This window comes from Indicator indicator, chromosome 12, assembly GCF_027791375.1.
Source record: "Indicator indicator isolate 239-I01 chromosome 12, UM_Iind_1.1, whole genome shotgun sequence".
Classification (NCBI taxonomy): domain Eukaryota; kingdom Metazoa; phylum Chordata; class Aves; order Piciformes; family Indicatoridae; genus Indicator; species Indicator indicator.
In genome coordinates this window covers 24826519-24885319 of record NC_072021.1, presented here as the reverse complement: position 1 = coordinate 24885319, position 58801 = coordinate 24826519, and the positions used below count along the sequence as shown (strand labels likewise).

Here is a 58801-nt window from a genome sequence, read left to right as displayed (position 1 = left end):
GCAGGAACCCTGGACACTGTCAGGAACAAGCTGTATATTCTTACATTTATACAAAAATGTTGTTTGCATGCACAACATTATAGCTAAAATAAATAAAAGCGACACGATTAAAGCCAGCCCCAAGTATTTAAGAGGTTATGGATCAGACGTACAAAATCTATGGAGTCAGAATTATTTTATATTTAAGGAGTTATTTTTGCCAAACTTTTTGCCCTGTCCAAAGTATGACTGAGACACATTTCCAGATTTTTGAAAGTAGAGGATTAGACTCCAGGAGCTGGACTTTGGTAAAACAATGAGCACAGAGAAAGATCTGGCAGCACTGCAGCAGGGGGTGTGCGGGGAAGTTCTACTCTTTTGAAAAATACTTATTTATAAATAAAAACACATGGGTATGTATAGGAAAAACTCTGAAGTAGCAGGAAGCTTTTCCTGATTAAAAACTGCAGAACTGCTTTTCCAAAACTCAACATGCATCTGGATAGTTAGATATGATATAAAGCAGCATTTTTAGTTGTTAACATTATCAGCAATATTAGATGGGATTATTTATAGAATGAGACATTTTAAGTAAAATAAAAACTACAAGTTACGTGGAAGATATCCTTACAGGAATTTTGCCACAGGCTGGAAGGACATTTCCATTTTGCTCAGGTCAGGTAGTGAGCTCCATCCATCCTGGTGCCTCTGCAGATCAGGATACTGACATTACCCTAGCACGGCACTCGGCTTGGTTCAGTGAGGGCAGTTTACAACACTGAGGGTCAAGTCTACTAAATATTTATCCAGTTCTTACAGACCAGTCATTTCAAAGTAAGATACACTCTGCAGAAATACAGAGATAGAATCATAGAATCATAGAATCACAGAATCATAGAATCAGTCAGGGTTGGAAGGGACCACAAGGATCATCCAGTTCCAACACCCCTGCCATGGGCAGGGGCACCTCACACTACATCAGGCTGGCCACAGCCTCATCCAGCCTGGCCTTAAACACCTCCAGGGATGGGGCCCCAACCACCTCCCTGGATAACCCATTCCAGGCTCTCACCACTGCCATGGTGAAGAACTTCTTCCTCACGTCCAGCCTGAATCTCCCCACTTCCAGCTTTATTCCATTCCCCCAAGTCCTATCACTACCTGATAGCCTAAAAAGTCCCTCCCCAGCTTTCTTGTAGCCCCCTTCAGATACTGGAAAGCCACAATAAGGTCACCTCGGAGCCTTCTCTTCTCCAGACTGAACAACCCCAACTCTTTCAGTCTGTCCTCATAGGAGAGGTGCTTCAGCCCTCTGATCATCCTGGTGGCCCTCCTCTGGACACGTTCCAGCATGTCCATATCCCTCTTGTAATAGGGACTCCAGAACTGGAAGCAGTACTCCAGGTGGGGTCTCACCAGAGCTGAGTAGAGGGGAGAATCACCTCCCTTGACCTGCCAGCCACACTTCTCTTGATGCAGCCCAGGCTCTGGTTGGCTCTCTGGGCTGCAAGTGCACATTGACAGCTCATGTTGAGCTTCTCGTCCACCAGCACCCCCAAGTCCCTCTCCTCAGGGCTGCTTTCCAGCCAGTCACTGCCCAGCCTGTATTTGTGCTTGGGATTGCCTCGAGATGAAGAACAACTATGAAACGAGGAGCAAGTATATGTTCTCTGCAGTACCTGTTTGAAGAACTCTACTGCAAATTTATCAGTGGAATGATACTGTCGGAGGCCCTGCTTCACCACGCTTCTGTGGCATAGAAGCACAGCAGCATGGTTCCAATCTCACTCATCTTATAAACACATTGTAATGATTGCCTGATAGCAAACGAATTGAAAGCAAATCACTGGCCTGAGTTTCAAATGACAGGAACCCACAACCACTTTTGCTCTGCCTGCTTGTTTTTTCATCTGCTCCTGCACTGCAGCATTTAGTATTTCAGATCAGATACAGAATGTTTCTGAATAATTCATGTCCCCGTATAGAATGTTTTGTCATTGTTATTTCTCCTTAACATAATACAGAAATAACCTAGAATTGGAAGGGCAGATGTTCATCTGCCTAGGTAAGCCCTGGCATGGCTCTGATTTTTTTCTTGCAAACAATACCTTGTGCTTACTGCCAAAGGTGACTTGAGTTACAGCTAGATCTAGGAAACATTCTGAGCTGTCTGATTGTGTACCAGAAACAGTGTGCTCCTATCAGTGGAATTATCCATATATTGAGTATTTTCTTTTAATTCCTTCTAGTCAACTAGGCCTAGTCTTATGTTAGAACTCTTAAAAACGTAACTGAAATGTACCCAGGTAAAAATAACTTGCAGAAAAAAATAGAGAGGACAAACAAAGGTGACATTTGTAAGAACTAAGGTAGATTATTATGAACTGATGATTTATTATCTTTTAGGTTTAGAACATATAGTGACTCCTGGTCAAATAAATAAATAAAACAGAGATGCAACATCATGCAACAAACTGACAGCTTCTTTTCATACATCAGCTTAAAATAATTTTCATATGTTTTCCAAGTGTACTTTTCATAAATGCTTGTTTATTTATAGAGGCAGAGAGTGCTAACAGCTCCTTCAAAGGTCACACTAGAGAACTGCAGAAGTGTAAAAGGAAACATAACTTCCAGTTTAACTATTTTCAAACATACTATTTGCATATTTTCTCTACAACAATTTAGCTCACAGAGGAAGTCCTCTAAATAAAACTTCATATCATTAAAGGCTGTAGCTGATTAAAGATGTCTACTGTCAAAGACACAGCATAACAGTTTTCACGTCCCTGGACAATTACCTTTGGTCATATTACTCTACCATGGATAATTTGGCACACTAACACCAGGCCAGTTCACAAATCCACAAAGTTAATACAAACTGTCCAAAAGTCTTACTTCTTCTACTGCTCAAACAGTTGCCTCAGGGCTTCTTTTCATCCTGTTCCTCTACTGCTCAAGGACTGCGCTCCTGTATGTTGTGACTGCTGCACTTTTGCTGGGCTGATTATAACTTCATATGCTTTATAATTACATTGGGATAAGTTTGACTAGTTCATTCAATCTGTTTTCATTTTACTCTGTGGGTCTTCTTTTCCTGATTTGCCTTCTCTGCTGGGGGTGGGGGAGGTGTCATAAGGTGATAGCATTTAGCCCCAGATATGGGCTAAATGTAGACAACTTCCCATTAACCTTTAAATGCTTAAAGAAGATAAAGAATATCTTGCTCTCTGTGGCAATTAGCACAGAGTTTGATTGTGGGTAATTTGACAGTCCAGTCTGGATTGGACCTGTTCCTCCCCACCTGCCTTGGTACAACCACAGCTAGCTCTTCCCATGCACTTCAGCAGTGGCTGGGAGAGGAAGATGATAGCTGCCATCTGGTTAAGCACAAAAGGAGAATAACTAACCTGTAACTGGAAAACCTGCAGCTTTCTTCTTCACAATGGAGTGCATTTATTCATTCCTCTCTCTAGGTATTTGTAATCAGAATGGATTTTATAGTGTAACAGATTTGTACATGTGTCTATACTAGCAGGATTTCATGCCAGTATTTGTATCTTTAAATGCCTCAGGAAACCAATGTCCTGACACTCCCTGACAGTCAAACAGTTTTAAAAGGTTTGGCATCACTCCTATTTCTTCTACAGTCAGATGGCACAAAGCCCCAGTCACCTTGCCACCATCTATTGCCTAGTTACAATGCTCTTCCTCTACTTTGCAAAAGACAATTATGACGAACTTGTTTCCACTAATATGCAGGAAAACACATTAACTGCTCACATGGAGGGCTGGATCTGTAAACTCCTACCCTAAATGGCTGGAATACTGACACCATCAGCATGACTTCACTTGGTTAATCCCTTTGATGTGCCTCATTTTCCAGAGATCGTTTATGCCTCTACACATCTCTTGCATCACAATCTTTCAGGCTTTCTCCAATCTGATTTTATCCATCCATTGAAGCAGTTCAGCGCAGTGCTAAGAAACGCCAGTTCCTTCCATGTGCTAATGATATCACTGCAATGCAGTTTACATCTGGCTGGGAGTTTTGACCTTTCATTGGCAGAATTCTTCTGTCATCTGCAGACCCCTTTTGAGATTTTTCAGGCAAATAAAGTTGCTCCAGTCGATCCTTCTATACTATTAAGATAATTCTTGGCTAGACTGGAAAAGAACTGTAAGATCTTCATGTTTGATCATTAACCTAACACCGACAAATCATTGGCTAAACCATATCTCTAAGGACCACATCTACATGATTAACAAAACTCCAAGGATGAAGACTCCACCACCTCCCTGGGCAAAGCAGTTCCAATGCCTGATAACCCTTTCAGTGAGGAAATTCTTTCTAAAATCCAGCCTATACTTCCCTTGCTGCAACTTGAGGCCATTTCCTCTTGTTCTAAATTCTTGTTCTAATTCCTTGATGCAGAAATTGTGCGTCTTTATTGTGCACAAACACCAACGGAGAGAGACAGGCTCTTCTCAGTGATTCCCTGGGACAAGATGAGAGATAATGGGCTCAAACTCAAGTAGAGGGAATTCCACATGAGTGCAAGGAAATGTTTTCATTGGGAAAGGTGGTTAAACATTGGAGCAGGATGCTCAGGGAGGTTGTCAAGTCTTCATCCCTGGAGATACTCAAAACCCAACTGGCCATGTTCCTGGGCAGTCTGCTCTAGGACTGGGCCAGTTACCTCCAGACGTCTTGCCAACCTCAGCTATTCTGTGACTTGGATATAACCAGGTTAAGAAATTATTTATCTCAAATAAGGACACCTGCATCTTCTAAGACAATTTAAAGCAGCTAACAGAACAGCCTCCAAATGGCTTGCTCTTAGTCAAACAGTGCCTCGAAACTTTTAAATCTGCTTTGGTGTCTGTCAATTTCCCCATGCACGTTTCTGCCAGGGCAGAGCGAGAGGCTCCGGGACGGGAGGAAGGATGGGCGATAGCTGCATCACCGCTGGCCCCGCAGCCCGCTCTAATTCCCCCGGGAAACCGGGATGCCCCCCATGCTCCGCGCTGCTGGCCGAGCCGAAGCCGCAGGTGTTCGGGGAGACCCCGGGGCGGCGGGTGGCTGCAGGGGCCGCTGCCGGGACCGACCCCGTCCTCTTCCGGGATGGTTGTGTGTAGGGGCGCAGTCGGCCCAAGGAGATGTCTGCCGCTCCCTGCACCGCCTTCCCGCTCGTCCTTCCTCCGCGCTGGTGCCAGGCCGGGGCTCCCCTCCCCGCCTTCCCTGGCAGAGGCGGCGCATCCAGCATCCTCCCGTGCTGTTCCCAGCTCCGGCTCACGGAGAGGCGGCGGAGCTGCGAGGGAGAAGCGGCATCCTCCGCTCCTCACCCCGCCCGTTCCCCCCGCCCTCCGTGCCGGTGCTGGCAGCGGCTCCTCCTCCCGCGTGTGACCCGCAGCCGCATGTGAGCGGGGAGGAGGGACAGCGCCGCGCGGGCCCCAGTGTGGCGGCGGCGACAGGAGAAGGAGGAGCGGTAGCGGCTGCGCGGCGTTCCCCCGCAGCCTCATCGCTGGGCCCTACCGGCGCTCCCCATGCCCGTGTGGTGCTGCCGCTGCTCTTTGGCCGGTCACTTCAGGTGAGTCAATGGGGGAAAGCGGCCAGTGGGTCAGGCCGGCTGCCCGCCGCCCCCTCCGAGCCGCCGGAGCAGCGGGGTGAGGAGATCGGGGGGGGGGGGGGGGAGGTGGTGCCAGGGAGAACGGGGACACCGGCGGGCGGGGAACTGCTGCGGCCTCGGCGGGGCTGCTGCGTGGCGGTGAGCAGCCGCGACGTTGCCCGGCGCCGCAGTCCCCCTGCGCTGCGCCGGCGGGCAGGGGCGCGGGAGGTGGTGCCCCGGGAAGCGCGTCGTGACCTTGGGCAGCGCTGAGACGCAGCCCGGGCTGGAGGAAGCTGATGCTCGGTTTCGCTTCAGGGTTCGTAGCGCCGCACCGCCGGGCATCCCGGTCCTCGTGGGCATCACTGCTCTGGGTTACTTAAATCCCCCCCCCCTACACACACACAATCTGACAGTGTGAAATTTGCATCCCAAAGTGGCAGCCGGAGACCAAATTTAAATTGCTTTTATATAACGAGTTTTCCGCTAACCGCCCACTGCCGTCGGTTTACTTAATTATTTTTTGTTTGCTAAAAGTATGCAGAGAATTTTTAGATTTTACAAATCTGCTACCTGAAACGGGCACCTCTTATTAAAATGATTTCCAGCACATTAAGGCAGTTGTTATGAAATAATGATTATTTTCATTATCAGAGAGAGAAAGTCCTTTTTGTATATGCTGTGCTTTTTTTCTCTTAATGGGCTTTTCACATCAAATACAAATTAACTGGAAAGTACTAAAAAGCAAAAAAGATGCCCACAACAAACTGGTGAACCTGTTTAGAATGTAGGTGTTCGACAGAATGTAATTCTGGAGGTTATTTGGTATGACCAGCACAGGATAAACTAGCACTGGCTTTGGAACTGACTCATCTTTGTGCTCACTTGCATCTCTGTAGGACTACAACCATTAATACATTTTTACTCAGTTTCCACCACTGCAAAGCTGTCTACCATGAGTTCTTATCAAGATAAAATCTTCTGGTACATGGTGGCTTTCAGTGTTGTTCAGAGGTGAGGAAGATGGTGGCCTCTAACTTAAGATCTTGATAGGTTGTGGTATGATGTTCTTGCAAAGGAGGAACATGCTTCTGGACCACAGTCCTTTTTGTGCTTTGAATACACAATAACTGAGAAACTACGTGCTGTACACCTGTGTCTCTGTGCAAAGTTACACTGTGCTAAACCAGTTGGGTAGTTTGTGATACACTATCTAAGCTGCACAGAAACAATGTTTTTATTGTTACAGATTCTTCTGTCGCCTACAGCACTGTGTGTATAGCCCATAAAAGAGGTTTTCAAATGTTTCTTTTGGTTTTTATCTTCCATCTGGCACAGCAAGTACAATAAAACCACACTGAAGCTGGCAGGCGTTCTTTAAACCTGTTTTGTAAAGCACGGGGTGGTATTGCCTTAGTTAACTTTGAGCAAAGGCTGGCAAATAATATAGTCTTTGTGCCTATCTAAAAAAAAAGCAGTATGATAATTAGGTGCCCTCTCTCTTGCCTTCTGCTCCTCTTCATCTCATGCTGGTTGCATGTCGTGTATCTCCAAGATCAGGAAGAGCTAATGTGCAGCTGTAATCGAACAGCAAGTGCCTAATTGACAAACGTGTTTTGTTGTAGTGCAGGGAATACAGACACCAAGTACTTGCTTTCTGAAATAAATACAGCCTTAGGGTGACTTCTCCACCTTTTTTAACAAGGAAGAGACCGTCAGAGAGACGTGTTAGTGTGTGCTAGTGCTGTTACTACTGTACAGCTCAGTCTCCAGGGTACTTCAGACTTCCCCATTGAGGAAAGGCTCTTGGAATATGTAGCAGAACCTTCAGTCTTGTGGGAGTTGAGGTGGCACATAGTGTTTGTGGCTTCTTGAAGGCCGTGGGAATTGGATCAGTGTCTTACACTTTTGGTCCTCTGTAGAAAATAATTCCTGAAATACTGGAAGAGCTTTAAGATATACAGATTCTTAGGAAAGAGTACTTTTAATTACTAAGGTAATTACATCTTATAAAGAGAAAAATGTTCATATCAGTTGGTGGGGGTATTTCTAATTAAAATGTTGGAAAGTTTTTAATTTGAAGACTTAACAAAATACCTGCCAGTAACAGACTAATTTGCCCCAGCCTTTCTAGCTGACCTGAGAGCGTGTGCCTCTTCAATGACCTGGAAGGACTTGAGAAAGGTCTCCTAAATAATTAACAAACAATGTAAAACAGGTCTTTGTAGTCCAGAAACACTGTTTAGATGATGGATAATTGTGAGAGGAACCTGAGCAGATGCTGCAGAGAAAGAAATCTAGAAACATGACCAGGATGAAAGCAGTCTGCTGCATGGTACCCGACCCAACTCAATGGCAATTGCTTTCTATAAAAGTTGACCACCAGTAAAATGGGCCATGCCTAGGGCTTACAGGGATCACACATTTTTCCATCTTGACACCACTGCCAGCTTTACCCAGCCTTACTTCTACCTGAGCAGAAATGTGTTGAGGTGCGGTGCTCTTGCTCATCAGGTAGGAAGGGCTGTGGATAGCTGCTGTTGTTCCTTAGCTGCTCCTTCAGTCCCTGCCTGGCCTTCATGATGTTAGTTGGCTTAGGTGGGGGTCTGTCTCTGCTCTTTGATAAGAATAGCCAGGAATGAGTTCTGCTGTGTGGGGGATCAAAATACTGCTTGCTTGTTACACTTTGGCTGTGTATAAACTGAAATTGGAAATCTGCATCTTTGCAGAGCCATCTGTGCCTTTTTGTTATCCTACTGTTGACTCTCTAAGAGAAAGTAGACCTTAAAAACACAAAATTGTTCCATTAGAAAAGCTGTGCAGTAAAGTTTTGTGGACTGGATGAAGCATGTCTGTTTTGGTCTCGGTTTTGCCAGTTTTATAGCTTTTAAAGTAAAGTATCAAAAGCAATTTTATTTTTGAAAACAGTTCTGAAAACTGTTGAACTGTTCCAAAACCAGTTCCAAAAACAGTTCAACAGTTCCATGTGAGTTTTCTCCCATCTGTCCTTCTGATTAGAAGCTACAGCAGCCCTGAAACTGAAGGACAGCTTTTGACTTCTTTCGTCCAGTATTTTGGTGACAGCCTTGGGAGGAAGATTAAAAGAATGCCTTTAATTGAAGAAACTGTGATGCCTGAGGATTCCCTCCTTACTCTGCCTGTAGTAATAATAGGTGAGTTTTTCAATTTTTTTAAGGTTCTGTGTCACTCCCAATGTCTTTATAGCCCTGTGTGAAGTCATTTATCATGAAATAACTAACGTTTAGCATGCTGACAGTGAAGATGTTTATTTCAGTGATACAGCTGTTATGATTAACAACAGTACTATAAAATCATGCTAAGGGACTTGCTATTGGATTATATTTGGATTTAAATTGTGCTTTGACAAAATGAGCTGTGTTATTTGGCACCAGACACGTGAGTCCTGCCAGGAGGATTGTTTTGATTCTAGTGCTGATCACATAGGGTTTGATTAATATAATATGTATGCTTCACATTGCATGGAGTTGTTGATGGTGCACCAGTAGAAGTTAATGGAGTCAGATGAGACAGTGAAAAGCATAATGTATTATGTGTATGTATGTTGATTAGATGCTAACCTCTGTCATTAATTGCCTTTTCCATTAATGAATCCATCACCAGCGCCTTGAATATTGTCCCATCTTTTCCAAAATGAATCCAAATCAATTCCACCAGTTTAAAAAAAAATAAATTGTAGTCTTGATTAAATAGGTGAAGGCTTGTTCTTGTAAAATCTTGCTGAATGATAGGATAGCAGAAGGAGCAGGCTCCTTAGGTGCACAGCTTAATTGAGAGTGCCAGGATGATTTGTATTGGGCCAGGGTTTTTCAGCAACAGCTGGTCACCAGCTCCTTATCACCATGACTTGACAAGGGGATAAAGAAAAGATCCGGAGTAAAGGAGGTTTTCAATAATCTAGTCCAAAGCTGTTGGGACTACAGCAAATGAACAGCTTTAGCTGTACCTGCAAACAAGCAGAGATGGCAGAGAATGATGTTTCACCATAATGTGCTCACAGTAAAGCTCCACAACTGTAAAAGATTGAGGTTTGGACAGTACCTGTGCTCAAAGCTCTCCCCGTGCTAGCTTAAAATGGGGCTCATGTAATAGACTTATGTGGATATGACAGACAGGAATCACTTTCTGAGTTCTGCATCACAGCTGAAGAGCAACAGTTTTCTGGCAATTTGTCAACCTCAGTAGAGGTTTGCTGTGTGGTTAGTGACTCAGGCTTTGCTGTTTAGTTTTGCAAATAGACATTATGCAAATACCTGTGCTTGATACTCACTTTGTCTAGAGGGCCTTTCTGTGTGCTGACACCAGCCACAGCTGCCTTGACTACCTCTCCTTGAAAAACAAATATGTTGCCCAGGTGTTTTTCCACAGGGACACTGGAGATATTTTAGAAGCTGGTCTCTGCTGGCAGTCTGTTGTCATTAATTCCTTGGCTATCTGAATAGTCTTAGAAGGGATCTAAAATGATTTAATAATGTAGAATACAAAAGTTGTCATCCTCCCTATATACAGACACATGTTCACTGCTTAATCCTCTCTGTTAGATTCCTGTCTAGCTGGAGTCAAACATACTTTTAGCTTCCTAGTGCCATTACCTCCTCATTACACTGTTTTGTTAGGGAGAAGGAAAAATGACGGCACGTGTGTAAGGAGTTCACTGACTGATGGAACAAGAGCTTCAATTCCTTTCTTCAACTTCATCCCCATTGTCATTGTATGATGCCCAGTTTAAGATTTAATACTAAGCTTGTGCTTCATATTGTATTGCTGTTCTGCATAAAGTATTAAGCTACTGCCTTCAGGAAACTGGAAGAAGTTAGATACATTCCATTGGAGTGAGTTGGGACTGAAGAAGTTCATGCTGGAGCTCTAAGTCTAGAGGATGCCCTGTGCTAAACACTTTCACCCTCTGTGCTGGTTTTCATCATTACTGTGTGAATGCAACATTTTAAATTTTCATCCAAACAGGGCTGTTATGTTTCAGGTTGATTATTTGCTTTAAATTTCAACATGTAATGTGAAGCTGATAGTACTGTAGTTTACTGTTGATCAGGAGAAGCTTCTGCTGCTGCTATTCAGGCAGTTGACCACCCCTTAAATGAACAGGGCCATAGTAGTTTGGGGTATATTGATGATATATCTAAACTCTGTATAAAGTAATATCTTTCAGTTGCAATAAGAATTGTTCTTGGAGGCACTGTGCCTAGGGAGATTTATTTCCCCCCACTAAAGATTTTCTGAGAAAGTCATAGCAAGTCTAATTGAAGACCTTGAGTGCATATCCACAGGGGAATTTCTTTCTCTTGGATTCAGTCTGCTCAAATAACAGGAACAGGCTTTGGATGGTGTCTGGATGGATCCAGAGGAGTGACTAGGGATCTCAGTGACAGCAATTCACCTCGACATAATCCCATCCTCAGTAATTTCCTTGGCCTTTTCCAGTCTTTGTTTTAGCAACTTTTGTTATCCATTTGGTTCTTTTTAGTCTTATCCAGTAGGAATAATCTTCAGATCAGCATCCTTGGATATAGCACACTTTTTTTTTTTCCTGTGTTGTAGACTAGCTTCCCTTAGACTGCAGTAGAATAAAAAAATTCTAGCTATGCACTTGTAAAGAGAAATCAAATTCTTTATTGTGTACAAGATGTAATTCCAGGTTTACTCAGTCATGGGAGTGCTTGTGAGCTGTAGGTATAATTAGAGTGTTTTCACAGTTTCACAGGATTTTGTTACAGATGGTTTCAAAGGATTGCTGATGTTCTGTCTCACGTCCGTCTTCTGTGGCAAGTGGCTGATGGGAGGGGTTTGCATCAGGTTCAAACTTTGAACTCCTGGACTGAAGTGTACCCAGCTGTCTGATACTGATCTGCTTGTGGGATGGTAGAACAGTGTGAGAATAAGGAAGAGTATTTCCACTGTCTGAGATATTCTTTAAGGTTTTTTTTGTCAACGTCAAAACAGGAATCAAAGTGATTTGGGAAATGGTATAGTCAGGATCACCAATATTAGAACCTTTTATAAAAGACTTCTGATTTAACTATCATGAAGGTCCCAATGATGGAAATCCCTGGCTTTCCTAGACAGTCTTTTTCCAGTCCTTTTTGGCCCTTACAGTACACAGACCTTGATGTTTGCTTCTATACTTGGGTGCAAAATCCTGCATTATTTGGTTGGAGTCATTGGGATCATTTGGTTGGAGTCATTGTGCAGTCTTACATACTTACTTGGGTTCTAGACCTCCAGAGGAGACATGCTTATTGAAGATCTCTTGCACATTAGCAGTCTCAGCCTTTGAGGAACTCATCTGTAGTGAGGCTACATGAATTTCCTGCAGCCCCTAGTTGTGAGCAGTCTGTGCCTACAGCGTTGCAATAACGTATGGGATATCTGTGCTGCCACTGGGCACCACAGTGGGGGCTGTAGCCTGGTGGAAGAGGAAAAAGAGATCCCTTTTGTGAAGAGACTTGGGATGAACAGGGTCTCAGCAAAATGATGGGGGATTTAGGGACAAGGGCATTGGAGAAGTGGGATTGTTAACAGGTGATAGAAATAGTGTGGGCAGAGGTGATGGGAAAGAGGAAAGGATGGGTGAACTCTTGAGATGAAGAGCTGAAATGGTAGGAAGCAAGAGAGAGCATCCTAACAAAGAGTGCTATGTGAACACATTAGTAGCTTTAGCCCAGTGTTGCAGTGTGTGGTAAACACCATGTGTGCCACGCTAGATGGAAAACAAAGACAAATGACTAAATTGTGCCTCATTAGGAGAACACTGTGCTTTTCATTCAGTTAATGAGGAAGAGGAGTTACAGAAATAACAATTCATAGTCACATGTTTAATTCCTGTATCATAGCACATGCTTTTCTGACTTCAGCTTTCCCTGGGTTTTGATACCTGACTTTCCAACAGGAACATTACTTTTGTTTGTGCATTTTATAAAGCTGGTCACCTACTTTGTTTAATACCAGTCAAGTAAAAATAATTACCTTACGGTAACATTTTGGCCCCACTCATTTCACACCTTTAATAACATTTTGAAATTAGGTTAGTCTATTAAAATGGCAATAGTCCATATATGTGGATTATAAAATGCTACAGAAAGGATATAGAAAGATGTTTGAATTGGTATTGTTGCTGCACAATGAATGTGGAACTGTGTAAGTTTCTTGTATTTTACTGTAGCTGTCTTTGCAATTGCTGTTTTGATGTGTCTGTGACTTCTGATCTGAGTTGCAGTCTTCAGCTTTCTGCTTCTGTCTCTTTCTTCCTTTTATTTTATGGGCAGGCCTGGAGGTGTATGCTCTAGATTGCCTTTCTGTTCTGTGTTTTGCACAACACAGTGTAAATGGGAATCCAAAGTCATAAGGTGGCAATAATAGTCAGAGACCACTGTGATTGACAGGCAGAGCAGTTATTGCCCATCAAACCAGTTTTGCACAAGAAGAGTGAGTTTGCCATACTATGTCACAAAACTCCTTTATGTACATTTTGTTTTGTGATGTAAGCAGCCATGCATCTGTTCCTTGTTATCTGAAAAAGATTTGTGCTCAGTTTGTTTGCAGGGAGGTCCTGTGGTAGACTTTATTTTACTGTGAAGTTTGTAAGCTTCTTTGAATCAGGACACCATCCCATTATCCTACTTTAGTATGGTTTTTGTTGCTGTTTATTTAGTGACTTACAAACTTCAGATAATTGACATTTTTACTAAAGTAGTAACTTTTTTCTTTAATAGGCAATGGACCTTCAGGAATTTGTCTTTCTTACCTGCTCTCTGGATACAGGCCCTATTTATCTCCTGAAGCTATACACCCAAACCCCATCCTCCATACAAAATTAGAAGAAGCTCGGCATCTTTCCATTGTGGATCAAGTAAGCTTTGGTTGCCATCTTGTCTAGCTCTTTCCCTACACCAAGCTGGATTATGAAACAGTGGGCTTTCTTTGATGATCTTGTTTAAAATGCTTTTGCAACCTATGTAAGTAGTGCCATGGACAAGAAAATGCTTCAGGGTCTCGCCCTGCAAAGAACAAGACCTCAGTAAAGTTGAGTAACTGTGTGGCCTCCAGCAACTAGCTTCATATCTGGGCTTCTCTTTCTCCTACCTTCTGTGGCTTGTAACAATTTATATTTAGGGCAATTCAGATGAACAGCAATGTATTTTAAGAACTGCTTATCCAAAGACATTCTGCAGATTGCATTGTGAAGAACCTGCCTACTTACCTAATCTCATTTCTAATGCATTAGAAAGTTATTTTGTTATTCTGTTAATTTAAAGAAAATCAACTCAAGACCATTAGATCCAGTCCTGGGGCACGTGGTGGGTTTTGTGGTTCTTGAGGGCTTTCTTGTTTGTGGTATGTTTTGTTTTTACAGCCTGCCCTTTGTCCTGTTCTTACCACTTGCCAAAAGTGTCTAAAGCACCACTTCATCAGTGAGTAGCTGATGCAGGAATTCTACCTTTCATGTGCTAGGATGTTTGGGCACTGTCATCAAAGAACACATGCTGCAAACATACTTCAAGTACACATACTTCAAGTTAAAAACTCCCTAAATAGAGCAGTTCTCATTAAGACTTCATTTATAGTAACATTAGGGACATAGGTCCTCTACAAACAGCCCATTTGTCTTTTCTGAGCACTATGCATCCTTCACTGTTTGTGTTGCTTTCACAATTGCTCCTGTGCTGTATTTGTTACATCCAATTTTTCTGTCTGATTTGATTAGTTAAATCTTCTCCCATTATTTCTCTCCCCACTCGTGTGTTTGCTTACCATGTTATCATTTGTTTTCTGTTCACCTCACTATGCTCCTGCTGGATCACTCACAGTGCTATCACTAACTGTGTTGACTGTGTGAATAATTTATTTGAAATACAAACATCCACACGTGTTTGTAGCGGGGCAATAGGGGCTGTTTGGATTTGGGGTTTGTTTGGTTTGTTTTAGTGCTGGGCTGTTGGCATGTGATGTTTACCTTAAGTCCCGTGGTTTATTTTTTTTTCTCTGCAGGAGAGTAAGTTGCCTAAGCTTTTGGCCACAGATGCTTCACACACTTCATCCTCCTCTGACCCCTTGGTATTTTCCCAATCTAGGAAGCTAAACTGTTCTGTCTTGTCAGCAAAAATTTGCCTTATGGCCAGTTCTTTCTTCAAATCCCTATTCTACTTTCAAGTACTTGCTCTTGTGTTGTGACATTTTTAGAACACAGCTGGTTAATAGATGCTGAAATGTGAACATTTTACAAGTTCTAGAAATTGTTCTCAGCATTAACTACTCTGTAAAATAAGCCTAGCTTTAATTGTATTTTAAAAGGAATATTTGTAATGCCTCCCTTATTTCAAAACATTCTATAGTTAGTGTTGAGCTACCTAAGAACTATTAAAGGAGTTTTTCCTACTTGATCTTTAACACTTGATGTTTTTAGAATCCAGTTATTCTTTAAGCAAAACGAGGCTCCCATAAATACTAGCAGATCTCTGTTAACAGCAGGGCACTGTCTATAAACAGGAATGTTACTAAATTGCTCTGATCTCTGAATAGTCACGGGTTCACAGATTGCATTGGGTTGGAAGGGACTCTCAGAGGTCATCTTGTCCAATCCCCCTGCAGTCAGCAGGGACACCTCCAACTAGATCAGGCTGCCAAGGGCCACATCAAGTCTGATCTCAAATGTTTCCAGGGATGGGGCCTGAACCACATCCCTGGGCAGCCTCTTCCAGTATTTTACCACTCTCACTGTAAAGAACTTCGTCCTTATGTCCAACATAAACCTATCCTGCTTCAGTTTCAAATCATTGCCCCTCGTCCTATCACCACAAGCCCTTCTAAACAGTCCTTCCCCAGCCTTCCTGTAGGTCCCCTTCAGATAGTAAGAAGTAGCTATAAGGTCTCCCCAGAGCCTTCCACTCTTGAGACTGAACAGCCCCATTTTTTTCAGGAGAGGTGCTCCAGCCTTCTGATCATCCTGGTGCCCCTCCTCTGGACCTACTCCAGCAGGTCCATGTCTCTCTTGTGCTGGGGCCCCCAGAGCTGGACACAGTACTCCTGGTACCAGAGCAAAGTGACAGAATCATCTCTCTCAACCTGCTGGCCACAATTCTTTTGATGCAGCCCAGGATGTGATTTGCCTTCTGGGCTGCAAGTGCACATTGCTGCCTCCAGTCCAGCTTCCCATCCAGCAGCACCCCCAACTCCTTTTCTGCAGGGCTGCTCTCAGTTTCATTGTCCCCCAGTCTGTACTGATATCAAGGGTTGCCCTAACCTCGTTGCAGGACCTTGTACTTTGCCTTATTGAACCTCATGAGATTCTCCTCAGCCCACCTCTCCAGCCTGTCCCAGTCCCTCTGGATGGCACCCATCGCATCCTTTAGCCTTATCAACTGCACCACTCAGCTTGGTATCATCTGCAAACTTGCTGAGGGTGCCTCAGTCTTTCTGTTGATATTACTGATGAAGATACTAAAACAGCATTGGTCCCAGTACAGACCCTTGAGGGACTACCATGTATTTGTCCCTGTATTTCTTTTTCTCCAATGGATTTCAAATACCAGCCTGCTCAGTGTACTCTTACTAACACGTGACTTTCAAATGAGTGAAATGTGTCTTTCAGAGTTACAGAAGAACTGAATTGTAGCAGTTAGTCCTGAAAAGTGTTCTATATTTAATACTTCTCACAAAATACAGCTTGAATGAATTGTGTTCTCTGCTGAAATTCAATTTCTGTGCACCAGGATAGCAATAAACCATTACAGCTGCATGAACATAGCACTTTTTTTTTCCATCCTGTAGGATCTGGAGTACCTGTCTGAAGGTCTTGAAGGACGTTCTTCAAACCCAGTTGCAGTGCTTTTTGATACATTGCTTCATCCTGATGCTGACTTTGGGTATGACTACCCACCAGTTCTGCACTGGAAGCTAGAACAGCATAATTATATACCCCATATAGTGCTTGGTAAAGGGCCACCTGGTGGGGCTTGGCATGTGAGTACAAGTTTTATTCACTTCTAGGGTAACTCAGTAATTTTATGTGTTTTCTTTCTGCCTAAGGCTGGCTTATGTAATAATGGTAATTGCACTTTCAACTGCTCTATTAGTAAAGCCCAAATACATTGGAAAGATGAGAAAAAAGGGAAAAAGTTCTTCTTCCTTTGAGGGTTTGTGACAATGGTTGGTGCTCTGTGTGGGTTTTTATTTGTTTAATTTTAATTAATTATAACAAAGAATATTTTCTATGTCTTTTTTTCTTGTCCACCTCGTTTCCAGGTGCTAAAAAATATTAATACCAAAAAAAAAAATTACCAAAATCTTCTACAAAATCCTAAATCTCAATGTGTTCACCTGCTGTTGTTTTCATGTTTTTATACTTTAAATAACTTGCTTTCACTTTCCATTTCACTCAATCTCTTCACCTTCTGCTTTGTTTTAAAGCTGCATCACATATCTGCAACATAAAAAACAGTTCATCAGCATTTCATCTAATGTTTTGGTATTATGTCTTCTTGCTCCTCTAAATGAGAACTTCACTGTGTTTTACATAAATGCATCCATTTGAAATGTATCTGGTCATGCATCTTGTCTTTTTTCTCCATAGTCCATGGAGGGCTCTATGCTAACAATCAGTTTTGGAGACTGGATGGAATTGCCTGGCCTTACCTTCAAGGAGTGGGCAGCCAGCAAACGCAGGTAAAGTTAAGTGCAGATCCAGATGAAATCCAGATGCTGTAAGAATCCAGTTAACATTAAGGACTGGAAACATTCAAACTTCATTCTTCACGTGAGGGCTTCTTCTTTTGTTTATTAAATTGTCTGATGGCACTGGAAATTCTGCTCTGTGTGCTCTGATGGGAAAAACAGGACAGTGGTTAGCCTTTGAGTGCAACAGAAGTTTAGCAGTGGTGTGTTTTAGCTGCATTTCAGAAAGAAGCACTCTTAACCGTGAGTAGTTTTGATCAGACTTGAAGGAAATTTTAGGGGAGAAAAATTACTGTCTTGTACAAGTTCACTGTTTTTACTTCAGTCATACAACTGACTCATAAAGGTGTGTGTCAGCAGATGAACCTAGGAGTGTTCTACACAAGCTTATTCTGGAATTGTAACTTTCCTGACTTCAGTCAAAATTAAAGGAAGTTGTGCTTGTACAATGTATGGCAAAAAAAAAAATAGAACTATTTGGGCAGATGTCTTTAAGGGCAGACTTGCCCATTTCAGGACAACACTTCCAGTGAAGATACTGTATCTTTGCTCTTTAATTGCTTTCTTAGATAACCACAGTAATCTTGCCTCCTTATTAACTGAAATCCCATAAGCTGCTTATAACCTGCAGCTAATTTGTTTATATTACAGTTTTCAACAGTACTAAACCCAGCAATGCTTCCTATTATAGTACACTTAAACATATTTAAAAGTATTTGATGGTGATGAAAACTTCTAGCCATGTAAAATAATTTCTTAAGTTTCATTGTAACAGGTCACTGTCATAGTGTCCTCTACAATAAATATCCCATCAGGATTTTCAGAGTAGTAACCTGTACCTTTGTTAGTCTTGTTAACCTATGAGAATGAGTAGCCTGATTTCTTGTAAATATGCTCTTAAGTGTAATTCAGTGGCAGTCATGCTGTTCATTGCTGTTTCTTTTGCCTTCTTCCTAAAGCTTAGTTCTAAAGAAGCAGCAAAACTCATGCATCTGTTTAGAATAATTGCATTTTTAGTTTTGTTTTTGTAAGTGAGAATGCAATAAAGATGAGGAAAACATGGATGTAATAGCAGGGGTTTAGTGCAAAAATGCTTTTTTTTTTTAATTTTATTTGAACTTGGACATTGTAATCCTGCTTACATAGTTGCACAAAGTTTTGTGTCATCCTTACTTTGTTCATGTCTGTGATACTGAGCTACTTTGATACTTACTGAATTTACCTGTATGCAAGGGAGAGGTCTTTTGCAGAGTATAATGAGGAGTACTTGACTCAAGGAATGTTAAGAACTGAGAGTTTTACATTAGCACTTAACAATTAACTATTATATTTAATTACTTAGTGTATATATATGTAGGTAAGTGTATTCTCACCATGGATGAGTTCAGCCAGGGTTGTATTGTTGACAGCCGTGATGCTAAGCAGGCTTTGTACAACACTTCCACACAGACCTACCATGATGCTGCAGAGTTCTCTTACACTTAATTTGTTGATCACCACATCACTCTACATTGTAAAGATTCACTGCTATTAAAGAAGCTTGTCTTGTGTATCAGGAATCAAGAGAACAAATAAATTGAATGCGTTTAAAGATTCCCAACCCGGTGTCAGTTACACTGAGAATCTTCAGTCCTCTTCAGTTCGACTGCCCTGTGGTGTGTCAGAAGTGATATTCAGGTTATCACTTAGGTCTCAATATTAACTGGAGCTATTAAATTTTGTTTCAGAAATACAAAGAGTGATCGAGTAACACCAGAAGAAATAGCTTGTTACTATAAACACTATGTGAAAGTCATGGGCCTCCAAAAGAATTTCAGAGACAACGCTTACATAACGTCGGTGTCCAGGCTCTACCGAGGGAAGGATGGTGAAGATAGGAGTCAGCTAAATGAAGGTATTTCAGCACAGCATTTGGAAATGGAAGATGGACAGAAATCGGTGATTAAGAGAAACTGGGAAATCAGAGGTTACCAGCGAGCAACAGATGGTTCTCATGTGCCCTTCTGCCTCTTTGCTGAGAACGTGGCTCTTGCCACAGGAACCTTTGATTCTCCTGGCCGCCTACAGGTTGAAGGAGAAGACTTTCCTTTTGTGCTTCATTCCATGTCTGACTTCGGGGCTGCCATCAGCAAAGGGAAGTTACGTGGGAAGGCAGACCCTGTGTTAATTGTGGGTGCTGGACTTACAGCAGCTGACGCAGTCCTGTGTGCCTACAACAACAACATCCCAGTAATCCACGTGTTTCGTAGAAGAGTTACCGACACGAGCCTCATCTTCAAACAGTTACCTAAAAAGCTTTACCCTGAATACCATAAGGTCTATCATATGATGTGTACTCAGTCTCACACTGTGGACTCTAATCTACACTCTGCTTACACTAGTTTCCCTGAACACAATGTACTTTCTTTCAAGCCTGAAATGAAATGTGTTCTTCAGAGTGCCTCTGGACTGAAGAAAATTTTGAAGTTTTCTGTAGCCTTAGTTCTGATAGGTTCACACCCAAATCTTTTCTTTCTAAAGGACCAAGGACATAGCATAGGTCATCACTCTAACCAGCCCATCACATGCAAGGGGAATCCTATAGAGATTGATCCATACACATATGAATGCACTAAAGAGGCAAACCTCTTTGCTTTAGGGCCTCTGGTGGGGGACAACTTTGTCCGGTTTTTAAAGGGAGGGGCGTTGGGCATTGCACGGTGCCTGGCAATAAGGCAAAAGAAGAAACATGAATTGATTGAAAGCGGGGATGGAGGAGGTGATGGAGTTCCATAAGTGAGAGGTTAGAAACCTTCACATCCAGGATTAGTCTAACAGAACACTCACTGACAGCGAAAGTTGATAGCAGTCACATTTCTGTTGTGTCCAAGTAACCCGCGCTTGTGTCGCTTGGTAAACGATGCTGATGCCACAGTACTTCGCCTTTTCAGAACACACAAAAAATTGATCTGCTGTTACAACTGATCTCTGCTCAACTGGAAGTACTTCCAGAGAAACAGAAAACGAGACTAACTTCTATTGATCTGCCTGTCATCTCTTGCTCAGCTAAAAGAGCAGACTTCTGCTGGGAAAAGCAATGCCTCCCAGAGTGGCTTTACACCTTAGTGTCCAATGTGACAAAACCTTCTTACCATGAAACTAAAAGGACTTTTAAAAGCAGAAAGCTTGCTTAGTGCAAAGTGATTCTTGGTCCCAAAGCAAATTTGGAGCCTTCTGCTTGAAACAAGGATTTTGTTTATTTGCCATAGTACAGTAATATTTGGAATGAGCACTTAGTAACATGTTTTTTACTTCAAGGAGGGTTTCTGTAAGCAAGAAGTATTCCTGAACAATTTTAAGTGATCATATCTGATAAGTGGAATGAAAGAATAAGCATTCCCATTTGATCTTTAACACCTGACTTGACACAGTCCATTAATGTTTTTCCATGCTATGCCTAGAGTTGGGTGAGTGCAGAAAGACTAACATGAGATGGTCCCCTACAGTGAGGTGTACATTTCTGAGAATACTCATTAACCTAAACAATAAAGTACTGATGGAAGTGCTCTTACTACAGTGTCAATATAATTAATATCTAGTGTACTACTGAAAAATTAAGTACATGAGAAAACTCAAGGGTTTTTTTTGCTTCTTAGCTCAGGAAGACTGAATGGGATCGCTTGACTGCTGAAAGTGGGTGATAGATATTCTCATCTGCCATTTGACCAAGTTTTGGTTATTTATCTTCTGTTCTAGAGCAGTACATAGCACTAAAACTAGCCTGCAGTTCTTGAAACTTGAAAAAGGGGTTATGTCTCACAGCCAGCTAAGAAATAAACAAACCAAGCCCAAACCAAACATGCCATAATTCCTATAAATCTTAAAGCTTCTTCTGAAAAACAAAAACTTAACTTGTACCTACCTCTGAACTGAAGTTTCACCTTTCTGCTCCATAATGCAAGACCTAGATTTCATTTGCCAGGTTTTAGAGTAGTTACTTTACCTGCTCACACTCATGAGTTACTCACCATAGGAAGGTAAGCAACAGCTAAATAGAAATCGTAATTATCTACCAGAACTCTTAAAAGACAAAAAAAAAAAAAAAAAACCACACCTCAAAATGGTCTTGGTTGTAACTGATGTACTACCAAACATTTTAATTTGGGTCCTGTGTGAGTGAATAGCCATTAGTTAATTAAATTTTGTGTTTGGGGCTTTCTTATCTTGAAGGAGATTGTGTTAGTTTAAGGTATTGCGTTTGCATGATTAAATTCTCCATATTAGAACCTAAACAGATTTTTTAAAAAGGAAATGTGGCTTAGGCTTTGTGAAACTGGTAGTGCTTGCTGGTTTCCCAGCTGTCTGTTTCCTAAGTTGTAGATAACCTATATGCAATAAAAGCCTGGCTTATGTGCCTACTGAACTAGGGGATTCTGTGGCTACTGCAGGTCTTTATGCATCCGAGTAAGTTACTCAGACTGGGCACAGAAGTTGAAAAAGGAAAACATACAAGGATTGAAATGGTTGTGTTTTCAGGGGAGGTCCAAAGTAATTTACTAAATGATGCTACTACTAATGATAAATTTTAATTTAGAGCCAACTTAATAGCATGAAAACAACCACAAATACAACAACATTCATACTAATTTCTGCATTGCCTGCGTGGTTGGGTGTAGCCATGCATTGTCAATGCTAGATAAGATACTTTTTATACTGATATTTGAGCTGTTTTTCATTATGCTCAATTCTAGGCTTATTTTCTTCCTAATTAAATTGAGAATCTATAATTTGCCTTCTTTTGGCAGAAGCTGTGTATATATAGCTGTGACACCTAGTAATTTTAACTGAGAATCAGTGTTATAAGTGCTAAATACTTGCTGGTAGAACCTTATTGCAGTTAATATATGGGGAATACATCAATTCCTTCATTTCTTGGTCAGTGTAAATGAATCCAACATCTCTTGGCACGTTACTGCTTTTGCATTTGTCACAGGAAACATTTCCAATGCCAACAAAGCAGAGGAAGCCATTTCCTGAAACAGCTATTTTGCAGAAAGGAGTAAAAAGCTTCAGACAGCCAAATCTCTTGCCTCAGCTGCTGCAGTTACTTACAAGCTGTGTTTGATGTTGTGAGCAATTTTATTACCCAGGTAGCTTTCACTGCAGAATTGCAGCACCTTCAGCTTTATCTGCTCTTCTTTCTTTTATCAGTCTTGCCAGTAGTTTTGAGATATCCATGTGAGACCCCTTTGTTTCTGCAGAGAAATTTTCTCACTGCTCATGTTTATTAATCCAAAAGATTTTTTTTCAACCAAAGCTTTACTGAAAGTGATCCTGTTTCTTCTAGGAGTTGCTAGGTTTCAAGATGTAGCTGGACTTTTTCCCTTTCTGATTTTTGAGAGAAATTTATTTCTCTCCTCTTTGGTATTTTGGAAGACTAAGAGATGTAAAAATTGAAGCTTTGCCTTTTGCATTTATGATGAATTAGATGTTGGCATTGAATAGCTGGTTTGGGGGCAAATTGTTTCTCAAGTTTTACCAAAAAAAAAAAACCCAAAAGAACAAACCAAACAACAACAACAAAAAAAAAAAAAAAAAAAAAAAAAACCCCAAACAAAACCAACCAACCAGACAAACAAACAAACAAACAAACAAAAAAAAAAACATCCCCCACACCCAAAAAGCCTCAAAACCCAACAAACCACACTTGAATTTCATGTTTGTTGTAGTAGCTCCCAGGAAGGAGACTGTTTGCTTCTTTCAGTGACAAGCTTCTAAAGATCACAGATTTTAAAAGGATGCCTGTTTTTGAAGCTTTGTTATGAAAATACAGACAGGATGAATATAATTTTCAGCTAAAGGAATTTCATTTGGATTTATAGAATTTGTAGAAGTATGTCAACCCATGCTGTGTGTTTTCTAACAGGCCAGTGGGGAAACATCTCTTATGCCTGGGTTTGGTTCCTAATGTTGAGTGTGTCTCCTAGGCAAATTGTTGCTTGTATTATTTTAAGTAATATCCAGCTGTTGAACTGAGACTGAGTTGTCAGAGATTTCCCTAATGATCAGCCTCCTATGTGATTATTATAACAGTAGGTGTTTGGTACCTGACTGGGAGCAGGAAACAGCATGGCCTTAGTTTTGCTTTCCAGTGAATGACTGACTGCTCCTTAAAGAGAAGAGAGGAGAGTTAAGGCTAAGTTTTACCCTCTGCAAGAGGAAGCAGTGACAATAACATCAGATTCATCTCTCCCTCAGGAAAGTGCATTTCCCTTGGGCTAGAAGCAGCAAAGGGAAGAGCTCCTAGGAGCTGCACCTCTGCATTGAGCATCCCATAGCTGTAGGTCCCTAGCACTTCAGGAATTGTTGGGGTAACCTGTATTTTCCTTCTGGCCTGGTGTGTATAGGCACATTTGTTTTTAATGATGAATTTCAGAGGGCAATGGTTGCCTCATGAAAAACCATTGATTTTGTAGAAGGAGGTGGCTGTAGCTTCTTCCCCATACAGCTCAAGAACTGTGAAAAGAAGACCAGAGCCAGATATTCAGACTACTTATTCAAAGCTGGAGGAAATTAAATTAGGACCCAAACTTTGAGGCAGTCCTGACCTGCACACCCAGTTGCAAGGAAGAAAAGGCTGTTGAGAAGTCAACTGTTCTTGAGAGAAAAAGAAAGGGTGTACAATTTGCAAACATCTAGTGAGTCCTCACTGATAACAAGCAATGTCCAGTGAGGAATGAAAGGAGAAAGTAGCAAAGAATCTGTGCCATATGAACAGCAAACCTGTGAGTGCTGAAGTGGATCCTGCTGTGTCAAGATGTGCATACTGTAACTTTAGAGCTCTGTGGGGCAGCTCTTGGTCTAACACATTGCCAGAGACTTGTAACTGGCTAGTAACTGAATTTACACTGAGGTGCAATGAACTAGAAGCAATTGTATTTGCTCCAGAAGTTGTAGGACGGGATCAGTAAGGTGGTGTGCCAAGAGCTGAGACTTGGTGGCTCTGGTACCATGTTTTCTGCTCCTAAGCAAGCAAACAAGCAGGTATCTTCATGTCATGGTGGAATCTGTGCTGACTCCCACACATTTCTAACAGCAAGAGGTAGCACACCTATGCCTTAAAAGCAGCTGATTGTTCAATTTTATTATCATCCATACGTAATGATTTAATTTCAAAGGAGTTATGGAACAAAAAAAAATGCTAAGAGGTTTATTATACTGTTACATTTGTATTTAAATAATATTTTATAACTTTACAGTAACAAAGCTCTGTCAATTTTGAATTACTTTTAGAGGTGAGAGCAAGATCAGAGCGCAGCACCTCAACTGGTGGGAGAATGAGTTTGACATTTACTTCCCCCTTTTTCCCTTGCTCAACCTGAAAGTCATGCTTTGTTTGAAATAACCTTGATAGCTGATATGATTTAGCAGAAACAGTGGAAATGGATTCTTTGACAGGGGAAGGAAGGTTTTGGTGGCACTAGGGGTACAAATCTGAAGCGAGGGTACTGAATTACAAACAGCTCTTTTCATGAAGACTGTTTTGAAGGATATGGTACCCCTAGGGTGTTTCTGTTTAGCTAATTTTTGAATCTTAAGTTACACCAAAAGTTGTGAGGTTAAGGATGAATTTGGTGTAAGGCACAAGGATTATGGGGGGGGAAAGCATTTCTAGTATAATGTAGTAATCACAGTGAAGCTAAGCAGCATTTTAAATATGATTTTTTTTTCTTTGCAGCCACTAGAACATTTCAGCTCAAGCAAACCCTGGGCTTGAGTTCACATTACACCTATCTGCAGGCTGGCTGATTTTCCAACAGTGATAATTTGGTACTTAAAGGCATATTAAGCCTTAAAACTCAGTGGTCATCGGTAGTCATCAAAATAGTGAAAAAAAAATATATATACTTCATGTTCTTAGCTCTCCTGTCTTTTTGAAATTACTTGTTCTGGAGACCAAGTTAATCTAATTTGCATTTCCTCCTCCATCTCTTTATTCTGAGATCATTGGCACCATCTAAGCATCAGCCTACACTGGATTCTTCAATAAACAAAAATTCAGCTTCATGATCCTGAACACCCTTTGTAGGCTTACATGCCAGCATAAAGAAAATGAACAACTAAATTTGTTAGGTATTCACAAGCCTGGCAATTTTATTTTTTTTTTTTAACTAGGTGTATAAAGAAAAAAAAACACTTGTCCCCAGGTAGGAAGCTAGTGACAAGGTGCTCAAAGAGATAATACAGTTGCAGGGGATACTCTGAGGAGAGGGACATGGTTCATTTTTCAGTTTGGATTCTAGGGCCAGCTTCTGTGTGAACACTGAGTTACTGCTATTCAAGAACTGATCCTGCTACCTTGCATCTACCTGGCACAATTTGGAAAGTCAGTACTGGTGACTTTGCCTGTTTCTCTGTCAGGTCTGGCATGCTGGTTGTGGAATTCCAGTTCTAAAGGAGATAAAGGCTTCTGTTCACCTACCTAGGTGTTAGGTCACACATATGCTACACCTGGACTTGGAGGTGCTATGTATGGAGAGCTATGTGTCATGCCTCAGTTTTCTGCTTGTATTGGAGGATGCTCAGGTCATACCCTTTTTTTTTTTAGATGAGCAAAGGAAATGTGTACAGAACATCTGCTGTCAGCTGAGATACATCCTTCTGAGCTGCAAGCAACTTGTGAGGAAAACCTCAGCTTTGATGAGATGATAAACCTACCTGAGGCTTGCATGCTAAGCTTGTTGTTTGTCTTCATGTGGGAAAACTGATGCTGGACTGAGGGCTGAAGGACTAACTAAAACAGTTTCATCTTGAAGACAAATATTTTGGTTTGGAGAAATAGGAAAAAAACGAACTAGAGTAAGAGGCATTTAGGGAGCTGTTCAGAATGAGGGGGAAAGGTGCTGGTTTGCCTGGATCTAGTGCTGTAGCCAATGTTTGAGAGAGATTCTGCTAGTTCAAGCTGGGACAGAATGGTATGGGCAGAGTGCTAAAGCAATAGGCAGGGAAAGTGAGCTTGCCAAGGAGATCTGGCTTTGTCTAGCACTTTTATAACTGTCTCACTTGAATGTGGTGATGGTAGTGGTTATCAAAACATTATTTAAGAAGAAGAGCAAGGAATAATGGTAAGGAAGACAGTTCAGGGTTTGCCACGTTTGGCTTAAGTTCTAAGATACCAGAACACAACCGGAATTTGTGAATCAAACACTAAACATGGCCAAATGTGACTGAGAACAGATTCATGAACTGGGGCAGAGCAAGAGAAGGGACAGTTTTATCAGAGGGTGGGAAAAGACAAGGTAAGGAGTGAGAAATCACCTGTACAAATGGACTGGGAATAGGACATCTGTGAGGATTTGGAGGTAAATCTTTAGCAGAGACGTCAGCTACTGTCTCAGCTATGAAATGATGTTTGATGGTAAACACATGGAATAGAGCCTCTCAGGCACATCAGGAATGGAGGTAATGAAGGGGGCTTAGCACTGTGGGGGAAGTGAAAGGCAACATCAGTTGGCAGAGGAAATTGAAGCTGCCTGCAAACACACATTGAGCATACAGGAACTGGTGCATTGCCAGCCCTGCTGCACCACCCTGTGCCAGTATTGAAGAAGGTGGGAAGTAAGAGTAGAAGAAATAGGGGCAGACTCACAGGTGTGAATGGACAGAAATAGAAAACAAACTTCAACAGCAAGAGTATCTTGGTAGTGTTGCCAAAGAAAGGCAGTGGCTTCCCCAGCTGATGCAGGCAAGACAGGCAGGCAGCTGAAACTGCTGTGAGTTAAACTGGAAATGAAGCATATTGTTCCTGCAGGGATACAGCACCCATCCTCTCTTCTAGTGGTGCATGGAGTAATTCAACCTGCTTTAAGCTGTTCAGCTAAGCTGCTGAGTGCAAGACTGTATTTTAAAAGCCTTGCTAATAAAAACCATATTTAGTTTATGTATTGTGTGCATCTCATTCCTTTGAGCAGTGTGAACAAAGATGATTGCTATAAAATAGCAATCCCCCTCAAAAAACCCCAAACTGTTACACAGAAAAATGGCAAGAAACAAGATCTAAAGTTTCTGCTTAGATGTATTTTTAGGTGAAGAGCATTGATTTGTCAAAAAGGTGGGTATGCTTGCAGATGTGGTTTGAGGCAGGTGACAGAAGCCTTAGATGCTTGACTGAGTTACTGAACTTTTTTAAACCTTCTAAAGAACATGAACACCACAAAAGTGCTCTCAGAAAACTGGTGAGCTGAATGTTGAAACCACAGAGCACAAGCCCTACAAAACGAAAATGGAGCATGCAGCAAAAGCTCTGAACTGCAGCACACAAAGTTAATTGTCCTTGCTTGAGCTCACAGCTTTCACTTTACCTACAAATCTTTTTGCCTCAACCCAGGAGTTTTCCCACTTTTACCCCACCAAATCTCTTCCCCAGTCCTGCTGGGGCAGAGGTAGTGGGGGGCAAGTGAGCAGCTGCATGGAGCTTAGCTGCCTGCTGGACTTAGCTCACAAAAGTGCGTTTCAGAAAATGAAGGAACCCACAGGTCAAGCTACAGCTATACATTAACATGCCTGTTAATATCTGTACAGGGGCTAGGCAAATATTGATGTAATTTCTTGGATGTTCAGGCTCCTGAGACTTGGATCATGTAATCCTGACCTTAGAAACTCCAGTAACAGAAGTCCCAAACCAGCAGGGCAACAGGTGTGTTTCCTTTAATGTTTGGAGCTGAAAATCACGACAAAAATATGCTAAAATGGAAGGAAAGCCTCAGGACTGTGAATAGGATTTGATGCATGAACTTGGAATTGCAATTCAAGTGATGGGTAAGGGGTAGAGCTTTTTAATTGGAAGCATAATTTCATGTTGAATTGCAAAAACGCCTCAGATTCATAAACCCAGGCTTAGCAAGCAGACAGCAACTGAATTAGAAACCAAACTACCACCTATTGGGCAGCCTTGAGTTGGATCCAAACCAGGAACACATGCTGGGTCCAGCTTCAGCCAAGTGCTGATTCTAACTTCTCAGCACTGCTGTGTAAATCCCCACAATGCCCTCCCCTCTCAAGAGCACACAGCAGCCTGTGAAAGGCTGCAAAGAAATCTGAGGATGACCTTGGAAAGTGTTCATACAGAGAAGACATCCCAAAACATCTACAGTCACATGGTCAGTGAGTCCATCAGTCCTAGGACGCTAAATAACATAAAATACCAAAGCTGCTGAAATCAAGTGCCTGGGGAACTGGAGTTCAAGAACTCTTAAGTCATATCACATGGACAGAAGAGTGGTCTCAGGTGTGCCACCAGGGTTGCTTGAACCCCAGCAGACTGCAGTTAGAGTAGCACAGGACTTAGCCTTTCCTTTCTCAGAAGGCCACTGTACATTGTGACTTTTAAGAATTTCTAAAGTGGAATGACAGCTTCTGGTTTTTGCAGCTGTAAACAATCCTTCTGAAGGATCTTGTGCACTGATATGCTGCTATCCAGGCTTGAATTTAATAGCAAGCAAAAAGGTCACCCAAAGCAGACTGCCTGTTGGACCAGAGGGTCTTCAACAGGAAAATCTGGGGCTTCTTTGTGACAGTAGAAAAACTCAACCTGAGTGTGCAACAAACAGCAGCCAGTAGCTCTTATCCAGCAAATATTTCAACTGCTGAAAGGTAGTTGATGGACAAGACTTGATGTGCCCTGATGCAAGTTACACTACCAAAACACTCTCACAGCTATTGCTGAACTCAAAGGTATTGCTTTTGCACTTTCTCTGACTCTGGGCATTACTGACCAAGTGATCAAGCAAATGCTAAGACAGAACAGAGGAAGCACTGTTTTTTTGAAGACCAAGTATTTTCTGAGACCAAGCAAGCACACTGCCTTCAGCATTTCTGCTATTTTGATATGCACAGACCTGGCCATGCTGTTCTTAAAATCTGCCAAACAACCCAGCGGCTTGAAACAGTTCAGCTCATCTTGCTTGCTCTTGCAGAACAGCTTGTATGTTCTGAGCACTCCCCAGAGGAAGGAGTTTTGTTAACGAGCACTTAAATTCAATTACATCAACCAGACTACCTCCTCACATGAAGAATGAGATCCTACCAGCCTGCCTCTTTAATCAGGATGCAGTTGAGCTACTGTTCATCTGCATCTGCATCTGATGGCTTCATACAGCTGAGCAGAAAGCCTGGAAAGATTTTCTCACTCTGATTCCAGGTGAATCACTCAACTTCCAAATTCTTGGGTCACAAAGAGCTCTCTAAGCCAAGAAGGGGTAAGTACTTCATAGCTTTCAGTATTGATACAGATGATGGAGTTATTTTGAAGGGCAGAGTGAAGAAAGAGACTTGGGTGTATTGATTGGTGAGAAGCTCACCATGAACTGGCAGTGCACTCATGCAGCCCAGAAGGCAAATTGTATCCTGGGCTGTATCAAGAGGAGTGTGGCCAGCAGGTCAAGACAGGTGATTCTGCCCCTTTACTCTGCTCTCCTGAGACCCCACCTGAAATACTGCATCCAGTTCTGGTGTCCCCACCACAAGAAGGATGCAGAGCTGTTAGAGCAAGTCCAGAGAAAGGCCACAAAGATGACCAAAGGCTGGAGCACCTCTTCTATGAGGATAGGCTAAGGGTCCTGGAGTTGTTCAGCCTGGAGAAGACTCTAGAGGAACCTTTATAGCTACCTTCCAATACCTGAAGGGATCCTACAGGAAGGCTGCACAGGGACTCTTTATAAGGGTGTCTAGTGACAGAACAAAGGGGAATGATTTGAAGCTGAGGGAGAGTAGGATTAGACTGGATCTTAGGAGTTCTTCAGTACGAGGGTGGTGGGAGTCTGGAGTAGGTTTCCCAGAGCGGTTGTGGAATCCTCTTCCCTAGGGGTGTTCAAGGCCAGGCTGGATGAGGCCTTGAGCAGCTGAGTCCAGCTGTGGGGCATCCCTGCCTATGGAGGAGAAGATCTCTGAGATCCCTTCCAGCCTAGGCCATTCTATGATTTTTACACAGTGATTGCAAAGTAAAGGAGTGAAAGGAAGGTCCAATCATTTAAAATACTCATGGAAGTGAGCTAAAGAACCTCAACTTAACTTCCTTTTCTCCTTTTCAAAGCTCATTGGTTTCACTGAAAACTGGATAACAAATATTTCCAAGAGCAAGGAGAGTCCTTCAGCTTCTCTACCTCTAGATCTAGACCTTTCAAGTGGGCTTTTTTTGGTGTTGTTGGTTGGTTTGGGGTTGGGGTTTTTTTTTTTGGGTACTTTGTTCATTTGGGTTTTATTTTATTGCATTTTCCAGGGAAACTACCCTCCATCTTCCAACCAGTTTTGTAGAAGTCTTTTTAAGTCCTATTTTGGGAGTGGTCTGTCAGTGTCTCCCCTGTCCCTCCTCCAACCTGACTCCCAGAATCTATCAAATTCAGTCTCCTCTTCCTCTAAGTTGAGTCTTATTACAATAAAAACAATTACAGAATATGAAACATCATTTATACCAGAATTTAAACAGTGAAACAGCTCTTTTCTGTTTGGAAAGGAAAGGAAACAGGCAGAGAACCTGCACTGGCCTCTTTTCTGCTGTCCAAGACACCAAAATAAAAATGCTTGTTGCTGCTGCAGAAATGATTTTTTAAGAGTGTTTCTAGTCTAACTGTAAGCTGTTCAAACAAATATTAAAGAATTTAAGACACAACAGGGCAAAAATCACTGAATTTTAGAATGTAAACATCCATTTCAAACCTGTCACCACACAAAATTGGGGGCTGGCTAAAAATAATCTTATGTCACCAGCTTCAAAAATAGGAAGAAGGTTGACCACAGCAATATTAAATACTTGTTTACTCAGATAAAAAATTAAACTTTAATCTAACTTATTCATGGAGTCTTCAAAAATTTCCACTTCAGGACAAAATTGTCAATAGAGAAAAATCTAATTAACAAAGCCTTGTTGAAAACAAAAAAAGCCTGAAGCTAACTTCCTTTTTTTAAATCTCCAAACAGCACTGCTAAGCAAATGTTAGAAATAAACAGCCTAAAAAGAAATCCCAAGGATCTGTGATATTTCACTGAGCACTACTCTGAAGCAAATAATGCTAAGGTCTTGAAAACATACAATCTGTAAGCACCAAGCAGTGAAAGAAACTTTTCTTTTTCTTTAATACAAGCAAGACTTGAAAACAAGTTTTCCAGGAATAGGTAACTCAAATGGTCACAGCCAGGTATAAATTGCATACTCCAACCAGCAAACCTAAGGAACAGAAAGCAGATTTTGCTATAGAGTCCCTGCAAATTCAGGTCGCAATTTATCTTCTCCTTTTCACATTAGGATCATATCTGCAACAGAAAAAGAACATTTGTCACAAACAAGTAAAACTTACTCAGAATTAGCAATGTGATGTAAAGAAGTTATTATCCATGGGACAGCAATGTACCCTGGTGGCCAAGAAGGCCAACAGTATACTTGGGTGCATTGGGAAGAGTGTGTCCAGCAGGCCGAGGGAGGTTCCCCTTCCCCTTTACTCAGCCCTAGTTAGACCTCATCTGGAATACTACAAACAGTTCTGGGCTCCCCAGTTCAAGAGGGACAGGGAACTACTGGAGAGAGCTCAACAGAGAGCTATCAGGATGGTTAAGGGACTGGAACATCTGTTAGGAGGAAAGACTGAGAGACCTGGCTCTGTTTAGTCTGGAGAAGGCTGAGAGGGGACCATATTAATGTCTACAAATATCAGAAGAGTGGCTGTCAGGAGGATGAAGCCAGTCTCTTTTCAGTGATACCCAGGGATAGGACAAAGGGCAATGGATGCTAACTCAATCACAGGAAATTCCATCTCAGCATGAGAAAAAAAGTGTATTACTGTGAGGGTGACAGAGCCCTGGAACAGTCTGCCCAGAGATTGTGGAGTCCCCTCTAGAGATCTTCAAAACCCTCCTGGATGCGTTCCTGTGTGACTTGCTTTAAGTGGTTATGTTTTGCAGGGGGGCTGGACTTGATCTCTGGAGGTCCCTTCCAACTCCTAGCATTCTGTGATTGTATGTTCACAACAAGGGACTGATTGGTGTTCAGGCTGCACTTCTACAATTAACTGCAGTGGTTACAATGTGACTGAAGGATGCAGAAGCTAGAACCTGTGCATGGACTACAAATAACCTTGAGGAAAACTTTCACTGATTTCCTAACTACTCAAAATCTTTAAAACTGATGCACGGCCAAGTTTCTCCAAGCCTTTACTATTCCAACTATCCCTTACCAAAAAAAAACCCCACCAGTAAAAAAGAAAAAGAAGGAGGGGAGTGGGGCAGTGCCTATTCACAGCCATGTACACTTGGCCACAACTCAGGCAAAATCCTTCTGCTCCTTCCTACTCCTACATACAGCAGTTCCTTGCCTTGCCTTCCCCTTTATACAGCTTCTGACTGATTTTCAGCAATTTACATCTACTTTCTGGATGTACTGAAGTTACCTAATTTACTGCACTAGGCTTAGACTGGCTCTGCTTGACAAGGCTGTCCCTTGGCTTTCTCTTCCTCTTCATCTGTGCTTCATCTCCCCAAATCCTGTGTCACTTCTTTGCAGTTCTGATGTGTTTTGTATTCACGCGTGAATGCCTTGCGGTCACAGCTGACTGATCAGCCAGCTTTACTTCCACTAATTCTGCTTGCATTCATCAAGACCTTTTTTTGCTTAGACAGGAAAATGTGACAACTTGCAAGCCAAATTACATCACCACATAACTGGAAAGGTATTAGAAGTCACTGCTGTTGCTGTACGACTCAGGCTTCTGGCAAAATTTAAATTTGCATCCTTTGAAAGAAATCAGAGTCACAGAATGTTAGGGGTTGGAAGGCACCTCGAAAGATCACCTAGTCCAACCCCCCTGCCAGAGCAGGATCACCTAGAGTAGGCCACACAGGAACACATTCAGGTGGTTTTGAATGTCTCCAGAGAAGGAGACTCCACAACCCCTCTGGGCAGCCTATTCCAGTGCTCTATCACCCTCACAGTGGAAAAGTGTTTCCTTATGTGCACACGGAACCTCCTCTGCTCCAGCTTGCACCCACTGCCCCTTGCCCTATCATTGGACACCACTGAGCAGAGCCTGGCTCTGTCCTGCTGACACTCACCCTTCACATATTTATAAACACAAGTAAGGTCATTCAGTCTCCTCCAAGCTAAACAGACCCAAGTGGCAAACTTGGCCTACAGAACCATAGAATGGTTTGGTTGGAAGGGACATCCAAAGGTCATCTAGTCCAATCCCCTCTGCAGTCAGCAGGGACATCCTCCACTAGATCAGGTTGCTCAGAGCCTTGTCAAGCCTCACCTTGAATATCTCCAGGGATGGGGCCTCAACTCCCTCCCTCTGCAACTTGTTCCAGTGTTCCACCAACCTCATGATAAAGAACTTGTTCCTAACATCCAGCCTAAATTCCTTCTTCTCTAATTTCAAATCACTGCCCCTGGTCCTATCACTGCAGGCCTCTGCAGCCTTCACGTAAGCCTTCTTCAGGTACTGAACCGTTCAGGCTTAGAATTGCTTTTAATTAAAAAGTGGTTATAAAGCATTAAATTAGGATGACAGGTGAAAGTAACAGGACAGGAAATCAACTTAATCAGAAGAGGTTAGGGAAAGCAGCAGACAATTAAAGTGAAGGGTATTGCTGAAACTGCTGTACCAGGCTGCGTTCTAGAGGCAAATGTAATGAGTGAAGGCAAAAAGCAATGGCAAACAGCCAAGGTGAACCTGGACCTACCAATGAAATCTTTCAGTCTCCTGGGGTATAAGCACTGATTAGGACAGAAATAACAACTCTGCTAAACTGTCAAGTGCACAGAACAACCAGTGTCAAAATGCCTCCTCTCCTCTGTCTGAACACCAATAATCTGGGATTTGAGGGAGTGTCTAATGAAATTAAAGCCTAGAAGTTCTTGACTTGTAAATGGGTTTGAAAGCAGTTTAATGTCTCGATGATGAGGGAGACAGGAGTGGTACTGAAGGAATTACTTAGGGTGTTAAAAAAAATATTCGTTTTGAATTCTGAAAATCACTACTTCAAAAATTTAAATTAAATTAAATTAAATTAAATTAAAATTTAAAACAAGAGAAGGAAAGCACTCCTGCCACTCACTCTCCCACAGAACCAGTACTCTGTTGCTTTAGCTCCCCCAAGTGACTCAGCAGAGGCAAGACAAAGGAATGAAAATGTACCAGGCCTCATCCTTTTCCTTCACAGTTCAGACTTAATTGTAAGATCAAAACACTTCATCTAGTCGAGGATGCCCCTGCTTACTGCAGAAAGGGTTGGACTAGACGACCTTCAGAGGTCCCTTCCAATCCAGACCATTCTATGATTCATCAGACTCTAGCAAACCCTAATAGTACAAAGCTTGACCCCAGAATCAATTCCAGCTTTGTGACAACCAAGCTTGTGCCAGGAAATAGCCATATTTTGGTTCAAGAAAGGTCTTACTGAAAAACTGTAGCAAGTCTGAATGAAATCGAAAGTTTAAAGCATAAAAAGTTGTTGAGTCATTTTGGGTATATTCCATACAGAGGAATACATGGAATTTGGAAAAGAACAGTCAAAGCAGTCTTTTGTAAAATTGAAATTTGCCCCCCCCAAAAGGATGTGATGCATAAAATATACATTTTCTAAGCACAAACACTAAACTCTTACCTAAAGAGATCATCAGCAAGTGATTCTTCTCTTGCATGCCGGTTCTGCTCCTGAGAAAAGAAGTTTATTCAATACATATGTTGAGGGTGAAGCTAATGAACAAAGGAGAAGGACAAGATATTCCTACACTGAAGGGTCAACACTAAACCATGTCCCTAAGCACCAGGTCCACACACTGCTTAAACACTTCCAGGGATGGTGACTCAACCACTGCCCTGGGCAGACCATTCCAATGTCTGATAACTCTTCCAGTGAAGAAATATTTCCTGGAATAAGTGAAATATCAACTGTACTCTGTAACAATTTGAGCACAGCTAACCATGTAAAGGTTTCTCCTAGCTCCCACTCACAGTTTTGGAAACTAGAAGTTTCCATAATGCTTATTTTGCTTATTAAAAAAAAAAAATCTCCTTCAGTTACTGATTTTGCTTTAAATCAGTACTTCTGACTGAATGTTGCATGAAAAAGAATTCAAATATTCATAAAAAAGATGAACCTTACCACTAACCTCTAACTTTCATTAACTTTTCTAATGTGCATGTTTCTGTGAGCATGTGTGGCCAATTTTTTATTTCACAAATAAATATGTATTCCTTACCTCCATTTCTTGCTTTAACCACTCTTCTAACTCTGAATTCTTTCTAGCATGGTGAGCAATCAGATCTGATCCTCCAATAATGTATGGAAGTTGTCCTGCCCCTGGATAAGCTACCTGTGAGGCAAGAAATTCTTACAGTTACTATAGAAGGCAAGCACACTGCAAGTGAGAGGTCCATTTTAACAAATTCAGAAAGTCTCTTCAGATACCATGCAAGAAAGTCAGTTTTCCTTGGAATAATATTTATCAGAGATCACATTTAAAAGAAATGGAAGGGAAAATACCATTTACAGAAAGAAGCAAAAAGAATCCCCTCCAGGGAGGGGGCTTCAATGATCTCCCTGGGCAACCTGCCCCAGTGTCTCACCAACCTCACCATGAAGAATTTCTTTCTAATATCTATTCAAGCTTCAACCCATTCCCTCTCATTCTCTCACTACAAGCCCTTGTAAAAAGTCCCTTCCTGGCTTTCTTGCAGGCTCCCTTCAGGTACTGGAAGGCTGCTATAAGGTCTCCCCAGAGCCTTCTCTTCTCCAGGCTGAACAGCCCCAACTCTGGCAGCCTAAGATTTCTACTGGGACTGCTTCTTAGTATTTTTAAATAGTGCCACCTTGTGACCATGCCACATCCACACCAACCTTCTTGAACTTCTTGAAGTTTTTCTTCCCCCCACAGCTGGTGTCTTCAGTAAGTTGACTCTTCTGTCTTGGATGGCTGACAACCAGTGACCTAAACTCTGTCAGCAGAAGTCTGCTAGGAAGATTCTTGGAATCATCTTGCAGTTCACTGTGATTCTTGTGTGGGAAGAAAAAGGAAGGATCACTTCAGATCCAGACAACCAGCATCTCCAACAGTATGAACTTGAAAGAGAGAAATTAGCTTCAGCACAGCTGAGGCAAAAATTAGGATTGCAAAAGGTGAGGGGAAACAGCAGCAGTGCTACAAGCCAAGAAGGTGGATGTACTTCACAGCCTCCTTATATACACTACCAATAGAGCTGGGAGATCAGTACATTTATCTCATATTTGCATCTCTTGGAAAGATATGAGCATTAAGAACTGTCATAATAAGGACAGCAGCATACCTCATTTCACTAGCATTTTGCTTCAAGATGTTATTTATATTTTTTTTTTAAATATCCAAGAATTACTTCTCTCCACCTCGTCTCTTACTTGGAGGCATTTAATTAAGCATGCTTACTCTAATAGAAACTCCAGCTAACACCATGGAAGACAAAGCTGAACATCTCCACCTCAATTCTAACCTACAGATTTACCATTTAGGCCAACTTTAGGGCTGTAAGATGGACCTGATCAATCAAGCAACTTTTTCTTGTGCATGAGAATGCTCATATGCCAGCAAGTTTGCAGACACACTTCACTGCTTGGGGCTAAACCTACATGGAAGTCTGGGTGCAGGACAAGAGCTCATAAGTAATATTAAAATATCTTCATGGACAGCTCCAGCCCAGATGCAGTACAGTTGTTTTGCATCAAAGTCCCTTAACCTGAGCTCACCCTGCACATTGGTATTATCCGCACAGCATTCCCTCTTCTTGGACTGTTTTCTGGATGTGTGCAAGAAGGCTTTAACTTGCCTCTTTTTGATGGGCTACACTCTGCTTAACTTTTCTGGAATCTTTCCCTTCCAGTTTTATCTAGCCTGTTCTGATTCTGTGCCTCCCTGCCATTCCCAGCAATCCTCCCCTCCTGCTTTTATTCTTCCCACCTATAGCAAACTTAGCACATGCTATTTACTGGCAATCACTGTATGTTACATCTCTTTTTCTGGTCCATCTCTTCCACTCTAGTTGTGATCTCCTTAGAGAAGACAAAGACAAGAGTTCTTGTCTGGCCTTTAAGCAGTGACCTAACAAAAACATCAGGACAAGCATTAAGTGCATTGAAGGATTTACATCATGCTTCTGTCCTTTCAGTCATCACCCAAATGCCACTACAAAAGCATGCAGATGAACTAGAGCTTGCTCTGTCTTTTCCAGCCAGTAAATAAGCTGGCCTTTACTATTCAAAGTCACATGTGATTGTTTCAAGGAGTGCAATCTTCAGAACCTCATCTATTCTGAAAGAGGATCCACAAATACTATGTTCTTGAAAGCTAAACTTCATACATTTTCTCAATGCTTCTCAAAGGTTGCAGCTGAAACTTTAACTGGTTTCTTACCAAGACTGATGATTCTTCCTTCATCTCACTCTTCATTTCTGAAGTTAGAACTGTTCCAAGGTCCTCTTCTTTCTATTTGATTAAAAATTATTTAAAGTGTATAACTGAAATTAAAATGCAACTTTTATTACCTAAAACTGGTAAGTTTTTCTATTAAAAAAAAATCACTATTACATTCTCAGTTTTTTCTTGTGGTTTTCGTTGCTAGCTTGGGTTTTTTTTGTTTGGTTGGTTTGGGTTTGTTGTTGTTTTTTTTTTTTAAGTTCTCATACCAGTAGCAAGTTTTGTCCATGTGTACAAATTTCAAAGTCTTGCCATGTTATGGAAAATAGTGTAAAAGCTTTTGAATATAAAAAGTAGCATTTCATTAGTAGGACAGGAAAGTATTCCACAGGTTGTTTTCCTCCTATAGTTTAAAACCAGATTTGCCCTTTAGTTGTTGAAAAAACAAACAAACAAACAAACACACGCCAACAAAAAAACCCCAACAGATCAGCTTTATGTGATCTGTAGATTGAGTCAATTACTCAGTTTACTTAGAGAAATAAAGAAGAAAGCTAATGAAAAGCTGTGTTTTGGGGTTTTGGTTGGTTGGGTTTTGGTTTGGTTGCTTTTGCCTGGCTTTGTTTGTCTGGGTTTTTTAAGAGGAATTGCCTCATACAGGATTTTTAATAAATCTTTCATCTAACACTTAGAGATTGTGACTTGAGAAACGTTGGACACTACTGTGGTGTTCAATAGAAGAAATCAATTCCAGGTTTCTTCAGAAAAATTCACTACATAAAGGTAATACCATTATTACTTTAGTATAAAAACCACCATTATAATTAACCCAACGTACACCATGAAAAATTTTTCTTGGACTAGAGATATCACAGAATGTTAGGAGTTGGAAGGGATCTCCAGAGATCATCGCAAACAACCTCCCTGCCAGAGCAGGCTGCACAGGAACACATCCAGGCAGGTTTTGAAAGTCTCCAGAGAAGGAGACTGCACAACCTCTCTGGGCAGCCTGCTCCAGTGCTCCATCACCCTCACCATAAAGAACTGTCTCTTCATGTTGAGGTGGAACCTCCTTTGTTCCAGCTTGTACCTGTTGTTCCTTGTCCTATGGCAGCACCAAAAAGAGCCTGGCACCTTCAGCTTGACACCCACCCCTCAGATATTTATAGACATTGATCAGATCCCCATTCAGCCTTCTCTTCTCCAGACTAAATAGCCCCAGGTCTCTCAGCAGAGATGTTCAAGTCCTCCAATCAGCCTCATAGCTCTCTGATGGACTTTCTCCAGCAGATCCCTGTTTCTTGAATTGGGGAGCCCAAAACTGGACACAGTATTCCAGGGGGGTTCTGTTACAAATAATCCTCACACACTTTACAATTTTAAGAATGAGGATATTTTATTTTTGAGTAAAATAAGTAAAATAGCAGAGATGTTCAAGTCCTCCAATCAACCTCATAGCTCTCTGATGGACTCTCTCCAGCAGATCCCTGTCTCTTGAATTGGGGAACCCAAAACTGGACACAATATTCCAGGTGGGGTCTCACCAGGGCATATATTCTGCTTTCTACATACTTCAAGAGGAGAACTTTTTGAACACAAGCCACTTTCAATTCACAAAGAAACAATGCCCTGAAGAATGAAAAACATTTAGACAGATGTTCACATCTAGCAGATATATCAAGAGAGACATGGATCAGACATTCAAGATCAGACTTGATGTGGCCCTGGGAAGCCTTATATAGTTGGAGATGTCCCTGCTGACTGCAGGGGGTTGGACAAAATGACATTTGAAGGTCCCTTCCAACCCAATGCAATCTGTGAATTGTCTCAATTTTTAGTTCAGTGATTTGAGAGGTTTAAGCAAACAAACTGTTTAAAGCCAGTTCCTGTAAGCAAGCAGCCTCATTCTTGAAGGACCTACCTGCGTCCTCCTAACACAGCTGTAAATGTCAAGATTAGGCATGTGAGAAGAATACAACTTACCAGTATTTTATCCTTCTCTCTCTGTTTTATATTTACTTCTTGAATACTGCTTCCTTTGGCTTCCAAACATCTTTTTTTGTGTACAGTTCCTTGAGGCTCCTGCCCATGATCTGTCATTTGATCGTCCCAGTCTAGCTCTGCACTTCCAAAGACAGTTTCTAGTGTCTCTATGTCTTCAGCTAAATCATCTAACTCCTTTCTCTTCACTGGTGCATGCTTTTCACTAGAAACAGTTCTAGTGTCTGTTTTGTCACTTGCTAGCTTGCCACTGTTCCTCGTAAGCTTTATACCTTTGTCTTCTAATGCAGAATTGGGATTTGGGTCCAGGCTGTTATTTTCCCTTGGATGCTGTTCTGCTTCACTGTTCCACGCTGATGAAGCTGCAGGTCCAGTGCCCTTGGAAATAGATGAGGACCTTTCCTCTAGTTTTGCTAGTTTGGCTACAGATGTTTCTTCTCCTTCAGCTCTTTCCCTTAGCAAGAAAGGAATTAAAAAAGGAAGAAAAATTACAAAGGCCTTTCTGAACATGATCAGCTGCATGCACAAGCTAACAGCTTCCTGTGGGTTTAGTGACTTCATTGTGAAATTTGAATGTAAGTACCCTTGAAGGAAAGCTTGCCATTCTAGGAAGCTGACCTAAAAATTCCCTTTCAAGGTATGTTTTAAAATCAAATGTATACCCTTGAGTTAGAGTGATTTTACAGAAAGAGCATCAATGTAACAGTAAGGGAAGTTATGTCAAGAACATTTTCACTGTACCTTTTTCTAGCTGCCTGGAAGTGCTTTGTAATTGAGTTGGACTGGTGATGTGAAGCACACCCAGTGGGTTTCCCCACCTCTGAAATTTTAGATGGTGAGACAGGATGATTCTTTTGGCTAAATCCAGATGTTCTGTTCACTCTGGATATGGATGCTCCTGCATTTACACTGCCACTTGTGCTAGGGTTTTCCTTTACAGCAGTCACACTCTGCGGAGCCATTCTGCCTCGTCTGTCCATCTGAGGAGTATTTTCTGTCTCCATACTACATTAGAGGTAAAAAACCATTAGGTGAACCCACAAGTTACCACAGAGACACACTGCAGAATCACACTTTTTAAAAAAGCTATGCCTGTACTTTGAGCATACTTATAAACAATGTATGTGTGCTAAAACCAAACCATACCATCTGCTGTGATAAATACCTTTTTATAATTGTGAAATGGCTTCGAAATTTGTACTAGTGAAGACAGCCAAACATATGTGCAGTATCTGAGCTATGTAAGTCACTCATAGATGCATAGAATGGTTTGGGTTGGAAGGGACCTTAAAGATCATCTAGTTCTGACCCCCCATGCCATAGGTAGTGACACCTTCCACTAGACCAGGGTGCTCAAGGCCTCATCCAGCCTGGACTTGAACACCTCCAGGGAGGGGGCTTCAATAATCTCCCTGGGCAACCTGTTTCAGTGTCTCACCAACCTCAATGGAAAGAATTTCTTCCTAATCTCCAGTCTAAATCTGCCCTCCTCAAGCTTCAATCCATTCCCTCTCATCCTATCACTACAAACCCTTGTAAAAAGTCCCTTTCTGGCTTTCTTGAAGGCCCCCATCAGGTCCTGGAAGGTTGCTCTAAGGTCTCCCCAGTGCCTTCTTTTCTCCACGCTGAACAGCTCCAGTTCTCTCAGCCTGTCTCCATAGGGAGGTTCTCCAGCCTTCTGATCATCTCTGTGGGCCTCCTCTGTACCTGCTCCAGCAGCATGTCTCTCCTATGCTGGGGGCACCACAACTGGACACAGCGCTCTAGGTGGGATCTCATGAGAGCAGAGCAGAAGGGCAGAATCACCTCCCTTGTCCTGCTGGTCACACTGCTTTTGATGCAGCCCAGGATATGGTTGGTCCTATGGGATGTTTTGCTATTTACCATTCAAAAGCAGGTACTCTCTCACTGCAGCCAAGTGACAGCAAGATACCAAGAGCAGTTTATAACTCTGAATATCCTTGTCCATGGCAATGACACAGTTCCTCTGCCACAGAAGACTACTTTATTTGAAAGCAGTAGCTTAGAAACTATTTCTATGAATACTTTACCATGTCTCTTCCATCTCTGTATCAGGTATATATAGTGTGCTGTCATCTGCAGCAGTTGGCATTATGGTTTCATCCACAGCCAAACTCTGAGAAATGGCTCTCCCTACAGCAGCAGATGTAGGAGCACTTTTAGTTGCAGCTGCAACATCAACACAAAAGAAGAATTCAAAGGTTAATACCAAACCTGTTTCTTTGCATGTGTTATCACACATCAGTAACTGACCAGGTAAGGCTTTTGTAAAATGTTCTTAAAGCAATACTAGTCAAAAGGTTAAGCAGATCTATTTAATAAAAAAAAAAAAAAAGAAAGAAAAAGTTCTAAAAGGACTGTATTGTGGGATCCAGTTTTAGTCAAATATTCCACTGCATTAAGTCATGGAATTTTGCCTAAATAATGATGAAGCATGGTGGGAAATCATACATCAAAATGGACATAATGTAATCAATAAATCATGCAATAGATATTTTATGCAAAATGTCAGAACACAAAGTCCTTGCATTTACTGCTTTATGATGGTCTCTAATTTGTGATTATTACTGTGGTTATTATATTGGGCATTATTTCTAATAGTGCAGAACTTACATTTGCTATGAAGAAACTTGAAGGGGACCTTACAAGAAGGCTGGGGAGGGACTGTTTAGGAGGGCTTATAGTGACAGGACAAATGGCAATGGTTTGAAACTGCAGCAGGGTAGATTTAAGTTGCATGTAAGGAAGAAGTTCCTTACAGTAAGAGTGGTGTAATACTGGAACAGGCTGCCCAGGGATGTGGTTGAGGCCCCATCCCTGGAGACATTCAAGATCAGAGTTGATGTGGCCCTGGGCAGCCTGGTCTAATTGGAGGTGTCCCTGTTGACTGCAGGGGGAGGTTGGACAAGAGGCCCTTTGAGGGTCCCTTCCAACCCAATGCAATCTGTGAATCTTCCACAGCCAGTTTCTCCTAATCCCCATAGTCAGGGGGTTGCCTTAAAACATTATTTGCTGCTCTCTCTTCAGCTACTCACATCATTTCTCTGTAAAAGAGTAGGGCATCTTTTATGCTGACTGCCCTTTTGCTTGTCCTTGTCTTCATATACTTATGTCTTTTCCAAATCAAAGGATACTGACATTTACTATTTTAACATTTCCTGTTAATGACAAGCCATCTCTCAGCCCTTTACATTCTTCCTGTACCTTATTCTGATTGAGACTATGATGACAGTATCATCCTTTCACGTAACACATTCTTTATACATTATTTTTTCCTACTACTAGAGAGGAATAACCCACAGACACACCTACACCTCATCCTTGAATGTCTTATATATGTTGCTATTTGTTGTTCTGAGACAAGCTCAAAAGGAAGATGCTTTGTTTACAATCCTTCTGGTTTGCAGAGCACACATGGAAGCATTTTATAACTCCCAGACAATGGCATTTGTTCCTTCTTAGCAAATTAACTGTCAACATAACTACCTTTAAAAGCTTGATATATATTCCATTTACATAACCCAGTCAGACTGGAAACAAGATGCATTTGCTGCCCCTGTACAGAAAGAAATACTGCCTCTTTAATGCTGTTAACTTATTACTCCCCTTCTTCCATTTACCTCTGTTATCAGGCTGCATCTGAGGGTTGCAGTATTTTTCTGTAGACATGTAGATAACAGCCAGTCCAATTTCAGCCTCGGGAATAGGCCTGAGATCCTTGCTGTTAACATACAAATGAAATAAAGACAATAAAACAAAGCACCACCAAAACAAAAATTGGTTGTCATTAACAGAAGCTGTTCTTCAGTACCACTGTATGTACAGAATTAGACAGCAAGAAGCCAGCCAACCTCGAGGTGCCATCTCACATTTTCATGATATAAATATTTATTGAAAAATTATAGAAGATCTATTTTCTATTCTTAGAATATATTAATTTTTAAATTATTTTAAATAACAGGAACAAAAACTAAACCACACTTGCTGTCTGTAACTTCAAAGCAGCTTCACTACAATTGCTGTAGAATTGGATCCTCAAAAAAACCACTCCACAAAACCAACCAACCAAAAAAAAACCAAACCCAAAACTATTAAATTCTGACAGAACTGCCAAGTACTCTCTTTCCTGATTCAAATTTTAGTTACAATGCTAAATACTTAAAAGAAATGAAAAAAATGCCCTCTTTATAAGCATCCTACTGTTAAAATATGAAATTCTGAAGTTACTGCTGTACAAGAGAACAAAGCTGCACCTTTTCAAGACAGCCAGCACAGAATCAGTCCAGTTTCTCATGGAGTCAGATACCAGGGTCTGAGAGTTTGTCATTCCCACATCTACAACACAAACTTCAGGAGAAGCTAGTAAAGATGTCTCTTTTTCTCCTTCTGTCATCAACTTTGCTTCCCCTCCTCCAAGAGTAACTGCTGGCCCCAGTGTGTTGTGCTAAAAAGAGAATGCAAATTAAAAAAAAAAATATATATATTCAGTCTAGCAGTATCAATATAATGAACAATCAGTAGTAAGTGTTATGCTAGTGCAGATGTGATGTTTTCTGTTTCACAGAATCACAGAATTGTCAGGGTTGGAAGGGACCCCAAGGATCATCTAGTTCCAACCCCCCTGCCACGGGCAGGGACACCTCACACTAGACCAGGTTGCCCAGAGCTACATCCAGCCTGGCCTTAAAAACATCCAGGGACAAGGCTTCTACCACCTCCCAGGGCAATCTGTTCCAGTGTCTTGCCACCCTTATGGGGAAGAGCTTCTTCCTGACATCTAATCTAAATCTGCCCTCCTCTAGCTTAGATCCATTCCCCCCAGTCCTGTCACTACCTGACACCCTAAAAAGTCCCTCCCCAACTTTCTTGTAGGCCCCCTTCAGATACTGGATGGCCACAATAAGGTCTTCTTGGAGCCTTCTTTTCTCCAAACTGAACAACCCCAATTCTCTCAGCCTGTCCTCATAGGAGAGGTGCTCCAGCCCTCTGATCATCCTCCTGGCCCTTCTCTCTTCTCCCCCTGTATTTCACCTTGCTTAGGCCATCGTGTTGTAGTAAGATAAATACATAGAAATCCTCCTCTCCTGAATTGAGAATGGGTGTGACTTCATGGAGAACAGAACCTGTGCTTAGCCACCCCTGCAAAATTTTTGCAATCTAAAGTCCTATTACCTGCTTGGCAGTTAGAAATACAAAGGTTTTTCCACTGAATATTCTTCTCCTTTCATGCCGCTCAGACAAATCCAGTTTGTCAGTGCTGATGGAAGGCTCATCGACTGGAGGATAAAAGCTGCAAGAACAGAAAGTGAAAGCTGCAAAATTCAGATTTACCTATCAGTATTGACTCACAGTCCTTGCTGGTTTAAAGTAAAGCTCTGATGTCAAAAAGGGTGCATTGCTCTGTTAAAACTGTTTACATAAGTTGTTTTTTCAAGGGCTTATTTAGAAGAAACGGAGCCTCCATTTGCTCAGTGCCTAAGACTGAGACTTTCTACTTCAGCAAGCAAGAGGGCAGCACTCTTAGAAATGTATTCAATCCATCCACACAGATCCACATTCTCCACTAACAGTACTGACAATCCAGACTGCACTTACTCTAGCTAATAGTAAAACTCCACACAAAAGTAATCATCTTGTTTCCTCTACTCTTCAGGTGGGGACAGGCACCACCCCTCTTCTGCTGGACCAAGAAATTGTGTACCACCACACTAGATGGGAACCTACTAATATGACAGAAAATCAGGTATACTTTTCTTGTGGGTGGGATAGAAAGCTGAACTGATTCACCCTGCAGATTCTCAGTTGTTTTCTCCAAAACAAGCAAAGTAGCCAGGAGTTCAGATGGGGGACAGATTAAAAAGAAGCCCTGAAGCTCTCACTTTTGTCACTGGCTGTGATCTCAGCTCCAGTTAGTGATGCCATGTCCACACTATATAAAGCCTTCAGAGTTGAGACAAGCATCTAAGTGCTAATTTCAGGACAGTATTTACAAGATCTGTGATCCATATGTGTACTACTACAGCAGTTCTGATAGAGCAAGGTGAAGGAACATGCCATAAAGTAGGGAGACTATAGGTGGATTTTAATTACACTACACTTGTACCCACACAGCAGTTCATGTACATACTCTGGCTGATCAGAGAACTACTTATCTTGATTCTGACTGCTGATTACACATCCTCCCCATACTATGAGAAGAAAAACAACAAAAAAAGGAAAAAAAAAAAAGATGCTGCACCAGACTCCCAAGATCTGGTGTAATATAATGCACATATATATATAGATCTGTGTGTGCACAATATAATATAATGCATATCTCCATACATACTCACAGACATGGTCTTTTTTTTTTTTTAATTTATATAAAAATTAAGATTCACAGATTGCATTGGGTTGGAAAGGACCCTCAAAGGGCATCTCGTCCAACTCCCCTGCAGTCAACAAGGACACCTCCAACTACATCAGGATGCCCAGGGCTACATTGAGGATGAACTTGAATGCCTCCAGGGACAGGGCCTCAACCACATCCCTGGGCAGCCTGTTCCAGTATTACACCACTCTCATTGTAAAGAACTTCTTCCATATGTCCAACCTAAAATCTACCCTGCTGCAGTTTCAAACCACTACCCCTTGTCCTGTCACTACAAGCCCTTCTAAACAGCCCTTCCCCAGCCTTCCTCTGGAGTCCTCTTCAGATAGTGAAACGTAGCTATAAGGTATCCCCAGATCCTTCTCTTCTCCAGGCTGAACAGCCCCAATTCTTTCAGCCTGTCTGCACAGGAGAGGTGCTCCAGCCTTCTGACCACCTTGGTGGCTGAAGCAGGTCCATGTCCCTCTTTGTGTTGGGTGCTCTACAGCAGGAAGCAGTCCTCCAGGTGAGGTCTCACCACAGCAGAGTAAAGTGGCAGAATCACCTCTCTCGACCTACTGGCCATGCTTGTTTTGCTGTAGCCCAGGATGTGATTTGCAGCCCAGGATGTGATTTGCTTTCTGGGCTGCAAGTGCCCATTGTTGGCTCATGTCTAACTTTTCTTTCACCAGCACCTTTTCTGCAGAGCTGCTCTCAATTTCATAATCCCCCAGCCTGTATTGATATCAAGGATTGCCCCCACCTAGGTGCAGAACCTTGCACTTGTTTAGAACCCTTTCTAAGCAAGAAACACGCTCCATGCAATACTGAAATCCTCTGAAAAAAATGCACCACCTGTAAACATAAGCATTCCTCAGACACTGTGAATATCCATGTACTTATGGGTGAATACAAGAATAAGCATGTAAAATTTCTGCTGCACCCAAATATGTAATTCAGTTATGATAGACTAAAATTAGGTTATAATCAGAGTTAATTTTGAGTTCTTCACAAACAGTTCCCGAAGCTTTATGTACACAATGGAAATTAACCAACCTGAAACGATCAGGTTTCCAAACACAAGTGCTTAATCAGTTTCAGTAACCTGTTCAAATTGCAAAGTTACAAAAATAGTGATAAGGTTTACTAATTTTAAGAAACAGAACAACTCAGATTACAGTTATCAGGCCAGAAGACTTCTGTTACTGAGTCCTGTAGAGACAGTTATTAACCTAAGTCAAATACAGGGGGCAAAGTAATCTTTAAAGACCAAAGGATGAGTAAAGAGGGAGAAACAGCAGTTTGCATTACTTTGAAACTGCACTAGTTTCTCTATAAATACATTTCAAATGCCTGCATTTTTAATTTCAGCAGGAAACTTTGCTTGATTATCTCCTCCTCAAAGAAACCTTTGATTTTCCTTTGAAACTCTAATCCAATGCTGATCTAAGGTCACAAGGCAATACAGTCCTTTTCCATCTTAGGATTCTGAAGTGCTCTCTCCCCATAAGCTCTGAACAGCAACACCATTATCCAGAAAAGACCCTCTACAGTCTTGAATTGCTCAACAAACAGATTTTAATTCTTGATGAGTTTCTGCTAAAGGCTCTGTTACTTTCCTGCTTTCTCAAAGCTGTAATAAAAGACATTATTCCATACAGGACTGAGCTTATGCAGCTGTTAGTGAAATCTTCAGTTATTGTTCTTTCTTGCCTAGGTTATCAGAGAGAACCAGAGGACTGGGGCAACACACTTATACAATCATAGAATTGTTAGGGATGAAAGGGACCTCAAGGATCATCCAGTTGCAACCCCCTTGCCCTGGGCAGGGACACCTCATACTAGTTCAGGTTGCTCAGAGCCACATCCAGACTGGCCTTAAAAACATCAGGGATGGGGCTTCTACCACTGCCCTGGGCAACCTGTGCCAGTGTCTCATCACCTTCACAGTGAAGAATTTCTTCCTAACATCCAACATGAATCTACCCACTTCTATTTTTATTCCATTCCCCCTAGTCCTATCATTACCTGATACCCTAAAAAGTCCCTCCCCAGCTTTGTTTTAGGCCCCCTTAAGACACTGGAAAGCCACAAGAAGGTCTCCTCAGAGCCTTCTCTTCTCCAGACTGAACAGCCCCAACTCTCTCAGTCTGTCCTCATAGGAGAGGTGCTCCAGCCCTCTGCTTATCCTGGTGGCCCTTCTCTGGACACGTTCCAGCACTTCACAAAAAGCCTCAAGTAAGAAGCACCACTTTCACATTCACAAGCAAACTGCAGGTTTGCAGTTCTTTATAGTCTTAGTACAAACAAAAAAAGAAGTTGTTTCTTTTTAAGATGTATTTCCATAAGGTATTTTTGGGATCAGACCTACAGTAGTGATCAAAATTTAATTAAGTGTCACCTTGTATTACCACATCATTATACCTTTCTTATTCTATACCCAAACTACTATCACCCCATGGTGGCTTGTGTCTTGTGGATGTACCAGTTCTAGCTACAATTAACAATGTAAAGATTCCCTGTGAAAGTCAAAAGCACCTTTGGAAATTGAATGCAAACAGTTGCTAAGTAAATTCTCAATCTCTTCCCACAAGGTACACCTTAAAAATATCACCTATTTAAAATACTGTAATTATTTTAAATATAGAGCTGCTTATTACCCCAGCTGTTTCTTTTAGCTTGATGCAGAACTCTCTGAAAGTTACATAATGGATATACTGTCAGTGTCACTAACATTTAGTCAGCTCAATTCCTTGGAGGGCCTTAAATAGGTAGCAAAAATATTTAAAAGAAGGAAACATATCCCTCTGGTTCTATATCAGGGAGCACTTAGCAGCTCAGTTATACTGCTACTTTTGTATTACAGAAGCAGACAACATGCACCAAGGTTTCAAGAGCCCAAGGCACTGTTCATTTGTTGCTGTAACAGAGAGAAACAGCAGCCTTACCCCTAGGTAATGTTACACCAAGCAAACTTCAGATTGCACAACCTAGGGCTTCCTTTTGATGGCTTCTACTACCTGTATTTAAAAATCCCCAAACTGCCAGAAAACCTCATGTCTGCTACTTCAGAGAGGAATCTAAATAGTTAGCTTAGTTTTCTCAAGTCCTTATAGAACAATGTAAAATCATAGATTATTAGGGGTTGGAAGGGACCTCCAGAGATCATCAAGGCCAACCCCCTGCTAGGGTAGGATCACCTAGAGTAGGTGACAAAGGAACACATTCAGGTGGTTTTGAGTGTCTCCAGAGAAAGAGACTCCACAACCTCTCTGGGCAGCCTGTTCCAGTGCTGTCACCCTCACAGTGAAAAAGTTTTTCCTTATGGTCACACAGAACCTCCTGTGCTCTAGTTTCCACCCACTGCCTCTTGTCCTGTCATTGAGAAGAGCATGGCTCCATCTTCCTGACACTCACCCTTCACATCCTTATAAACATGAATGAGGTCACCCCTCAGGCTCCTCTCCTCCAAGCAAAAGAGACCCAGCTCCTTCATAAGGGAGACCTTCCACTCCCTTCAGCATCTTGGTGGTTCTGTGCTGGACTCATTCAAGCAGCTCCCTGAGGTCCTTCTTGAACTGAGGGGCCCAGAACTGGGCACAATACTCCAGATGTGGTCTAAGCAGGGCTGAGCAGAGTGGGAGGAGAATCTCCCTCGACCTGCTGGACACTTTTCTTAATGCACCTAAGTATACCATTGGCTTTATTGGCCACCAGGGCACATTGCTGTCTCATGGATAATTTATTATCAGCCAGGACTCCAAGGTCCTTCTCTATGTCCTAATATATACATATGTATGTGTGTCCACAAATATCTAACACCAGCAGTGACTCCTTTTCTTCTTCACAGCTTATTTCCCAATGCACATAAGTTTCAGTTCACCACTTAACAGATAATTAAAAATCTCTATTTCATGGAATTCAACATGGTTTTAACCAAAGTTTACAGTAAACTCAGTAACTAACTGTGTACTGGGAAAATGTGTCTGCATAATGAAATAAGCTTGACATAATTTCTTTTATAAAAAGATAATTTATTTTAATGTATCAACTCCCAAAAGAGCTTAAATGTTGCTTAAAATGCATCAACAAAACAAGTTCCTGTCTAGAGCAACTAATGCCTCTAACCATATAACCTATTCCAAGAGCTCATTGTATAACTCTAGGGATGAGAGCAAGAAAGTTGCCTGAATATTACATTGTGTGTCATAGTAAGCATTCTTCCACAAATGAAGTTACTGTAAATCACATCTTCTGGCAAACATGATCAGGTAAATGCATAGATAATCTAAATCCCAGAAATTTAATTCTGTGACACAGAAAATACAATACTTACTTTTCATGATTTGGGAGCTGTTGCCTGGACTGGATAGCTTTGATTAATTCAACAAAAAACTCTGGTTTTATAATGGGTCGACCACAAATCAAAGCACATATAGTCTGCAAAGACAGAAAATATGTTTACTGTATGGGAAAAGGTCAGGTAGGATATGGTTCAATTGACATTAGCTTTTCAAGATCTTAGATGTGAAAAACATCACAAACAGATTGATACTGGATTTTGCTACTGAAAACCAGGACAGTTTTGCTTCCACCAGCCTGGATTTTAATTGCTGTTTCGACAAACGTTAGGAAGATGTGCAAGGCGACTGATGAAAATCTGTAAGTCTTCAAACCTGGCAATTTTGGTTTGCTTTCACAGATTCACAGATTGCATTGGGTTGGAAGGGGCCCTCAAAGGGCATCTCGTCCACCCCCCCTGCAGTCAGCAGCGACACCTCCTACTACATCAGGATGCCCAGGGCTACGTTGAGGCTGAACTTGAATGCCTCCATGGACAGGGCCTCAACCACATCCCTGGGAAGTCTGTTCCAGTATTACACCACTCTCTTTGCAAAGAACTTCTCCCTTATGTCCAACGTAAATCTACCCTGCTCCAGTTTCAAAACACTGTCCCTCATCCTATCACCACAAGCCCTTCTAAAGAGCCCTTCCCAGCCTTCCTCTAGAGTCCCCTTCAGAGAGTGAAATGTAGCTGTGAGGTCTCCCCAGAGCCTTCTCTTCTCCAGGCTGAACAACCTCCATTCTTTCAGCACTTTTTCACAGGTGGTGTTCGAGACTTCTGATCATCATTGTGGCCTTCCTCTGGACACACTCCAGCAGGTCCATGTCTCTCTTATGTTGGGGGCTCCAGAGCTGGGCGCAGTACCTCCAGATGAGGTGTAACCAAAGCAGAGTAAAGAGGCAGAATCGTCTCTCTTGACCTGCTGGCCACAGTTCTTTTGATGCAGCCCAGGATGTGATTTTGCTCATGTTCAGCTTCTCATCTGTCCCCAAGTCCTTTTCTGCAGAACTGCTCTCAGTTTCATTGTCCCCCAGTCTGTACTGATATCAAGGATTGCCTCGACCTAGTTGCAGGACCTTGTGCTTTGCCTTATTGAACCTCAAGAGATTCTCCTCAGCCCACCTCTCCAGCCTGTCCAGGTCCCTCTGGATGGTACCCATCATGTCCTTCAGTCTTATCAACTGCACTACTCAGCTTGGTATCATCTGCAAACTTGCTGAGGGTGCTGTTGATATCGTCAATAAAAATACCAAACAGTATTGGTGCCAATACAGACCCCTGAGTGACACCACTTGTCATCCATCCCCACCCAGGCACTGAGCTGTTGACCACTACCCTTTCCATATGCCTCCTCCTAAATCCAGAAAAGGATGAGTTGGCTTCACAGCAGAGGAAAATCTGGATCAGACCTAGAACTTCATTCAGGTTTTTAGGGAAGCTGCAAAGCAGCACCATCAATATGCAAAAGCTCAGCATACCTTAACAGTAACTTTTACTGATACCATTACAAGATGAGTACAGTTTTTTGTCCATTCATTCACTACATGACCTCCAAGCTGCTGGATGGCTTGATTTAAAGTAGTTTTCTGAGCAACATCTAAACATGAGGAACAGACAATCAAAGGTTCATACTCTACTCTGAAAAAAAAAAGCAGAACAGAATTGCTTTAGTTATTTCAGCCAACCATTATGATGACAGAGTTAACCTGAATGTCACGTTTGTGTCTCAGGGAAACCTGGGATGGGGAAAAGGAAATGAAACAACAAACTACTCCACCCCTCCCCTCCATAACTGTTACCTGGATCAGAGACTGTGCTTTAAAATTTCCCAAATAAGCACTGATTTTTGTTCAGAAAAATGAACCACATTTTGATTTCAGGTCAGAAATAATTCTGGAGGACTTCTGGGTCTTTCACAAACATCACACAGAATTGCTGCTGCAAGAATGGAGAACCCTGGAGATGTTCACAGCCAGGCTGGATGAGGCCAGGTTGGAAGCTGTCCTGCCATGGCAGGGGGGTTGGAGCTAGATGATCTTTAAGGTCCCTTCCAACCCAAAACAATCCATGAATCTATGCAGAGTGCAGGGTCAGGGAATATCAGAAGAAACTGAGCCGTGTGCTTCCAAAGGCAAAAGCATGCTCAACAGAACAGTCCATGAACAGATCAGCATTTAAAAAGATGTCGTGGAGTACAAGTTCAAGTAAGATTTTCTTTTCCTAACACTGCCATCACCCTTGATAAAAGCCTATTTGTATTCATAGATCTACAACAGGGAATTACAAATTCCATGATTTGATTTGCTTCAGTCTGCAAAGCAGAAAGAAATTTAAATAATCTTTCTGGTACGACAGTCACAATGTATCTGATTGCTAGGTTAAATGTGAAGCATTAGCAGTTTGTGTTCACTGAAGAAAACAGCCACATGCCACAGCAAGCAGCACTCAGTGGCTAATGCTGCACAAGGCATCCTCCAGCCCTCTCAGTTCTTTTCTTGTTACATTGCCAATAGCCAACATGGGTTCAGACAAGCTCTTTCCCTACCCTAAATGTTCCTCCCTTCTTTAGAGCCATATCTGTTTTAAGATTGTGTTCTTTGCCTAAGAAAGCCCCAAAACACTCACTGTACATGATACAACATCTTCTAAAATGCCACTGACTGGCTATGAACAATTTTAATCTCTTGGTGTCAAAATAAATTATGTTATAAAAATATGTAATGAAAAACTATCACAGAAGCAGGTATGGAACATAGGCAAAACATTACTTATCTCCTCTGCTTTCTAAAAACTCATCATTGCTGTATTGCTTGCCAAGTTGTATGATGTGCAAAAATACTCTTCTCAGACACTGTGATCTTCTACTTGATATTTTATAATCAAAGCACTTACCTAAACTTGCTCTCAAAGACTCCAAAGTTGATTCTGTCACCAGACTGCAAAGACACTGAAGCACCATTAAGTTTTGATCCATTAACAAAGGTACCATACTTAGATGTATCCTTTACTGTTAATACAGGGACTGAGAGAGACTGGGTCTGAAAATAAACAAATGTAAGTTTATCAGAGTAAGTTTTATCAGAAACAGGTTACTACCAATATGGATCAAAGCAACAGATAAATAAGAAAAGGCCCCCCAAAACACCATTGTAAGTAAAGACTTTGGACAAAGAGGCTGGCTGTGTGCAATTATTATTCCTTCATAGTTAAAACCAGAAGACAGAGGGTAAACATACAGATTTTTAGCTTCAGAACCTTTGTGTTTCTTACACTCAGCACCAGAACAAGAGGACACAGTCTCAAGCTGCACCAGGGGAGGTTTAGGCTGGAGGTGAGGAGAAAGTTCTTCCCAGAGAGAGTGGTTAGCCATTGGAATGTGCTGCCCAGGGAGGTGGTGGAGTCACCATCCCTGGAGGTGTTCAAGAGGGGATTGGACATGGCACTTGATGCCATGGTTTAGATAGTCATGAGGTTTAGGGTGACAGGTTGGACTCGATGATCCTTGAGGTCTCTTCCACCCTTCTTGATTCTATGATTCTATGATTCTATGAGAGGCAATCCTCCACTGGCCCAAAGCCACTGCTAGTGCAATTCAGTAAGGTTCTGAGATTTATTATTGGTGCTTGTACGTAACATTCAGCTCTAGCATAGGTAGCCAAGTCACTTTCCCTCACTTACACAAGCACTGCTGGACTTCCACAAGCTGCAGGGCATGGGGACACCAGCAGGACAAAGGGACACCAACACATCTTGAGAAGAGATTGGACACAGGCCTGTTCCCCAAATGGTTCACAAGCCAAGGGGAACACTGTCAGCCTGTTTTTATGAAATGTTCTACACAGTTATAAACTATTTGCAGTATTAAAAAAAGAAGTAAAATTTTATCTATTTCATTCCAAATTCTGTATACAGTTACATAAATGAAATTCCTAGTGACTGGCTTCAACATAGAATCACAGAATTGTTTTAGTTGGAAAAGACCTCTAAGATCATCAAGTCCAACCATCAGCCTACCACCACAGCCATAAGTGATAGTACCACCATGGCCATAAGCGAGAGTAAATTGCTGCTTGCTAATTCTCCTTGGGACATTTTTGTTCTCAGTTCCCTGAGCAAATACAGAAACAATGACACGGAATGAAACACAAACTAAGCCTGCACTAAGACAACTGAGCACCTTCCAGAACCAAGGCCTAAAACTTGTATATGTAATGAGATTTCATCACATTAATTTCCTGCTATGAGTAATTCAATACAAATTCCTAGTGAATCTTCACTCTGGAATAAAAGGGAACTTAGACTGGTAGAAGCACAAATACAGGCTGGGCAGTGACTGGCTAGAAAGCAGCCCTGAGGAGAGGGACTTGGGGGTGCTGGTGGATGAGAAGCTCAACATGAGCTGTCAGTGTGCACTTGCAGCCCAGAAAGCCAACCAGAGCCTGGGCTGCATCAAGAGAAGTGTGGCCAGCAGGTTAAGGGAGGTGATTCTCCCCTCTGCTCAGCTCTGGTGAGACCCCTCCTGGAGTACTGCATCCAGTTCTGGAGCCCCTACTGCACGAGGGATATGGCCATGCTGGAACATGTCCAGAGAAGGGCCACCAGGATGATCAGAGGGCTGAAGCACCTCTCCTATGAGGACAGACTGAAAGAGTTGGGGCTGTTCAGTCTGGAGAAGAGAAGGCTCCGAGGTGACCTTCTTGTGGCCTTCCAGTATCTGAAGGGGGCTACAAGAAAGCTGGGGAGGGACTTTTTAGGCTATCAGGTAGTGATAGGACTTGGGGGAATGGAATAAAGCTGGAAGTGGGGAGATTCAGGCTGGACGTGAGGAAGAAGTTCTTCACCATGGCAGTGTTGAGAGCCTGGAATGGGTTGTCCAGGGAGGTGGTTGGGGCCCCATCCCTGGAGGTGTTTAAGGCCAGGCTGGATGAGGCTCTGGCCAGCCTGATTTGGTGTGAGGTGCCCCTGCCCATGGCAGGGGGGTTGGAACTAGATGATCCTTGTGGTCCCTTCCAACCCTGACTGATTCTATGATTCTATGATTCTAACTATACCACTACATTTTTCAACAGAGGCAAGTAATCCTAAGAAAGAAAAAAACCTGGCAAGCCAAGATTAAGACGAGACAGGAAGACAGGTGATCTTCTACTCCAATCATCAAACACCAGTGAGAGCATGTATGGTCATGGCAGACTGAATTATCCACATAGTTGATTGATAACACTTAAAAATGCTGGCTACTTACAGGGGTTGTTTCAGGCTGGCTTACTGTCAGAACTGCATGACTTCGACTGATGGACTGATCATCCTGAATCAAAATGGCACAGTTCTTGCGTCCAACGACATATTCTGTGCCACTCAAAAGCCGGTAAGGCTCTCCTGGAAATAAACAAGAAACAGAAAGGCATCGATTTACAAGCAACTCCAAAACACACAAAGAACTTAGGAAACACTCAGTTCATGGTATATCTGAAACTCGGTTTTGTAATGCATCATATATTAGGCTGATTAGTATGATGCATTTAGTTTATGGACAAAATCTCTTTCTTCCCTACTCCCTTTGTCCATTATAAAATGATACATTTTAAGACAAACAAAGCAGTTGCAGACGTGGCAGTACACTTTTTTCAAGCATTTTTTACTAATATTTTGCTGCTTATCTTTTCTCTTGTATTACTTCTTGAAGATTAGGTGTTACACATAGAAGGAAAAGAAAACCACAACCACTGTGGAGAATAGTTTTTCCAAAACATACGGTACACAATTTTTTGAGAGTGCATAATTTATCTATGCAACCTATTAAAAGGCTAGGAGGAAAATGTCCTCCTAATGAATGTAAGGAGATCTGCAATGAAAATAAAACTGATACTTAGCAGTATCCAACCTATGCCTTAGCTGCTTCTTGGCATCTGTCATCTAGCTCACATGATAGCTTTTCAGTGAATGTCTTTACTGCATCCAAAAGGTGTATGATACCCTTTGGTCAACAGAACCAGAATTCTTTCTTGATAACATGTTTACAGATTAAACTTTATCTGAGCAAATAAAATTCTCAAACATGAACTATACAGAAAATATCAGCCTGAATACAACTACAATACCAGTGCTTTGGCTCTTGCTCAGGTTTCCCAGGCAGTAATCATGGCATCATAGAATGGTTTGGGTTGGAAGGGACCTCCAAAGGTCATCTAGTCCAACCCCCTGTGCAGTAAACAGGGGCATCCTCCACTAGATCAGGTTGCCCAGAGCCCTGTCGAGCCCTTGAATATCTCCAGGGATGGGGCCTCAACTACCCCACTGGGCAACCTGTTCCAGTGTTCCACTACCCTGATGGTAAAGATCTTAAGAGATAATTAAGTCCATTTCAGTGGGATTAAGTTCTGTTGCCACTAGATTAACTAAACATCCAAAATTCACTCTCAATGAATTAGAAAATAAAGAGTAGGTGCACTTGTGACAGGACTGTTTGTTACACAGAATATATCTAAGTCAAGAAGGAATTTGTCTATTATATGACATCTATGATCAATCCTACTGATGTTTCAAAGCTCCTTTGGATACGGAAACTGATGATGAAAAGGTGTAGCAGCCATTCAGGTTCAAAACTCTGAATCCAAGAAACAACCTGATGTCTTAAGTTCAACACTGGTCCTTGAAACATCAACATAATATTTAAAGATCTTTTTCTCAAGGAGACTCTCACGAGGTTGACTTCTGCCTCGTTCTCACGTATTTTAAAAGCAGCTCTCTGTGACCTGCTCGACCGTCTGCAGTAGCGCTTATAGACACCCCACACGGCTTCGCACGGTTATGGCCTGCAAGTGCTGAAGGGACAAACGGGAAGCTCAGCCGTGTAAGAGCGCCCGGAGCGACTGGTCCGCACCGGACCAATGCAGCTTAGCCCGGGAGCGCAGACAAGCAAGCCCGCCCAGAGACGCCAGCGGAAGCCGAAGCGCCAGCGTCTGGAGCCGGGACACCTCGGCATCCCAAGGCACGGCCTGGCCGGCAGTTTCCAGCCTACCCGCCGCATGTGAGGGACTCGAGCCTGGGGCCATGCACCACCCCCGGCCCGGGAATCCGCGCAGACGGAGGCCGGGGCGGGCAAGGGCCGGCGGCCCGAGCGGTGGCGGGATCTGGCGCTCCCTCACCTTTTCCTGCGGTGGGCACCAACTTCCACATCCTGGAGAGCGGCGAGGAGCGGGGGACAAAGCGGAAACGGCTGCGCCCAGCACTCCCCGACGAGCCGCGACGAGTTGGGGACAGGAAGAGAAAATCCCGCCCTCACCGCTGCTGTTTTGGAAACCTGCGGGAAGCAACGGAAAGCGGAACGAAAAATGAGGGCGCCTGGTACCGGGGTCGGGGCGGCAGCCAGCGCAGCCGGGGTCCGGACGCATGCGCGACGGGGAGGCGCGGGCCGGCCGGCCGCGGGGTGTCTCCTAGTCTCAGCAGCAGCAGCTGGCGGCTGCTCCAGAGTCCTTGTTCACGGCCCAGGGCGCTGTTTCAGCACCCTGGAGCGGCCGGTACCTTCTGCCCCATGACAGCTCTGGGCAGGACTGACAGCCCCAGGCTGAACTGAGGCGGGGCTATATGAAATGGTTAATGCATTTTTGAAAATCTGTCTGCTTCCTAGTCTTGGAGACCACTCATTATCAAATCACTGGTATAGGAATTGCACCTTATCAATCAAAGCTGCTGAAAAAAACATTTTCTGAAATTAAGTTTGTTCAAGCACAAGATACTGGCAAGTAAAAGGAGCCGCACTAAGGGTACAGAGCATACATCCATACCCGGGTTTGGATCCCATGAAGCAAACCCAAAATAGTTAATGTCCTTTAAACAACACTGAATAAACAACTTGCAATGAGAAAACCCAACCCAACCTATATAATCTAAACCGAGCACAATCTGTCTCTCGCTGCCCCAGGGCAGTGGCAGTGGCAAGGCAAAGCACCGGGAGGGCGGTCGCGGGGACTGAGGTACCGCCACTGCCGGAACTCCGTTTTCGTGCTACTGACCAAGTACCGGTGACCGCGGGGAAGCCTGGTGTCGGACCGCCTCCCACCGTCGGGCGGACGTTGGACCCCGGCTACGAAGCAGGCGCACAGCCCGGCCCCCGCCACCTCTGACCTCTCGGGAAGGGAAAGATGGCGGCAGTGGCGGTGAGGCTGGGCCGGCGTGCTGTCCGTGGCGGTGCCGCGGCCTGCTTCTCTGGCACCAGGCGGGTAAGGCGCTCCCTGCTCAGGTGGGACCGAGAACACTCTGCTGGTGCTTAGGCGGTGCTCCGCGACATTCTCCCCCGCTGCCCCGGGGCTGTTCGGGTGCCCTTGACCCGTCAGAGGGTACGGCGGCTCTCTGCCGACAGTGCT

The 58801-nt window shown here is 42.4% G+C and overlaps 2 protein-coding genes across 2 annotated transcripts; one reads left to right on the top strand and one right to left on the bottom strand.

The window, feature by feature from the left end:
* The first annotated feature begins 5526 nt into the window (after positions 1–5526).
* OSGIN2 (oxidative stress induced growth inhibitor family member 2) lies at positions 5527–20084 on the top strand. Its single transcript, XM_054385520.1, has 6 exons — positions 5527–5570; positions 8604–8758; positions 13352–13488; positions 16407–16598; positions 17209–17300; positions 19037–20084. Exons 1-6 carry the CDS (start codon positions 5527–5529, stop codon positions 20082–20084), a joined length of 1668 nt encoding a protein of 555 aa, XP_054241495.1.
* Positions 20085–31564: 11480 nt separating this feature from the next.
* On the bottom strand, positions 31565–57614 carry NBN (nibrin). Its single transcript, XM_054385511.1, has 16 exons — positions 57584–57614; positions 55681–55814; positions 53331–53476; positions 51917–52076; positions 50430–50533; positions 44917–45034; positions 43998–44188; positions 43365–43465; positions 41775–41913; positions 40465–40728; positions 39706–40177; positions 37720–37791; positions 36177–36332; positions 35539–35652; positions 34941–34990; positions 31565–31595 (listed from the first exon to the last, which is right to left on the bottom strand). The coding sequence occupies exons 1-16, from the start codon at positions 57612–57614 to the stop codon at positions 31565–31567; spliced, it is 2283 nt and encodes a 760-aa protein (XP_054241486.1).
* Between the last annotated feature and the right edge of the window lie 1187 nt (positions 57615–58801).

What these genes read in the sequence shown, in the direction of transcription:
- OSGIN2 (XM_054385520.1), top strand. Translation starts at nt 5,527, where the DNA reads ATGCCCGTGTGGTGCTGCCGCTGCTCTTTGGCCGGTCACTTCAG. An exon ending in TCTGCCTGTAGTAATAATAG is followed by an intron (nt 8,759 to 13,351) that starts GTGAGTTTTTCA and finishes TTTCTTTAATAG; the next exon opens with GCAATGGACCTTCAGGAATT. An exon ending in ATCTTTCCATTGTGGATCAA is followed by an intron (nt 13,489 to 16,406) that starts GTAAGCTTTGGT and finishes TCCATCCTGTAG; the next exon opens with GATCTGGAGTACCTGTCTGA.
- NBN (XM_054385511.1), bottom strand. Translation starts at nt 57,614, where the DNA reads ATGTGGAAGTTGGTGCCCACCGCAGGAAAAG. An exon ending in GTGCTGGCTGTCTTGAAAAG is followed by an intron (nt 43,466 to 43,997) that starts GTGCAGCTTTGT and finishes GTATGTTAACAG; the next exon opens with CAAGGATCTCAGGCCTATTC. An exon ending in GAGAGAAGGATAAAATACTG is followed by an intron (nt 37,792 to 39,705) that starts GTAAGTTGTATT and finishes TTAATCAAATAG; the next exon opens with AAAGAAGAGGACCTTGGAAC.